Source organism: Monodelphis domestica, chromosome 3, assembly GCF_027887165.1.
Source record: "Monodelphis domestica isolate mMonDom1 chromosome 3, mMonDom1.pri, whole genome shotgun sequence".
In the NCBI taxonomy this organism is placed as follows: Eukaryota; Metazoa; Chordata; class Mammalia; order Didelphimorphia; family Didelphidae; genus Monodelphis; species Monodelphis domestica.
This window is the reverse complement of record NC_077229.1, coordinates 329276214-329348302: the sequence shown is the minus strand read 5'-3', so window position 1 is coordinate 329348302 and position 72089 is coordinate 329276214. Positions and strand designations below refer to the sequence as shown.

At 35.5% G+C, this 72089-nt stretch overlaps 1 protein-coding gene across 4 annotated transcripts; it reads left to right on the top strand.

The window, feature by feature from the left end:
- The first annotated feature begins 21959 nt into the window (after positions 1–21959).
- PEX2 (peroxisomal biogenesis factor 2) lies at positions 21960–49983 on the top strand. Of its 4 annotated transcripts, none has more exons than XM_056824125.1 (4): positions 21960–21978; positions 22346–22504; positions 46039–46165; positions 47211–49983. In XM_056824125.1, exon 4 carries the CDS (start codon positions 47231–47233, stop codon positions 48146–48148), a length of 918 nt encoding a protein of 305 aa, XP_056680103.1. In that variant the 5' UTR covers positions 21960–21978; positions 22346–22504; positions 46039–46165; positions 47211–47230; the 3' UTR covers positions 48149–49983. The 4 variants fall into 4 exon arrangements, with proteins under 4 accessions (XP_056680103.1, XP_056680102.1, XP_016286949.2 ...); XM_056824124.1 differs by having other exon boundaries at positions 21976–22009; XM_016431463.2 differs by lacking the exon at positions 21960–21978 and adding an exon at positions 22029–22226.
- Positions 49984–72089: the final 22106 nt, after the last annotated feature.

Genomic DNA, 72089 nt, shown 5'->3' with positions numbered 1-72089 from the left:
AGGTCAAGCTAGAGCCACCATTGGCACATGTGAGACACAGGAAGTGAGGTAGAGAACAGCCTCTGGAGTTCTCGGAACTTCCTGTAAAGAGGGCTAGAATCAGTTGGAGGCTGGTGCTTGGAGTTGGAGGAGCCTGCGGACAGCTTTCCTTCAGATTGGTCACGTGAGTGATAAGGATTGATCCCTTTAGACTATCCCTAATAGCCTTGGCTATCCAGGGCCTTAAAGCCTGCTTTGACTCAGCCAGAGCCAGAGTTGGTATTTAAACTTCTTTCCTTCTTTCCCTTATCCTTCTCTCTCTCTCTCTCTCTCTCTCTCTCTCTCTCTCTCTCTCTCTCTCTCTCTCTCTCTCTCTCATACTTTATTACTCCTGTTTGTAATTAAAACACCATAAAAAAAAATTGGCTGCTGACTTGAGTGTTTCATTTAGGAATTACATAAGTGAATTCCTTGGTGACTTTAAATTAATATATATATATATATATCAGTCTTTTTAAAGTGATTTCAATATCACACTATTTAACTATGGGAGATATTTTTAAAAGAGTGAGAAGTGGAGAATGCATTTAAGTTGTGGTTCTGAGTAACTGGGAAGATGGTGATTCCTTTATCAATAATCTTGAATTGGATGAACCATAAACATTTTAAATTAAAAAATATCCAAGATGGAATTTATTCCTTCCACTCCCTTTAAAAAACTCTTAGCAATGCGGCTCCCACAAAGCAGATACAAAGGAAAAATTTCTTATGCAAAACTTTACCTTTCTCCAACTCTAGGTGATTCTGAAGGGCAATATTTCTGGTGCTCTTGACCAAAGAAGTCCATTATCTGCAGCAAATTAGGAAACCATTCAGCTCAAGTATTCTCTTAGCTCCCTGTACTTCAGTGATAGCTTCAATGGAACAACTCTTCAGTCCCTCTTGTTGTTTATTCACTTTTTTCTCATGTTTCTGTTCTGCTTGTCCCTGACCTGTCACTCTGATTTTGTTGGCTTAAATGAAAACTTCCCAAATCTGTGACTTTGCCTTTTACTTTAAAAAGCTGATGCTGCTTCCTAAATTTCTTTTATCAAATTAACAATTCTATTTTAATCATACCCAAGCCTGGGTATGGGTCCCATACCACTTTAATTAGGTGACTGGTCTTTGAAATTGAAGAGACAAAACTATTCCCTCTTTCTTCTACCTCTAATATTTTTCCCTCTTCTTTTCTTGGTCACTCCTATCTGCTGTGTCAAGCAGGTAAAGATCCTAGTTGACCCACAGAATGGCCATCATAAAACTTCTCAAACTTGGAATCTAGAAACCCCAATCTTGAGATCTTAAGAAGCCCAAGTTTGTAGCAGGATCATGCTTGACCTTGTCACATGAGAATTTCTCCCAAAGGGAAGTCCCAGCTTCACAAGTTTCAGACTAATGATAAACCTTAAAGCACTTTAGGTGGAGCTAGCAGTCTTAATCAGGTATGAAGTACCCTTCTTTTTGTTCTGGTAGTTTCTCCCTTTGTGTCAAAGTCCTTTCTCAGGTAGCCCAGTCCTGGGCTGGATCTTTCCCTTTTGTGTCCATGGTAAAGCATCAGTCTCTTCCTGATCATCCTGTCTAAAACTCCTCATTTTCTTTGTAGTCATTGTAAAACCAATCCACTATACTCCAAACCTCAATTCCCCAAGAGGTATATAAATTCCCTGAATTCTATTTTTCTTTGGAGCTGTCAATCTAGCATGGTTGGCACTCCCAGGGTTCCACTGCATCTCATGCTCTGTGTGAATTCTGAGCATGCCACTCTGTGTGGAGGTCTGAGGAAATTGTGCGGAATTCCTCTCCCAATTAAAGACATGTTTTTTCTGACTATTTAATAGTTCTGTGGGTTTTTTTTCCAGTTTAACAAATGGAACTTTTAAGAAGACTTATCTTCCCCTATTCTCTCTTACCATCAAAACCTGCGGGGGGGGGGGGGGGGGAAGGGGAAGGAAGGTATTGTTTCTGCATTGTTGTGTCCTCCTTCAGAGGCAAGAGATAATCCTCATGGGACATGGAGGGAAGTTGAGCCATGATGATCTTGGAGCCAAGATTTCAGGAAGGGTGGTGTAGTCAGCCAGTTTGGCATGGAAGCTCTGACAAACCAGGGTGCCTTGAATCCAGTGCCAGTTTGGACCTGGATTTGAGAACCTGAATGAGAATTGAGCTAAAATATGAACCTAATCCCCTTCTTCAATTCAACAAACTTTTATTAAGTGTCTTGATTTACAGATAAGAAAAAGAAAGATAGTTCTTGCCCTCAAGGAGCTTGAATGAGAGAAGAAAAAAACACAAAAGTAAGTTGGAAAGGGCAGGGTGAGGAATGGGCGCCAGGGGCTACCTGGCACAGGGGTATCTTGTTCCTATTCCATGGAGTTCAAACCAAGCAGAACTGCAGATGGAAAGTCAAGAGTGAGCGGAAAAGTCCAGATCCCTACCTTCTCCTTTGGGAGGACTTTAGTACACCATCCTCTAGCCCTCCCGTCAGAAGGGAGAGGAGGTTGAGGAAGGTGGGAAGCTGGATTAAACAGCATGTTCATGATATTTTAGAGGTTCATTTTATCCTGGGAGGGCATCTTATTCTGTGGAGTTCAAACCAAACAGAAGTGCAGATAGAAAAATGGAGAGCCCTTCTTTTCACCAGCAACTGAAATGGTAGAGTTGGGTAGTATGGGAATGATTATTCCTTCCAAGTATTGAGGGAGTGCGTAGCTTTTGAAGTAAATATTTCTGTGTAAAAACTTATCTGATTGTCAGTGGTTGATAAAGCCAGAGTGCAGGGGACTAACCTCTACAATTGAGGGAATACCATTTATTGTGAAGGGTTACAGTGAATAACAGAGAGCCTAGATCTCCCAATTTCCTTAAAGATTTTAATGAACTCCTTGGGCTTCTTCACACATTAGAGAAGGTAGGTTAGAGAAATCTAACTTCCAGGCAGTGAGGGCCAAGAGTTTTTGTTTTGGTTTTACCCTCTTAAGTCATAAAACAATTATATGAAGCTTAACTGACTTACCATCATACTTGGTAACTGTGGAGATCTCACCACAATAATCTCTCGGTACCCTTGAAACTGTTTCTTCATGCTCATATTTCTCTAGTTTTCAACAAGTAAAATATTTTTCTCTATCTTGAGCCTGAATACAGTGCTGAGCCTGGAGTCAGGAAAATTTGAGTGCAAATATAGCATCAAATATTTGCTAGCTAAGTGACTTAGAGTGGGCCATTTAACCTCTATCTGACTTGGTTACCTCAATTGTAAAGTGGAAATAATACTAGCACCCACTTTCCAAGGTTGTTGTGAGGACCAAATGAGAGGTATTTGTAAAACACTTATCACAATGCTCAGAATGTAGTAGGTGCTTAATAAATTTTTGTTTATTTCCCTCCTTTGTAACATTTAACTAGATTCCCATAAGCAAACTATCTTTGCACATTGTTAACAAAGAGATCCAAGTCCAAAAATATATATCACACATAATTTTTTCCCAAACTGTCCAAATCCTTTATGAATGATACTTGTTTTTCATATACATTTAACAGTTAACATTAACGAAAGTGTTTTTTCAATTCATATTTGGTATCAAAATTAGCAAACTTCTACAACTTTTAATAATTAATATCAATTTTTTTCTTCCACAAAAAATCACTTTTTTTTTACTTTTCATCATTAACTGTTCCATATGAAAAAGGACTTAAAGAAACAGTATATCTAACAGTATATTTTGAGACACATGATAGCATTATGATTCATACTTATTTCTGCCAGAGCAGCAGTTGATACCACTATCTTCCTACCTATAAAAAAGGATTTCCACATTACTGATTTTTGCTAATCAGGTTTGTTGGTGAGACCTGGAAGGCTAAGTAAGAGATAAAACCCACAATTCCTTGCTCTCCTTCCTAATATAATTCTTTTCTCCAGCATCAATAACCCAATACCTCTCTGACCTAGACATGACCCTCTCCAATGTTCCTTTAGTGCAGGTGTCCCCAAACTACGGCCCATGGGCCACATGCGGCCCCCTGAAGCCATTTATCCAGCCCCCACTGCAGAAGGGGCACCTTTTTCATTGGTGGTCAGTGAGAGGAATGCATCTTGTGCTCCTGGAGTACTGTATGTGGTGGCGCCTCAAAACATGGCATCATTCATGTACAGTACTACTTCCGGTGATAAAATCCTTTGCATGGCACCTTGTTCTGAGAGTAACTGAACAAGAATGAGGCGCCACACAAATGATTGTGTGGACCTGTGCACGGTGCGACAGGCTCATCACAGCCAAAGCTGCAGCCTCCACAATCCCAGACAGAGGTATACAGTGTCATAGACCCAACACAATCTCATTAGCCAAAAGCAGACCCATAGTTCCTATTGAAATACTGGTCATTGTTGATTTAAATTTACTTGCTCTTTATTTTAAATATTGTATTTGTTCCCATTTTGTCTTTTTACTTTAAAATAAGATATGTGCAGTGTGCATAGGGATTTGTTAATAGTTTGTTGTTGTTTTTTATAGTCTGGTCCTCCAAATGTCAGAGGGGCAGTGAACTGACCCCCCTGTGTAAAAAGTTTGGGGACCCATGCTTTAGTGATATTATTTCTAATAGGCTTTTTGATTCAGTCTAGCATCAGGGGATGGATGGATGACCATATTGGTGACATAACAAAAGGGTGGTTAGAGAAAAGCAAAGAATTGGAAGAAAATGATTTCATCTTGTCATCCCCAAGCCAGATTTTAGATGTTATGACATAGATTTCTGTTCCCCAAATTATGGCCTTAAAAGCCTGATCACAGAGTGGCTTTTAAAGGGTAAAATATACATTCAAATGTCTTTTGCTTCATATAAATATATACCCACTGATTGAATCTTTGCAGATCTTGAACTTTTTAGAGTGCTGAACTTTGAAATTCATGTCATATAATTACTCTTCAACTTTGTAAATCACAACATAAATTTAAGCTATTAACATCACTGATGAGGCTTATTTGCCTTTTTTAACAAAGGACAGTTATGATATAGATATATATATATATATATATATATATATATATATATATTATTGAAGATATATATTATCTTCATCTGTTTCTAAGGTCTCTTTAGGAGACCAGTTGGTATAGAGTTTTGGTTTGGTTCAAGTCATAGAAAAGGTTCACTTTTCTGAATCTCAACTCCCTAAGTGCTATAAAAATTTATATCCATGGGACTTTCTTTTAAATTTCAGGAGGAAAGAAAACTTGGTAAATTGCAGGTCAAAAGCAACTGCTTAGTGGAAATTATGAGCAGTTTTAAAATAGGATATTGTAACAACTTGTGTTAACTGCTGCCAACGGTTTTGCTTAATTCTTCACTTAAGGTTTTATGGATAAAAATATAACAATACTCTCAGACATATCCAACAGGGTATAAAATAAAACTGAGACACCTTGCCAGCTTTATAAACATTTGTGCTGCTAGTTTTTGGGCTAGTTGGAAGAAACAAGACAGCCTGTTAGGTATCCGAATATAGAGTATATGAAATTACACCATATGCTGTTCTGAAGAAACATCTGATGTAGTTAAGAACATGCTTTTGATTTTTTAGTTGACTTCTGCGCAGATGTGTGATTTCTTTATTCTTTCATTCTTATCACACTTTTGATGCAATCAACCCTCATGTTCTCTCTCTTTCTTCAATTGCTAGGAGAAAATACAATCAATCACCAGGGAAATCTCCTGGGGATAACAACATTTTTTATAGTATAAGTTTCTCCTTTATCCTGAGAGTTGTTCTTCTATTTTTAAAGAGTAAAGCAATGAGGTGGTTCAGTGGGAATCTACTTCTCTACATATTCTAGAATGTTCAGTGGCTTAATTGGCCACTCTTACTTTTGAAAGTTTTTGAAAAACAAAACTGACACCTTTTTGTTTTTTCTAGAAATCTAGCTTTTTGTAATAACAGTTATGGAATTAGCTCAATCATAGGATCATCACATTTAGGATGGAAGGAATGTTAGAGATCATATAAGGTAGCCCTTTCATTTTACAGATGAGGAAATCAACCCCAGAGAGTTGAAATTGAAAGGTTAAAGATTTTGTAGATGAGTAGCAGAAGCTGGATTTGAACTGAGGCTTTGCAACTCCAGATCCATTGGTTTTTTTCTACTATCTAACATGAATAACTAAAGAAGTAATGTGATTGAAGACAATCCTGCTAGGACAGATAGATGATAAAAGACATTATATATAATTCAGTCTAGCACCTCACTTTATAAATGAAAAAAATAAGGCTCCCCAAAACTTGAGTGACTTGCCCAAGGTCACACAGCTAATTTTTTTTTATTGAATTGTATAAGGCTGGGTATCTGGAAAGGGAAATAGGGGCAGTTAGATATAGTTCAGTAAATAAAACACTGGGCATAGAGTCAGGAAGACCTAAGCTCCTCACTAGTCTCAGATACTCACTAGCTCTATGACCTGGGCAAGTCTCCTCTGAAGCTTAAATTTAACACTCCCCTGATTATAACAATGAAAATACTTAACTCTCCCCTGATTGTGAAGATTAAATTGTAACCCATGTCTATTTTTTGAACACAGTACTTAAAAGTTAAGTATGGAGATCTACCCATTTTCAGATTTAATCACCAAAGGTGCAAACACCCCATTTCACATACTGAGTGGGGAAGGTCTGTGACCCATGTGAGAGATAATGGATGATGAATCAGAATCAACTGACTGCCTTCTGGGCAGTCCTAAAACAAAAGCGTCAACTGTGATTGATAAATGTAAAAATTAGAGGAAGACACAGGAAGTGATACAAAAGAAGCATCTTGAAAAGGAGCTGTTACTTCCTGTGAAATTGAGTTCTTTGTTTTTGGAAGTGAAAACTGGGGGAATTATTCATGCTTTCAAGTAGAGGCTGGTGAAGAGGGGAAGAAGGATCTCCTGACTGTCCCTGAGACCATTTTCGTGGTGAGGCTGATAAAGAATCTGCTGACTAGATAAAAATGTGGTGAGTGAAAGGCTGACTCTTAACTGCTGGTTTTTCTCTGAAAAGACTGGCCTCAGGAAAGACCTACTCTTGGGAGAGGCTTTGCCAGGTCCTTGGCTTTGCTGAGGCTGGCTGAAACTAATTCTCTGTGCCCTGAGGAGCCGAGTGTAAATTAATTAGTGCTCAGGATTAATATCTTACCTTATCCTCTCTCTGATTTCTTGCTTCACTCTTTCTACATTTTGTAAATAAATTATAAATAAAATCTCTTTGGAATTAATTAAATTCCTGGTGACCACACTCTTAAATAATCAAGTCCAACCCTTTAAAAATTAACCTCATTAACCCTTACATTCCTAATTTTTTTTTTGCCTTACTCCACCAGAAAAGGAAATGACAGACTACTCCAATATCCATGCCAAGAAAACCCCATATAGGGGTTGAACATAACTGATTTGGAAACAACTAAAGAGTTGGACACTACTGAAGACAAAAATCTAGGGAGAGAAGAGTGATATAAAAACAAAGTATATCAGTAGAAGTTTTAAAAAAAAAGAATAATATGTTACTTCTTAAAATTATACCTAAAAATTCTAATTTCCCGTTGCTTAGAAAATTTTAGTGAATTAGAAGGCAGTTATTTTAGATGTAGCACCTGTATTGTGAGTGTTGCCATAGAGATATCAAACTCTAGAACTAGCTAGGGCAAGCTCTGAAGCCTCATTCTCCAAATTTACCAATTTTAGTGACAAAGAACTTACTGAGGAAGAGAATTCTAGAAGAAAGGAGGCTCCTCTATCTAGTAGGCTCATCCAGGGAGCAGACCCACTAAGGCACATGTGCTACAGAAGCATGGTGTTCCTTCTTGTTGTAGACAATGATGACCAAAAGCTGAATAGTGAACATTATCCATCTGAGAACAGGTATGGCATGCAGATGAGACTGAAGAGCAGGAGCAGTCAAAGGAAGTTTTGTTCCCCACTGCTGGGGATCTTAAAAAAGATTTCACTAAGAACTAAGTATAAGGAGCAGGTAAGTGCTCAGTGAATGAAGAGCCAGGCCTAAAGGTGGAAGATCCTGGGTTGAAATCTAGCCTCAGAGACTTCCTAGTTGTATGACTCTGGGCAAGTCAATTAACCCCAACAACTAGTCCTTACTGCTCTTCTGCCTTGGAACCAATATACAGTATTGATTCTAAGCAGAAGGTAAGAGTTTTTTTATTTAAAAAAAAAAAGAGCTAAGAGGAAGAATATGATTCTGTTCCCTATTGAGGGCTATATAAGCAGTGGGTTTTTTTGTTTTTTTAAAGGTTTATTCCTCAGTTGCTTGTCATGATCATAATAAATAACACATATAACACTTTAAGGTTTGCAAACTATATTACAACTGTTGTGAAATAGAAACCCACAAACTCCATATAGACAATTTAGGTAAATAAATTCAAAAAGCCAAATTTCTCCAAGTCAAGGTAGAAAGTTAGATTTTATTGGAAGAGGGCCAAGTCCTCCAATAAAAGCGTTCTCTTGCATGTATTACATTGTCAGACCCCGCCAAGAGACAACGCCCAGAGACTGAAATCTGGTTTTTATAAGAAAATGACATATCACAAGACATAACATCATATAGACCTTATTTTAGAAACAGTTACCCAATTACAAAGCTGATTGTTTAGTTTATTTTGGAAAGCCCATATTAGTCTAAAGGTCAAGTCAAATGACCATTACCTCTCTCTCATCTGATCTGGGGGAAAGGATGGCTATTTTCAAACAGGGAAGGGTACGTGATGTTTGTGCTATGTTGGGACATGAAATTCAGATAGTCAGCATCTTATGAGAAAGGGAAGTACAAACTTGGGGAGGGGTTAGACATCCCTTTAGATGCAGTTTTTTATGCTTTAGTTAGAAATCCTTGTAAAAATCATGAATTCTACTGATTGTATTAAGATTATAATGGAATTTATACTAATCATGTTCAAATCACAATACTGATTATCTTAAACCTATCACTGCCACTAAAATCCAATCAAGTATAAGGGGTTAGGGGTCTTTTTCCCCCACACATATATCAATCCAGTTGATCCTTATAACAACCCTATAAAGTCTATCATTGTTCCTATTTCACAGATGAGGAAACTGACAGAGAAGTTCAATGATTTGCGCAGAAGTTCAGTGATTTGCCCAGATTCATGTAACTAGCAAGTGTCTGAAGCAGGATCTGAGCCCAAATCTTCCTGACATCAAGGCCAAGGCTATATCCACTATATCAACTCTATGATATTATTGTTATTATTTATTAATCTGTCCCTTCTTCCCCTTAATAAAAATGAAAATCAGGACACTGCTAAGTCCTTGACAGAGGTGATTAATAATGCTTCAGGGTAGAAATGAGGAAAGGGAGCTCCATTTGTCTTTAAAGAGAGTGATTTGTGGTTGTTCTCCACTGGGAAACAGGGAAGAAGCTACTTTCATTTCTCTCCAGAATTAGAGAAAATGAACTTACCAATAAAAAAATAAAAACCAACTAATACAAACTTCTTTTTTTTTTTATTTTTTTTTTAAATAAACCTTATCTTCTGTCTTAGAACCAGTATTGGTTCTAAGACAGAAGAGTTGTAAGGGCTAGGCAATGGGAGTTAAGTGACTTGTCCAGGGTCACACAGCTAGGAAGTTTTTGAGGTCACATTTGAACCCAGGACCTCCCATCTCTGAGCCTGGCTCTCAATCCACTGAGCCACCCAGCTGCCCTATAATACAAGCTTCTGAGGAGAGAATAAGCCTCATATAGCAAAGGGTCAAGAAACCAGTGCTGCTACCCCTGGAGTACCACCTTAAATTTGAAGGTTTGATTAGTATCTAAGCCTAAACCTCACCAGACTTTGTCAGAGGGACTAGATAAATATCTATCAACTGGAAACCAAAAACAACCACACCAAAAAAAAAAAAGTAAATGCCTAATAATCAACCTGCCCTTCAGCACCTGCCATACACGTGCCTTCCCTGTCTCCTTATATCTTATATGCTAACCAAGAGATTCAATAACGCAGGCTTCTTTGCCATTCCTTTACAAGATAAAGTATCTCCTATCTCTGACCGTTTTTTCTGGCTGTACCCTCTGCCTGGAATGCTCTCCCTCTTCATCTCTGCTTCCTTATGGCCTTAGCTTCCTTCAGGTCCCAACTAAAATCCCACAGGAAACCTTTACCAATTTCTTTCAATTCCAGTTCCTTTCCTGTAACTATTATTTCCTACCTAGCCTGTATATAGTTTGTCTGTACATTATTGTACATTAGAACTGAACTCCTCTAGAGCAGATACTTTCTTTCTTTGTATCCCCAACACAGCATTATATATCTGGCACACAGTAGGCACTTAATAAATATTTATTGACTGACCACTAATATCACCTGAAACCTCACTACTACTCCAAAATCCTTTTAATTATCCCCTACTCTGCAATGATTGTTTCAAATCTTTTTTACTGTCCTTGTCATCAAACTCACTCTAATTACCTTACTCTCAGAAAATCAACATATTTCTTACTTTACTAAGAAAGTCTAGGATATTCAGTATTACAGTCCTTCAATTCCCTCTCCACTTCATACCCAAGAATTTCTGTATTTTCATCTACTATTTCTTTCTTTCAAGAATCATGTTCGCTGCTTATAGCAAAGATTACACTTGAACCCAATTATCTAATCAATCCAGCCTTTATTCTATTATACAATGTTACCTTTCTCAACATGATGGTGAATGTCATTTTTGGTCTCTACAGTCCTTAGGAGGCTATTTTATTTTTAGACCCTAACTAGTCATTAATTAGATTTTTAAAAACTAAGGGACAAGGGGCAGGTAGGTAGGTAGCTCAGTGGATTAAGAGCCAAGCCTAGAGACAGAAGATCCTGAGTTCAAATCTGATCTCAGATACATCCTCACTGTATGAACCTGGGCAAGTCACTTAACTCCCACTGCTTAGCCTTTACTGTTCACCTGCCTTGGAACCAATACATAGTACTGATTCCAAGGCAGAAGGTAATGGTTTAAAAAATATAAATAAACAAATAAAGTAAAAACAAATAAACAAATAAAAGTTAAGAGACTTAACTCAACAACTAAAGATAATAAAGTCTTTAAGAAGTCATCTAAACTAGGGATGATATTTAAACAAGAATTACTTCTACAGTGCTCTCAACAAAGGGTCGTTCATACATAATGAAAAAATATATATGAAAAGGAGGTATAAACCCCTAGAATAAATAATTCTAAATTCATATCTCTAAATGCTAACCTTGACTTTCTTAGTAAAATAGAAAATAAAGGGTTCTTCTTAAGTAAGGGGATTAGATGATGAGAAAATGACAAGGACAGTAAAAAAATGTATGAAATAATTATTGTAAGAAGCCAGTAGAAGAGGAATAAAGCAGTGAGGATCGAGGTGATATTTATTAGTGGTGAAGCAATAAATACTGATTTTCAAGTCATGCCTACTCTGGATGATTTCTTAAAGATTTAATTATTTTTGGTTTCTCACATACATATATGTGAATATATGCATGTGTGCATGTGTATGTGTGTGTGTACATCTCAAATAATTACTTTTATCTTGTGGCAGCAGAATAATCCTGATGTAAATAATTTCTGATGTAAGTAGCAAAGTGATTAACTACTATTCATACCTATTCAATAGCACTTAAAAAGCTTTTAGAAACTTACTGCTTCTGTTGATAGCTACTACAATTCTCCAGAGAGGAAACTATACTTCCTGGCTAAAGAGAATCCTGGAGTTAATGTTATCAGAATAATATTGCCATATACGGCTTCCCTTCCTCTCTATGAGAACCTCTTATTTAACAGTAAAATACTACATTTCAGAATTGGGAGAGACTCTAAAGTCTATCCAATCCAACCCATGCCATGTTTGAACAAAATTTCTTTCTGCAACATTCTCAACAAATGTCATCCATACACAATGAAAGTAGCAAATATATATATATGGAAAAGAGAGTTTGCAAATAAATAGTTCTAAATTTATAAGTTCATCTTCCTAAACGTGATGGAATAAACTCTTTTCTCTTGCTCTTTCTACAAATTACGAGACTATCCAGATATAACAAGCGTAAATTCAGGCTTCTAAGTTGCTAAATAGTTGAGGCCATGTTTATTCCAAAGTAGTTTGAAGTCTTATAGATAATGAACTTATCAAATCATGCTGTATAAGGATTGGTTGAAGGAAGAGATGAGATATAGCCTGAAGAAAAGAAGATTTAAGAAGGAAACAATAGCTGTCTTCAAATATTTGAAGGGTTGTCATGTGAAGTAGGAATTAAACTTGTTGGACCATGTACAGAAGTTATAAAGGGACAAATTTTGTTTTATAAAAGGAAAAAAAAAACTTCCCTAACAATTAGAGTAGCTCAAAGATGGGATGTGCTGCCTTGGGAGGTAGTTAAGCTCTCAATCACTCATTAGTGATCTTTATATACAGATTGAATAGGAATTTGAGGAGAATTAAAGAGAAGGAATTCTTATGTAGGGATGGGAGGATTGTATTTCCTACAAATATCCTCTCTGGCTCACTTGATTTAGTCATGGGATGTGGCAGAAGGAAAGAGTGTTGATGTAGTAATAAGGTGTTAACTCCCAGTTATCTCTTTCCAAAATACAAACAATTCTGAGTCAGAAAGGGCAACAAGACTGGGTGAGATGAAAGTTAGCCATCCCATTGAAGCTATAAATAGCCAAGCCTTGCCAGCAGTTGAGGAATTTTATAGTTCAAGAATTTAAATGAGTGTGTAGAACAGGATCTGACTTTGAAGAGGACAGCTAGAATGGTAGAGGGGGAAAATCTCCCTTTTCTCTCCTTCCCTCTCCACACTCTATCAGCTTTGGCATCAAGAAGCAGAGCTTTTTATGCAAAAATAGGGCACTCTATCAAACAGTTAGAAAGTCAATTTGAGAAAAGGAGCAGAGTCCCTCGGTCACTCTAAGGAAGAAGCAACTTGGAGGAATGTAATCTCTGGTAGCAAAGAAGCTGGCTATAGAATCAAGAGTACTAGCCCTGGTGATTAAGATTTGGAGGCAGTACCAGAAGACTGAATAGTCTTGACTACAAGTGTTCTATATGAATGTGCCTCCCTTTCATTGTACTCTGTGTTCATTCTTCCCAGAAATGTTATTTGTATTTTGTGGAGACTATTCCCCATCCCTCAGGTGTTTGCAGGGATGCACGATGTCTTGAGCTGATGTTTTTTAATATGCCTTTGCTAAGAGACAACTGGGTCAAAATGGATAAAATGTTAGTGGAAAGTATGACATTAGAGGCTTCTGTGTTATATTAGGGGTATGAAAATCTTAGATCTTGCTAGACTCTGAAGTAGTAACCACACTTTTTGTGACCCAAAACATGAATGCAAGTACTGTGAATTTCAAAACTACTCAATCCTATTCAGACCATTCTTTACAAGATGGGATTTATCTATTTCCTGATCAAGAACAATAGAGATACTTGGAATAACAGAATCAGGTCTTGGAAACTACCCTACTCAGGGTAACAAGATCAGGAAGGGCTGCAGCAAAACTCAAGATTTAATTGAGAATATGGCCTCCAACAGACATGTGCAAAAAGGACAGACCTCTGGGCAGTCCTAGGTCAAGCTAGAGCCACCATTGGCACATGTGAGAAACAGGAAGTGAGGTAGAGGACAGCTCAGGAGTTCTGGGGACTTCCTGTGTGGAGGGAAAAAGTTGTTGGAGCCTGGTGCTTGGAGTGGAGGAGCCCACAGACTGTTTCTCCATTTTGGTCACGTGAGTGATAGGGACTGATCTCTTTTCTTTGCCTCGGCTATCCAAGGCCTTGGGCCTTTGGCTCAACCTAAGCAGAGTGGGTATTTAAGCCCTATTTCCTTCTCTCCCCTTTCCCTCTCTCTCTCCCTCTAATACTTCCTTCCTCCTGTTTGTAATTAAAACACCATAAAAAAGGTTGACTGCTGACTTGAGTTTTCATTTAGGAATTACATAGCTGAATTCCGTGGCGACCTTAAATTAATATATATCAGTCTTTTAAAGTGATTTCCATATCACAGTACAAGAAGTACAAGTTGAGCAAATAATATTGAAGAGTGATAAGTTACCTTTAGGTATATGTATAGAACAAGATTTCTTCAAGGTTCCTTCTAGTTCTGAAATTCTATGACAACTTATTGCTAATGACTTTTGATGAAACAGCAGATAGCAAGTGAATGATTTAAGCTTTTCCACAATTCTATAATTTTTATCATTTTAGATCCTTTAGATTTTATCATTTAGAAAGCAGAAATTAGAAGGTACCTTCATATAATCTAGTATAAAACCATTATTTTGGGGAAACTACAGTCCAGAAAACTTAAAGGATTAACCCAGGATAGCTAGTGGCATAATCAGGTCTCCTAGTTTGCAATATAATCTTTATTCTATCAATGGTACTAAACTATTATAAATAAAAGAGGTCAAACTATCCCAATCAGTTTCAATATAACCCTTCCTAAATACAGTATAGATATCACATCAGTTCCCCAAAAAGGGCAGAGAATTGCCAGTTAGTTTTCTGTGTCTGGGACTGCCACCAAGATGATTGATTGATTGATTGTATAACTGAAATTTGGATTTTTTTGTTTCCTTCAGGAATGTTTTATTTTTTCCCAATTACATATTAAAACAATTTTGGGCATTTATTCTGTATCCTTTTGAGTTCCATTTCTCTCCTTCCCTCTCTCCCCTCCTCCTTTCCTGAGACAGTAAGCAATTTGATATTATGTGCTAGCATACAGAACATATTTCTGTATTTATGTTATAGAAGATGTAGATGAGAAAATAAACTGAAAAGAGGGATGCTTCAATTTGTATTAAGACTCCCCATCACTTTTTTCTCTTGAACTGGATAGCATTTTTTTTTTATCATGAGTCTTTTGAGACTATCTTGGATCATCATGTTGCTGAGAGCAGCTAAGCCATTCACAATTCTTCATCAAATAGTATTTATTACTGTGTGCAATGTTCTCCTGGTTCTGTTCTCTTCACTCTACATCAGTTCATTTTATTTTTTCCAGGTTTTTCTGAAATTCTCCTGCTCATCATTTCTTAGAGCACAATAGTATTCCATTACAATCATACCACAACTTATTAAATCATTCCTCAATAAATGAGCATCCCCTCAACTTCCATTTTTTTTTGCATAGTTTTAAATTGCTCTCCAGAATGGCTGGATCAGTTCAAAACTTCAGAAAGATTGTATTAGTATCTCAAGTTCCCTATGTCTCCTCTAATATTTATTATTTTCTTTTTCTGACATATTAGCTGATCTGATAGGTATGAAATAGTACCTCATATTTATTTTTGTTGCTGTTTTAAACAATTACTTTCTTAGTATCAATTCTAAGATAGAAGAGCAGCAAAGACTAGGCAATCAGGATTAAGTGACTTGCACAAGGTCACACAGTAGAAAATGTCTGAGGCTAGATTTGAACCAAGGCACTCCTGACTCCAATCTTGGTATTCAATCTGCTGTGTTATCAAGCTGCCCCTCAGAGTTGTTTTAATTTTCATTTCTCTAAGCAATAGAGATTGGTAACATTTTTTCATATGATTATAAATAGCTTCAATTTCTTCATTTGAAACTTCCAGTTCATATCCTCTTACCATTTATCAGTTGGGGAATTACTTGTATTATAAATCTGACTGAGTTTTCTATATATTTGAGAAATGAGGCCTTTGCTAAAGATACTTGCTGTAATTTTTTCCCAGTTTCTTCTTCTTCTTCCTTCTTCTTCCTCTTCCTCCTCCTCCTCCTTCTTCCTTCTTCTTAAGGCAGTAGAGTGGTAAGGGTCAGGCAATGGGGGTTAAGTGACTTGACCAGGGTCACACAGCTAGGAAGTGTCTGAGGCTACATTTGAACCTAGGACCTTTCATCTCTAGGCCTAGCTCTCAATCCATTGAGCTACCCAGCTGCCCCCTGGATTCTTCTTAAAGGAGCCATTCGTCCCCATGGTCTGTTTAAAAAGAAGTGAGACTGTCTCAGGTGCTTTTTGACTTTACTTCTGTCTATTCAGTTCTTCTGTGTTCAAAACAGACCATCATTGTTCATGTCCATCTTCCATTGTGTGGCTCTGGGATGACAGTGGGGCTGGGGATATGGAAGTGTCTGCACTTTCACAGTCCCCTCCTTTAAGAACCAGTAATGACTGCCTTGGTTAAGGTTATATATATTTTCCTATAGAAATCTGAGCACATGTGAGTTATAAGAGCTTCTAGAAGTGGATTTTTACATTCCAAGAGATTTTTCCAAGACTCTTACCATTCTATTCCTGCACACTGTAGAAGATGTGTTCATCTACAAGGTCCAAGAAATTCATGAACAATGTTTGGGAACTTCAATATATGTGCAGAGGAAGGATGGCTTCAAATTTGCTTGCCAACATCATTTCAGGATCTAACCCTGTAGCCAAAGACAGGTTTTTGTTTTTTGTTTTTTTTTGGCAGCTCCAACTTTGGACAAGAATAATCTTGGAGACTGTCTCAAACATTGAAATCCAGTGGGGAAATTCTCTACTCTTTTAAGATGGCATTGATGTACATATCTGTACAGAATATAAGGAGAGTTACATTACAATTAATCAGGATACATCAACTGCCTTTATTTTTATGCGAATGACATAACTTTGAGGGGCCTCAAATAAAAATTTTACAAAATTTAAGAGTTTGGTTATCAGATCTAGAGAAAGAAGTTCTGACTATAGTTTGTCAAAAAGTTTCTTTCTTAGAGAACAGTCATAATGTCTAGAGTTGGGTGTAGAGGCATTGTGCAAGAGTTCTTAACCACATTACCCTTAAATATTATAGTAAATCAATGAGTATAGAAAGGAATAATTGTCAAAGACTTAGGAGGATTGTGTTGGACTCTAAGGGGAAAAGATCATTGGAATGTAAAAGGAACTAAAAGCTCTTTGAGATAATAACCCTTTGGAGCATAGCTCCCAAAATCAGATCAACAGGTTATATTATGTTGAGTCAAAGCTCTCAAATCCAAACTTCAAGAATAAAAAGATATATATCACTTGAGTTTGTGACTTAGAAAAAAGTAATGAAGCCCAATTAATCTGCCAATAAACATTTACTAAGCCCTTAATATATTGTCAAGCATTGTGCTAAGTGCTGATGATAAATGAAAAACAAATATGAGACCTCATTAGATCCAAAGAAAGGAGCTCACATTCTAATGTGGGAGACAACATACAAATAACTATGAACATACAAGATTTATCAGTGAGGCAACATAAATGTGAGGTTATCTCAGCAGAAAGACACTAGTGTTGGGGGAAAGGGGATAAGGGTGAGATACAGTAAGAAAAAACCTGCCAAGGAAGGCAGGATTGGAGCTGGGTTTTGGAGAGAGTCAAGGAAGTCAAGAGGTAGAGGTAAGGAAGGGAGAATTCTAGACATGGGGAACAATTCTTCAAAAGACAGCTAATGAGTTTGGAGATGGAGATTTATGTGTAAAGAATTATAATTATACCAGTGTTTATGGATCATTTACAGAGAGGTGAATAAGTAAGAAACCTGAAAAAAAGTAGAACCTGGCAAGGCTGTGAAGAATTTTAAACACAAAACAGAGCATTTTATATTGATCTAAGAGAAAGTAAGAAAACAATGGAGTTTATTGAGGAGAGTGGTATGACTAGACCTGAACATCAGGAAAATTATTTTGGTAGCTGAGAGAAGGATAGAGTAGAGCAGAAAAAGGCCTAAGGCATAAAGACAAACTAGAAGATGAGTATAGTAGTCCAGACATGAGTCCTAACCCAAGATAGTGGCTATGAGCAGAAGAGGAAACATATATCAGAGATATTGATTAGGTAGAACCAAAAAGGCTTAACAAAAGATCAGATCTGTGGGATGAGCCAAGGCAGAGTGTAGAGGAAGAGAAAGATATATTTTCTTTCTATACTTATTCAATGAGTTCTTAATTTATTAGGTTATTGGTCTTTATTGCTTGCTTTTGACTGAGTTATGAATTGTGGAAGCACTTCTCTGTATTAGTTTATTTTCTGTACTGAAAGTATAAATAAATATCAAATATAAATAAATAAATGAATAAATAATTTGGATAAACTATCTAAAGTTGAAAACCAGCATATTAAATGAATTTGCAGCTTAGAGACATATTTTTAAATGGCTCTTCTAATGGATGTGAAAGATATTTATTAAACAAAAATTAAATTTTGCTATTGTATAGTTTTCTTTCATGTTGCTTTTTAAAGACAAAATAATGTAGATCCCAAAATATAATAAAGGTATGTCTTCAATTCAATATATTTTTGATTCTGGTAAAAAAAATTTTTGAATAATATCCTTTTATGATTTTTAAGTATAATGGGATATTAATGAGTATGTACTTTATATAAAATATTAAATTAAAAGTTTTATCCATAAGTCTGCTTAGGAATCAGATTCACTGCAAAATGTTTTTTTTTGGTATAAATTCACATTTTTCCAATATACAGATTGTATATTCTTACAACCTGATTTCTTTCCTTTCAGATGCATAGAGCATATAATAAATAGTATTGTTATCTTTTGAAATGGGAGAAATTTTATTTGAATTATTAGTCAAAAAACTAAATGATTAATTTTTCTACCAAAAGTGCTTTTTTGTTTGAAATAAGTTTAGTATATATTTTTCACAACTCAGATAAATATAACTTTTCTTTTTTTAAGTTATATTCTAAACATCATGAAGTTTTGCATTTCATTATTTTTCAGATTTTGTAACTATATTTAAAGTTGCTTTGGACATTTTATAATAAATTTTCATTGAAGTCATGGAGATGTGAACTGTCTTTCAAATCAATCAAAATTCATATTTACTAGAGTGTATTATTAATTATATTAAACCATTTACAGCACATGAAATTGTTTCTCTAGTTCATTACAACCTTATGAATTTAGGACATCTGTTTTCAAGAGTGAGCATAACTAATTTTTAAACATGTTTGTTTCTAGGGAAATATAAAATTCTTAATTTAAAAAACTATTTCCATGAAAAACAAAATGATATGCAAATACCTTACTCTTTACCTTCTTCTTTGTTTATTTAGGCACCTGAAAAATTCAGGTTCCTCTATATAACTTCTGTTGGGTCATGAATCTTGAACATTTTACTATGATTAGCCTAGTATGAAGGGATCATGGGATCTTAGGAATACGAGCTAGACTGGACCTCGGAGTCATCAAATATAACCTCTTCATTTTATCATAGCCAGCTCTTTTCTCTTCAATTAAGGATTGTCCCTCATATCAACAATTGAGAATATTAGAATGAAATAAGCTTGGAAAAAGTCACAAGAGATTGTAACAACAACCAATATTCATATTGAACTTTGAGGTTTATAAAACATGTTATAGAGGTCTTTCATTTGAAATCCACAACAACCTAGTGAGGTAGGTACTGGAGATCATTCACATTGATAGAAGTGAAAGACCCTAAGACTACAACAGGATTTGAACCTGCTTCAAAGTCTGGTATTCTATACATTATCCTATACTGAATTTTTAAAACTTCATTGAAAAAGCTGCGTGAATTTTATTGTCCCAACTACTATGTAAATAAATGAAAATATTTAAAACAATATTCTATTTAAAAATTTTTTTGATTTGTATGCATGATGTGTTAAGCTTAAGTTCCTCCTTAAATTGTCTTATTACTGATATTACTGATAGTTGGCAGTTTGAGACATTACTTTCCAAAAAATAATTTTTTTCTTGAAAAGAAAAAGTCTTTCATTGTTAATTCATCTAAGACTGTAAAACCTAAGTTTTGCTTAATGTTTTCTAAAGGATATATATGTGTGTTTATATATACATATATAGATAATAGTATATGATTCCACAATAGTTTTTGGTTTAAGAAATTAGTGTATATAGACTACACTCTTAGGAAAATGCATTTGGAGAAACCTTACTAATAGGACTACCCCTTTAATACTTATGCAAGAATATAAAAGAACACAAAGAAGCATTGAAAAAATAGGTTCATAACCTCAACTACCATCTCTAAAGATAAAGCACTTACTTAAAGAGCTTGATTCATTGTTATGCCTAGGTTGTCATTATCAGGTTATTCCCTGTCTATGAATTGATACTCTTTAACAAAATAAATTCATCTGAAATTCCATTACACAGCCAATGACTTCTGCATATTCAGCAACGACATAAGTGAACATGTAGCTACAGGGAAATCTTAGCTAACTGGAAACTTTACTGAATGAATCATTCTGGATAGCTGAGTATTCCAGTTAGTTGAGTTTTAAGTGTTAGAATTTATTTTCAAATTAATCCAGCAAACGTTTATTAAGTACTTTTTATGAGCAAAGTATTATCTGGATGCCGGGGGTACAAATGCAAACAAGACTTGTGCTCAATGAATTTTCAAAAGGACAGTTTAATGTAATTTCCTTTCTCAAAAATCGTAGTTGGCTCTCTGTTGTCTCTAGGATAAAAAACGAATTTGTCAACCTGACTTTTGAGAACTTTCCAAACTGGTCACAGCCTGTTTCCAGACTTATTTTATATTCAAATCCCACTATAAGCATTTCACCTAACTCAGCATTCCATCTTCTGTCTATGCTTTCCTACAGTTTACTCCATACCTGAAGAGCATTCCTTCCTACCTTGACCTATTGGTATCCTCCTATTTCTTAAAGGATTGTCCCAATTGACACTTCCTCTTAGAAGTCTTCTGACCATTCAAGGTGTTAAAAGCTCTCTCCATTCTCATTCACATATTTACTTATCTGAGCGCCTAGTTTCCCCCCAATAGAATGCATAAACTCTTTTGGGAGGAACTGTTTTAGCTTTGCTTAACTCCCCAGTTTAGTCTAGCACAGTGTCTTAAAAGGCACAAAGTAGGTGCTTTATAAATGTTTGTCAAATTGAATTCAATCTTTGACATAATGTTTGAATTTTCTATTTGTATAGAGCCTGATGATGAATAACTTTTCCCTATAACTTCCAATTATTCATATTCTGAATGTCTGAAGGTTGATCAAGGAGGGTGAAATTATTGACAAGCAGGACAGTAGAATTTAGTGCCAATTATACATTAAAGGTAGCAAACCAAGGTGAATGTAACAGTAGTCTAATGAAAAGAAGAGCTTCCTAAAGGCTGACGTACCTGTAGTACAATGGCACCCCTAGGGGCAAGCGCCTGTGATCTGAAAGGAGAGAAAGTATTGCATATTATAAAGAGTTGTTTAATTAGGAGTCTAGGACCGAGGACTAAAGCCTGATTCTGCTACTAAAAACCTGCATGACCTTGGGCAAGTCATTTAACCTCTCTGGGACCAGGGAGGCTGAACTAGAGCTCCTCTAAAAGTCTCTTCCCATTAAAAATCCTGGTTTATGTATCACAGCCCACGCACACAATGGAGTTTTTCTTCCAGCAGATAAGCCTTTAGTGAAGCTCTTTGGAGTTAATGTGCAGCATGGATCTAAAGCAATCACCTTTACGTGTCAACACTTGATACCTCTAAGCTAAGATCTTAAGGTACTTAGCCCTCTTCAAAACTCCAGTTGCTAAATTGTCTTTTTCGCTGTGACGCTGCAGCCTCAGTCCTCAGTAAAATGAATCTGTATCCCTTAAATCTCTCAAGCCCCTTCAAACGCTAAACCCCGTCTGCCCCGGGGGCTGGGACAGGAGCTAACAGAAGTACTAGTCAACGTCATCGCTCCTTCCTCACTTGTCACCTCTTTCCAATCCCTCCTCATTCCTTCCCTTTCCCCAATTTTCCCCATTTGATTTTTGCTAGCCCCTTTCTTGCTGGAAACTTTCCCCCTCTCGGGACGCAGAGACAATTCAGTCAGGTCCTCCTCACTGAAGTCCAGCCTTTTCGATAAAACCCAGGCCAATCACCGCCCTTCTTTGCTTCCACGTGGCGAATTAGCCTATCACCGAGACACTAGGTATACAAATCGGTTCTTTCTGCTCTTCTCGGTGCGTTTCGTACTTTGGGGCCCTTGTTTCGGTCTAAATCAAGAGCGACTGTATGTTTGTGCATGTGTATATGCACACGTGTGCATGGTGTGTTTGTTGTGCGTGCCTATCCTGTGTTTCTGTTGTGTGTGTTCGTTCCCCTTGCTTCAGCCACTTCCGGGTCCGGAGTCGCTCCGGAAGCCCCAAGTTCCGGAAGTATGCCCCCCGGGGAGCCAAGGTCGGCCTGATGGGGGGCGGGGGGCGGTTCCGGGACAGGAGTATGGGGGTGGGGAGCGCATCCGCAAAATGTTTCTGAGAGACTCCGCTGAACCGGTGGTTTCTCCCACATCATTCCAGCCAGCTGCGTCTCTTCGGTGTCCGCGCGTGTGCGTGCGGTGATTGACAGCCGGCAGGCCAATCGCCTTGTCCTCCCTCGCTTGGGGCGTTGCTCATTTTCGGCCGTTCGCGAGTTCTGGCCTGCGCGGTTACCCCTGTGGACCGGCTTCCTCTTTTCAGGTAGGAGCAAACCAAAGTGCCCAGACTGCGGAGGGGCGGGGAAGAGGAGACCAGAAGGAAACTGCGGGGTTCCCTGACCCCCTGGAGTGCCCGAGGCCGAATTCGTGAACTCTGAAAATCGATTCGGAGCCTGCGGGGCACAGCCCCACGGCTTCCTTGAGGAATTCCAACCGATTTGGCCTGGAGGTCCTGAGGAGGTGATCTGGTCGTCCCAGATCCCTGAAGGTCCGATCTAAATGCACTCCGATTTGTGCCATCCGATTGACAAGTCTTAGGACTTTCCAGCTTCTTTTTCTCAGAAGCAAGTTCCAAACACTTTGCAACAAGCATACTCACTTCAGGTGCTTCTCTATATCCATAAAAATAATTCGCAATAGAAACCGGCGTGATTGATAATTGACTTATGTTAAAGGGGAAGGAGGATTTTTTATGCCATCTAATACACTTAAGGATGCAAAAAGTTGCTGTCTGTTTTATGAAGTACTGCCTCATTCTTTAAAATAATATACAATCCATGCAGTGCCATAAAATGACTTAATAATTAGCAAGCGTTTATTAAGTGCCTACCCAGCCACAGAGCTACAAAAACCAAAATCAGCTAGGTAGTAAAGAATGCTGGGCCTGGAGTTCAAATGTTTCTCATGCTATTTATGTGACCTTGAGCAAGTCACTTAATCTGTCTGCCTTACTTTATTATAAAATGAAATTCATCAATGGCATCTATTTTTCAAGGTGGTTGTGAAAGTCAAATGAGATATTTGTAAGGCGCTTGGCTTGGCTAGCATGCTTTTGAAGGGGAGGGAATGAGGATCATGTGTACACAGATAGTACATGATAAATAGATTTTTTAAAAATCGTTGGGGGGAGGGGAGAACTACCATCTAAGGATCTAAGAATATCCAGAGAGAGCTCAGATTAAAAAAAAAATGGCAGTAGAGCTAAGCTTTGATTCAAGTTAGAGATTCTAAGAGGCAAAAGTGAAGGTGGAAAGGGGAGGCTGGTGGTCCTAAACACAGGGAGAATGAAAGTAAAACCTTGGAGATGGGACATGAAATAACTTGCAAGAGGGACTGCCAGTAGGCTTGAATGAATAAAATATTGGTTTAACAGTATCTTAGGGTGTGTAAAGAATATTAATATTTAAATGATCAAAGAAAAGTATGCTGGAGCCAGATTACCAAGGATCTTAAATGGCAAGCAAAAGTTTGCATTTAATCTAAGAGAAAATAGGAGGGTAAAGATGTGTGATCCAAGCTGATATACAGTAATAACATTTTGAATATGAACCCCCTCCCCCAACTCTGCCCCTTAATTCTTGGGTGAATTGATTAACTTCTGGACCTCTTGTTTCTTCATTTATAAAATTGGTATATTGGACTAAATGACTTAGCACTTAGGTCCCTTTTCAATTCTAAATACTTGATCCTAAGTTTAAAATTTGGACTTGGAAGTAAAAGTTTCAGAATATCCTCACTTACCTTTTTTAATTGCAAAATAAATATTTCTGTCAAAGTTGGTCCAAATTAACTCTAACTTTATTGCCTTTTTAATTTCACTAAATTCATTTTAACCATAACTTTTTATTAAGAAAATGTATTAATAAAAAAATGGGATTTATAATTTACAAAACACTTCTTATAACCTTGGGGTAGGCAGAAATGAGTCATTGAATCGACCTAATGTCCAGTTTAAAGCTTAAATTAAAGAGTTAAAGGTACATCATATTACCCCCATGATCTAGGAGGTCCATTTATTATCCCCATTTTGCAAATGGGGAAACAGGCTTAGAGTAATGGGTGGTACTAAGATTACAACCCAAAGCTTCTGAATTTTGAATTCATTGCTTCATCAGTTTTCCTACAAAATGGATAAGAATTATTCACATTATCTTCAAAGCTAGTCATACCTTGTGTCATGCTGTTTAGTTCTATTTGGAACAAATCTCCAGAGCTATCTGAATTTTCCTTCTCTCCTTTCACATCTCACTATATCCATGTTTTCACTTCCTTGTGTGGTCTGAGGTGATGAGGAACTAAGCTAATGGGTTTTCAATCACTTCACTAAGTGAGATGGAATAAAGAACATTGTCACAAGATGAAAGTACATTTGGGACAGGTGGGTTACAAAAATGTTTCCTTGGGGGAAACAAAATCACTTGTCTTCCAAACCTCTCAGCTTTGTTTTCATAGATCTGTCTTACTACCAATTTACTGCTTCCAGTGATGGTTTTACATTCATCAGAAGTCGTTTTTGGTACTGCTTATATCTCTGGTCTTTATATTGGGACTTTTAAGTTCGTTAAGGATCTTGATTCTGTTTGCTCCCACTCTTCTGGAGTCTCAGTATTGACAATGTTAAATGGGGGCTCAGGCAGCAAAGTGATACAGTAGATTGAGAATCAGACCTCAAGACTGAAGGTACTGGGTTCATATGTGACCCCGGGTAAATCATTTTGACCCTATTAGCTAGCCCTCATCCCTCTTTGGCTTAGAATCAAAATATAGAATATTGATTCAAAGCAGAGGGTATGGGTTTTTAAAAAATGTTAAATAATGATATCTAATGAAGAGCCAAAAAAAATTCTTATAAATCAATTGAGCATCTAGTTTGGCAGAAACAAATCATATGTGTCTTACCCCAACTCCATTGAAGTTTCTAATCTTGACTTTTGAAAATAGAAAAATATGACCCCAATATACGACAGTTTTCTAATCTGTGAAGACTAAGGGAGGATGTGGTCCACATGGACTGTGGATCATAGGCATCTTTTGTTTGTTTGTTTAAGGGTTTTTTATTTTCTCTGTCTTTACAATATCTCTGACTTTATCGTGATTACTATTTATCATTAGTGGGAAAAATTTAATGCTGGGAAATCTTGAGCAGAATATGGAGTTTTTGAAAGAAGAAAGTATGCCAATTTAGTGGATGATTTCCCAAAAAAGTTTAGAAGTGCTAAAATGGGGGTCAGGAAACTAGGTTTTAGTCTTGGATCTAAGATTTATCTAGTTAAGTGAACTTGGACTGATGAGTCTAAGGATAAATTTCCTAATCTGTTAAAAAGGAGGAGGTTGGACCAGATTTTAAGATTCTCTCCAGCTGTAAATGCCATATATAATACACCTTTGTGTGTGTGTGTGTGTGTGTGTGTGTGTGTGTGTGTGTGTGTGTGTGTGTATAGAGAACTTTTTACAGGTGTCCCTTCTACATCATAACTTTCCCCATTGAGGTTTCAATATATGGGGAGTTGGGGGTAGAGTAAGAAATTAAATGGGAATTTGGAGGGAGTTTTGCAGAAGCTGCTGGTGACACAAAGGCCAGCAGAAGATGCAGAAAAAAGTTTAGAAACTCAGAAATGTATAAAATAAATGTATTGCATTGTATAATATCAACATATTTTATCTTTTAATATGACAATATGTACAACTTTTCTAAAGTTAAAATTAAAAAGTTTAAAGTTTGGGAAAAGAATGCAAAAGCCAATAGACTCCACACAAAGACTGGAAATGTAGAGATATCTTTAAAAGTTTTGTAACTCATAAATACATATAAGGCACTATAAACACCTCATAAAAGAAATCAAAGAGGGCCAAAAAATTTTATGTAGATTTCCCAAATTGTCAGGGTGTTGTGTCTCCATCCCCTTTGATGTGGAAGGGATGCCAGCATTTTTAAAAGTACTTTTTTTTTTTAAACCCTTCTGTCTTGGAATCAATACTGTGTATTGGTTCCAAGGAAGAAGAGTAGTAAGGACTAGGCAGTGGGGGTTAAGGGACTTGCCCAGGGTCACACAGCTGGGAAGTCTCCTTAAAAGTACTTTTACTTGTTCTATTTTTATTATAATAAAAATATAACTATTATAATGCTCTTTCTGCTTCATATGTATGTATGTGTGTATATATATGTACACACATATATATCTTTAGAATTAATTCTTCTTTTACTTTACTCTCTTCTTTACCTTATTCCATCCAGTGAGACTGACTTCTTGACTGTTTCTCACATAAAACACTCCATATCCCAACATTGTATTTTTACTAACTGTTCATCATGCCTAAAATTCTCTCCCTCCCCATTTTTGACTTTTGGTTTCCTTGACTTCCCAGTATTCTTGAAGTCTCAGCTAAAACTTCACCTTCTCTGAAAAATCTTTCCTAATCCCTCTTAATGCTAGCGTCTTCCCTCTAAAATTATTTCCAATTTGCCTTATCTAATTTACATATTTTCTCCCCATCAGACTATGAGCTCCTCAAAAAGCAGGGACTGTTTTTTTTTTTTCGTTTGGGATTTTTGTTTTTTTGCTTACTACATAGTACTTAATGCATGCTTATTGACTCATCACCAGACTATCAAAAAAAAACAAAAAACAGACGAACCTTCCTCATTCAGTCACTTATAAGTTTCTTGAAAACATAAATTTTCTTTTTTTCCCTTTCCTTAATTTCTGGGTGTCCCCAACAAAGCACTATCCCATGATTCTTTATGTTCCCAACTATTAATGCTCTCCTCCCACCTATTATTTTGCATTTAATTAGTTTGCTTTTATTTTGTTCTAAATTTTGTACATTAATCTGCACTAATTTTAAATATACTTGGATATGTCTGTCTTCCCAAATAGAATGTACAATCCTTGAGATCATGACTTTTGTTTTTGTATCCCCCAAACCTAGTATGGTTCCTGGTATGTAGTAGGGTAGTTAATAAATGCTTATTGATTGATTGTTCAAAAGATTCTAGCCAGTACTGTATCTCTTCTGGCTTTAATATCTTTAAGGATTCAGCTTTTCTGTTGCCCTGGAAAGCCTCTGTCTAAGATCTTTATTTTCTACTTAACTTCCACTTCCCCTTTGCTAAAGAACCTTTAAAGATTTTCTTTTAGGTCATAGTTAGCCTGTTGTTTCCCAGAATCACAAAATTGTATGAAGAGTCAGAGGAAAAAAAGAGACTTTGATAACTCCCTAGTCTAACTCTTACCAAGAAAAGAGTCTTTCCTACCATATTCTCCTAAAGTAGATATTCAGCCATACTGCAGAACTCCATTGAGAGGGAGCCAGCTACCTCCTGAAGCCAGCCCAGTCTACTTTGTGATAGCTTTTTTAGAACATGTTTTCTATCATCAAATCTAAATTCATCTCTTTCCAACACAGTGGTGTCAGTTTGTACCAAAGGACAACTATCAAACAACCAATTTGTTGTTTTTGGTTATTGCCTTCTGGAACCAAAGAAAATAAATCTTAATTCTTCTTCTACATTGTAGACCTTTAAATGCTTGAAGCTTTTCCTGATTTTATTTTATAATAAGATAATAACCAATACTTAATTGCTTTATAATTTGCAAATCATTTTACAAATGTTATCCCATTTTAACCTCACAACCTATAAGGTTGGTACTATAAATATTGTTATCTTTATTTTATAGTTGTGAGCCCATTAAGTGACTGGATTTGACTCCAATTCCAGAGTTAGTTGTAAGGATAATTTTAGTGTTTTGCCTTAAATCTAAATGATTGGTCGCCAGGGAAAATTCCCAAATAATAAAATACCCAAGTCAGCTGGGAATTATGGAGACTAATTAATATAGAGAGAAGGAATTAAGGAGAGAGAAAGAGACAGACAGACAGACAGACAGACAGACAGACAGACAGACAGACAGACAGACCTTGGCCAAAGTAAGGGAGTCAGTCTCACCACGAGACCCTCTCCAGTCCTCCACTGAACTGAGTCTCCTGAACTGAGTTCAGAATAATCTCTTGAACTGATTTTTAGCCTTCTTTTAAAGAGAATTTTCTCTTATGTCACCTCCCCTAAATTTTTATGTCTACCAAATCACAGTAGATGCTTTTTTTCCAGGACTGCCCATTCTTAGTTCTCACCTGTAGTTCTCACCTTCTTTGGTTAGATTATATCTTCTGAGGTACTTCACACTTCTTTGTTAAACTTGCCTTTTGTTAGTTACTTGACCTTTTTGTGATTAATTTAACTTTTACAGGAACTTAACACCTTTATGTATTAGATCTAAAAATAGACCTAGCTTAAGGTTCTAGATTCACTATAAGGTATGAATTAAGTACCTTCATTGTTCAATCAGGAGTTTACAACTTTATCTTCCCCTAAAGTATGTCTAATTAGGGTGGAGTAATTTCCAAGTTCACAGAGTTCTTTCCACAATCTTATTATGCCTATCCATCACTATTTAAAATTTCAATTTCATTCTTAGAAGATCTCTGATTTTTGTCAGTATTCCTATAACTATAGATCACAACCTCTTTATGACTTAATTCTAATGAGATAATATTTGTAAAGTGCTCAGCTCCATGCCTGGCACTTAGTAGGTATTATATTAGTGTTTGCTATAATAATAATATTAATTCCTGTTAATCTGATGGGTGAATCTCTAAGTGTTTATGTTCATATCACAGAGTCCAGGGAAAGATTGCAATGAGAGGAGATTCTAGAATAAAGCAGTTTATTTCAAGAGTTTGATCACCCTTAAGCTAGTGAATTCAGTCACTGCAGGTTCAGACTCGAGTAGCCCCATCAGTCTTCTGATTCTTTATTGGCTCCATTTTCCTAATTCTGTGATACATGGTAGGTTGATGGTTGTCAGTACACTAATGCTTCACCAAATAGATCTAAAATTCCAAAGGGCAGAGGAAATTTTATTCCTCCTTGTGACCATGTGGACCCTCTAGTGTAAGATATTTTGATAAAGAGTGGACTAGAAAATTCGCCTCAGAGTCAAGAAAATCTAGGTTTTTAGGTCTTGCCTTTTAGACATTAGCTTTAAGATCCTGGGCAAGTCATTTAGCTTCTCAGTGCCCCAGATAGCTATCCAGGACTATAAATTACAAAGTTTCTGTTCTGTTTTTATAGAGCACATTGATTGACTCACTGGAAAGCTTGCCATTTTGATGAAATTATAATCCCAACAAAAAATTGACAGAAAGGCTTTTCAAAGTTTTATGGAAAATGAGCTAGGGGAAGCAGATTTCAATTACAGTGTTGGAAAGGTAAAAGAAAGAACCCCAGAACACAGGGTATCCTACCTGTTACACACCATGAAGTTAATTGACTTCTATTATCCATTGCAATGATCTACAAGAATTTGTATAGCTAAAAATAGAATTCATCACCCAGTGATAAATCTGATAGTCTCTTCAACTTTAGCTAGGCTATTTTTTAAAAAATAGTTTTATTTCTATTGATATCTTTTATTTTTACAATATATTCTTTTCAGAATATATCTTTTCTATGCATCAAGCCAACTAATGAAACTTTAAAAAGAAATAGGGGTTTAAAAATTTTTCAGGAAAACTGATTATTTCACTATGTGTCACAGTATATGCAACATTTTTTATCCTTAGCCTTCTGCTCCTTCAATTACAAGAGGGAGATTAATTTTTCTTTCATCTCTTTTCAAGGGCCATGTTTTATCATTATATCTGGCACAGTTATTGAATAGATACTTGTTGACATAGCTTTTATTTTTTTCATTTACCTTGTAGTCACCATATTAAATGATTTTCTATTTCTGCTTCTTCATTCTGTATCAGTTCTTAGACTTTTTTTGTGCTTCTCTTATTCATATTTCTTACAGTATTTAATTGCATTAATTTACCACAACTTATTTAGCCATTCCCCAGTTAATGGGCATCTGCTTTGAATACAGTTCTTGACTACCAGAAAAAAATGTTTTCATGAATGTTTTGGTGTGATAATGGGTTCTGTCAGGCATTCTTCAGGGATCTCACTAGCAGTAGAATCTTTGGGTCAAAAGGTTATGACATTTTGGTTGATTTTTAAAAATATACAGCTAGATTTTGATTAGTACGAATAATGAATCCCCTAAAATAATTATATGTATTTAAATTCTCACATAGGAAGTTATCATGTAAAAATGTGATAGTTTGTTGTAGTCTGATGGAAACATACAGTGCAAACTCATATAATACAACAACTTTAGGAAATTCATCATTTGTACTAATTAGGAGCTAAGCATAATTGCATATTGTTTTTCAAGTTACTGGATCAGATTTCTATTCCATTAACCATGTGTTAGTGTGCTTGTCTTCCTCTAGCCCCTCTGATACTATTTTCACTTCTTTGTTGCCAATTTGCAAGGTTTATGAAGTAAAAACTCAGAAGTATTTTGATTTAAAATTTTATTATATGTAAATTTGTATGTTGCTTTTAATACATAAATTTTATTGATATCATTTATTTCTTTATCAAATCAATTTCCCCTTTATTATTCTCCTTCATCTCAATCAGAAGACTTCATAACAAAAGTTTCATGGTTCGGTAGGATTTTCCTAGTGAACTACTATATCATAAGCAAATAAGGATAGTTTTGTCTCCTCTTTGCCTGTCATTTTATCTTAAGCTTCTTTGCCGGGCCTTATTGCTATTACTAGCATTTTTGGAACTTTTATGAAATACTAGCAGGGGAAAAAGGCCATCCTTGCTTTACTACTTTATTTATTGACAAAGCTTCTAGTGTTTCTCCATTGCTTATAATGTTTGCTTTTGGTTTTAGATATACATTTCTGTCATAGTAAAAATTTCTCTCTAAACCTATACTTTGTAAGATTTTCAACATAAATGAATGCTACTGCATTCTTTTCCATCTTTTTCAATAGAAATTGAGATAATCATATGATTTTGAATGTTTTTGCCTTTAATATTAATAATTATGTTGATAGTTTTCCAAATGTTGGATCATCCTTGCATTTCTTATATAAATCTAATTTGGTCGTAAGGAATGATTTCTTTTATGTTTTATCATAGTCTGTTTGGCAAGGTTTTATTTACAATTTTTGAATCAATATAGGCCAATAATAATATTGGCCTATAGTTCTTATATTTTTTGCCTAATATCCTATTTTAGGCATTAGGAGTATATTTGTCTCTTTAAAAGAATCTAATATAATGCTTTCTTTCTCAGTTTTTAAGAATAATATGGTCAGTATTTGTATTAATTATTAATTAAAAGTTTGAATTCTCCTGTGGGCCCATCAAGAACTGGAGCTTTTGTTTTTTGTTTTCCTTTCCTCTGATAGGTCCTTTACTGCTATTTTTATTTCCTATTCTGAAATTAGATTGCTTAATATCTATTTGGCCTTTAGTTAGTTTTGTTATTTTATGTTTTTGAAGATAGTGCTTTAGTTTATGTTTGCAGTTCCTAATTCCTAAGGTTCTGATCATTTTTATTTCTTCTGATTTTGCTATAATTTGACCTTATTCATTTGCAGTTTTATTTTGATTTTCTTGCCTTCCTTTCAATCTGGGTGGTTAAAGGTTTTATAATTTTGTTAGTCTTTTCAAAAAACCAGTTTGTTTCAAAATCTTGGTTCCAGTTTTTCTGTTTCTCTTATTTTCAGTCTCCCTTCTTTTGCTGATTTTTGTTTATTTGACTTTCTAATTTTTAAATTCATATTCTGTTAAACTTCCCTTTCTGTTTTGCTGATATATGTTTTAGAGATATAATATTTTCCCTGACAGTTGTTTTAGTTACATCCCAGAAATTGTGGTATGTTGTCTCGTCATTATCACTGTCTTTCACATAATTATTTATTGTTTCTGTGTGTGTGTGTGTGTGTGTGTGTGTGTGTGTGTGTTTTCTTTGAACCAGTCATTATTTAGGATTTCATTTCACTTCCATTTGGGGCTATGTCTTTTGTGTTCTCTGAAATTATTACTGTTTTTATCATATTATGGTCCATATCGGATGTGTCTCATTTATTTGGAATATCTCTGTGCCCTAATATTTGGTCAGTATTTATTATGCTTCCATATGGAACTTAGAAATAAATTTATTATTCCATTTAAAAGACACTGCAAATCTTTTAGCTCTAGTTTCTCCAATTTCAATTCTTTATTTTCCCTTTCATTTATCTTGTTATATTTGTCCAAATCTGAGAGAGGGACATTAATTCTATTATTCTTGTGTTACTGTCTTTTGTACTTTAGCTTACTTTTCCTTTATAAAGTTAGATACTTAGGGCATATAAGTTGAATATTAATATTGGTAGGTTTATGGTTCCTTTCAGCATAATTTACTTTATTGGTTTCTTTCTTTTATATTGTTTTTGCTTTGTGCGATATCAAGATTGCAACTCCTACTTTTATGTATAGTAAATTTGCTCTAGCCCCTCATTTTATGTATATCTTTTTTTATTAGATGCCTTACTTGAAACCTTCTTATTTTTATTGTACTACTTAATCTATTCATAACTAAAGTTATGAGAGTTGTGTTTAAATTTTCCTTTACTTGCATCTCCAGTTTAGTTGATTGGGGGAGGGGTTGGCTCTATCATCAGTTTTTATTAATTTACTTTGCTGCCATCCTGTTCCCAAAGGCACTCTTCTCCCCTCTCCCCCCCCCCCCCCCCATTTGTCTTTTCAGTCTTTTCCCTAGTTATGGAGTTTTTCCAAATTTCTTAATTCATTTTTCTTTCTTTTACTTAATTATCTATTTCTTTCCCTCTCCTTTTCATTTTCTTTTTTCTTTTCAGTTAAATGGCATATTCAAAATCTCCCTTCTACTTTCAGTTTATTTTGTTTTTCAATTTTTTTCCTTTTCCCAAATTTTTAAAATTAGAACAATTATCTTGATTTTCTTCTTTATTCCTTTCCTTTTCTATTTTAAACTTTTATTCATTGATTTGCAGTCTGTACACTTAGTACTTCTTTAATTTGTTTGCATTCCTTGTGGAATTAAAAATTCTGAAATATCAAGTTAGAAATAGGAGGTACTTTGATGATAAACTACCGCAACTTTCTTCTGATACACAGAAACACTTAGGCCTATGGAGAACAAATAACTGGCCCAGATTAGTGACAGAATCTAAGACTAGAACCTGGTTTTTACTGAACTTTTCTTTTTTCTTCTCTTTCTTTTTCTTCCCTCTTCTTTCCTTTCCTTTCCATCATTTATATTTTCTTGAGAGAATCATAGACTATAGAATTAGATCCTTTTAACCTGAAAAGGAACCCTCACTTACAGTATACCTGACAAATGGTCATTTAGCTTCTGCTTAAACTCCTCTAAGAACAGCTGAGTAAACAGCATTTTTTCTTTTGTTGTCACGAATATATGCTAGAATACTAAGACTGGATTTAGTCTTCTTTTCACTTTTTTATTTTAGTCTTAACACTCCTTGCTCTCACATTTGGTAATGATTTCTTGTGAATGATACACAAACCAGTTTTATTTATCACCCTTGTTATTTATATTTTAAGCACTGGTCTATTGAGGATCACTATAGGGACAGTGATCTTGTTAGGATAGAATCTCTTCATATTCATTGTTTGGCCATCATTCTACTTTTGCATGGCCTTGAAGAGAAAATCATTGTTTGAGTAATCAAAAATTCATTATTCCTCTTAACTACAACCAAAAAATCCCCATTCATTTTCCATTGTTTAATGGTAATAAGTCTCTGAACTTTATGTATCATCTAGTATTCTATCATTTGTAGCCAGATACTGGCATAAGTGTTACATGCTATTGAGTAATGTCAATGATCTCCATTTTCTAGTACTCTCCCTTTCCTCATTTTAAATATTCAGTATTAATAGCTCTTGTCTCAATTTTGGTCATTTTGCCTTTCTCCTATATGCCATTGAAAACTACTGCCAAAGAAAGCTGCCTAAAAAGTTCTCAAAAGTCTTGTAGTAGTCAGCTGTGGGGTAATTAGGCCCTAGAGCACTTTCGTTCCAACAGTTTAATCTTACAGGTTACTTCTTAATCTATGATGTCTGCCTCTAAATTACTAATTTCTTCATTTTTTGATTAGAACCCTGGCATCAGCCCATGCCCTTGCCCCTGGATCTGTAACTGTTCTGGATAATAGAAAGAGTTCTATTATCTAATTAAAAAACAACAACAACAACACCTCCCTCTGTTATCCACTGCTTCTTGTTTATTCATTATTCAATGTCACCTTAATGTGTCTACTTTTATCTTTTTAGCATACCCCCACTTTCCTATTTTCACTGTACTCTTAAATGTCTTTTAGGGATACCTTTATTTCTTACCTGATTTTTCTTTTTCCTTCACCTGATCCTGTCAATGCAGACTTGTCTCACTTGTTCTTTGATTTTTGCTATTCTGCTCTAGTTCCTTTCCCTCCCTGTATTTATGCTTTCCATTCTATATTTCTGAAGGTGAACATAACTGTTTTACTATTTAATGCCTTTGGCTTTTCTCCTCCTTTTGAGATCTTAATGTGAAGATCTTAGTAACTCAGGGGATTGATAGGGTGAATATTTTACAGATGAAAAGACTGAGGCATATAGTATTTATGTTGAATGCCAAAGTGACAAAGCTGAGACTAGACCACAAATCTAACAAAAACTTGTTCTATGATTATATGAGCATCATTTCTACAATCTTCCTTCTCTTTCAAGATTCTCCTGTATCACAGTTATTCAAAGAGAAGTGAAACATGTGATGTTCATTTAAAACTTACTTGAGAGTAAATGTAAATAACAGGTTTATCTACTTTTAAAGTAAAATAAGTACTGTGATAGTTTTCAAGCAGATTAATAAAACATAAAATATGTTTATATTGTCTTTAATTTTTAGCCAAAAGATTGTGTTAGCAAACAGTTACTGTAAAATGTAGCACTATTAGCAGTTATGAAATAAGCTGGAAAAATTGTAAAAAAAAAAGAGTGTTGTGTTGAGTATTCTAAATTTGTTCAAGCACCAAATCTTTGTATTCCTATTTTAGACTTCCTTCCTATTTGGACTTAAGGAGGTAGGAAAGAAGAAGTAATAAAAGTGATTAAGAGCTGTTACAAGCATAAAGTTTTTATTTAAGTTAGTGACAAAAGTGGGATTTGAACTCCGTTTTCAGGACCAGTACTGTTTGCTATCTTTGGGCACACTATTCATAATTAGATGAAGTGATAACTTGTTTTCTTATACCCATGTTTGTAATGTGTTCTGGGAATAGCTGTCCTGCTAAATCTCTCATTGATGCATGTCCCATTTATTAGTATTGATTTCAATACAATAGACAGTAAATCTATCTGACTACACAAAGGAAATAAAATATTTGGGTATGAGCAAGGAGTTTAGCAATCTCCAATCCAGAATTAAATTTGCATAAGTTTCCCCAACCTTGTAAATTAGGACTAGTTGTTCCTATCTATGTATGTTTCCCCTTAAGCTTTTTTTAAAAACTAAAGTGACTAATGGAACATTCAGGCTCTTCCTCTTTGGTTACTAAAAGAGGTAAAGGAGCATGGCGTTTTAGAAATTAGTTTATTATTGTAAAATTATAGTAGTATAGCTTCTGTTTGTATGAGTGTGTACTGGGATAGGAACAGGGAAGGTGGTGGGACAGATAACACCTTAGATGTTATTTGGGAATCATGCATTTCTGCTGACAGGGTTTACAGACTTGTAAATTTAAATGTAGAATTTTTGTAGGCAGTACGCATTGACAAATATGCCTAATGGTAATACATCTAGTACTGAGAGTCTCAGAATAAGTCAATAATAATGCTTATATTGATAGCAGCAATGTAGGAGATGTTACTTGGTATTATAGCTAAAATCTATGTTATCCCCTTAATCATAATTACATTAATATTGACAGGCCCTTGACAATACCCACATTATTATTGATACATTTCTGTCAATAACATGTTTCTAAATAAAATATATTCATTCATAATTTGTACAATACTCAATAAAAGCTCTAAAACACATCCAGAGAAATTCCTGTTTCCTCAGTGATATACATTAATTTGTTTTGGTTATGGAATATGCTATAGAAGAAGCACTTTTTTGATTTTTGGAGACAAAAATAAGACAAAGCATGTATTATTTTTAAAAAGAGGTTATATATTGTTATTCCTGGTAAACTGATTTTCAGTTGTTTTTCAATGAAAGAAAGCAACGTGACATGCCTGGTGATAAAATATCAGCAGGAGACCTCTTTAATAGTTTTTAGTGCAGGATCATTTTGTCTTAAACATATTTATGTGACAAGTTAATCACTCTAACCTTGGTAGACAGTATACCTTTTATCTGGTCTTGATTTTTCCCTTAAGCATTCCTTTCACTTATCTCCAACTGGGGGTATCCTTTACTAAATAGGTAATAGCTGGTGGTAGTTGGACTTTTTGTTCCACAGTACTTTTTATTGACTGGAAATATTTGACCAAGGCTTAGTTTTTAGGATCTTAAAAGGTCAGAAAAAGGGGAAGAAAATGTTAAATGCATGGGATAACATGACTGGAGCAAAGAAAAACACAGATCCCCTCTCCCCCTCAAAAATATATGGTCAAATCAAAGTAGATTGGTAAGATTGTAAGGTGAGCTTGAAATCTTAGCAATCAGTTCAGTCCAGTTCAACAATCCTTTATTACTTGCTTTATGCCATGCAGTTTACTAATTGCTGAGAATAGAAAAAAACATATACCATATAGACCCTTCTTCAAAGAACTTGTATATAAGCAGAGAAAATTAAATTCAAAATACAAAGGTTGCCCTAAAAATATTATTGCAGTTTTAAGCATATTAAAGCTAAAAACTTCACTAAGCCCTTTGGGAAACCTTGTAAACAGAAGAATTTCCAGGGAGATTGAACTGAATCAGGATATGCTTCCTGTGGAATAGAGCACTTGGATCTGTACATTGAAGTTCCCTGTTCTTAAAGGTGGAGATGAAGAAGTGCATTCCAGGCAAAAGCCACTGAGGTGAGGAGTAGAATGTCATGTGAGGGAACAATGACATTGGTAAATTTGATTAGAATTTGGAGTGTGTAATATGCATAGGTCTAGAAATGTAGGTTAGAAGTTTTAAGGGTTTAAAGAGAGTTTGGATTTGATACCAAAGACAGTAGAGAGGTATTGCATTTTTTTCATCAGGGTAGTGATACAGTCCAATCTATATCATAAGAATTTGTCATCTTTGTGGAAGACAAAACTAGTAGTAGGGAAATAGGAGGCTGGTTAGAGTACAGAGTAAAAGGTGATAAGTGCCTAAAATGTGTTGGATGGAGAGAAAGGACAGATATAAATAAATGCATTGGTTTGGAGTACATTAATAGGCAGGTAGAATAGACAGGTGATTGGATGTGAAGAATGGGGGAGAAAGAAGAGTAAAGGATGACTCTTAAGGTTGCAAACTTAGGTGACAGGAAGATGCTACTCTTCACTATTACCTGGGTGACATCAAAATATCGATAGGTTCAAAAAAGGATTTGCTTGTGTGAAGCCCCAAATGTATTACTCTTCTAGATGAAAGTGGAATTCACCAGAATTTGGGGGGTTCTCTCTAGCAGCCCCATATTCTCTTCCCTTCTGGTGGAAGTACAAGAAACAGAATGGTAAAATGAGTCGAGGATATTAGGACCCTGTAGAAAGAGATCTGCCAGACAAAAGGAAGGATAAGATTTGAATTGATTTTTTTTTAAACCCTTGCCTTCTGTCTTAGAATCAATACTGTGTATTGGTTCTGAGGCAGAAGAGTGGTAAGGGCTAGGCAATGGGGGTCAAGTGACTTGCCCAGGGTCACACAGGTAGGAAGTGTCTGAGGCCAGATTTGAAACTAGGACCTCCCATCTCTAGGTCTGGCTCTCAATCCACTGAGCTACCCAGCTGCCCCCCGTATTGATTATTAAAAAACCTGTAACTTCTGTCTTGAGTCAATATTAAGTATCTATTCCAAGGCAGAAGGGCTAGGCCCATGTAGGTGAACCTTTGGCATGCGTGCTGGAGGGGGCTGCTCCCCTCCCCCTCTCCATGTGTGCCTGAGAACATTTCTCACATGATCTGCCCCTCTGCCCAGCAGGAAATGGGAGTGTTACTTCCTTCCCTTGTCTGTGGTAGGGCAGGCAGCTCACATGCCATGTGAGGATTGCAGTTTGGGTTTGTAAAAATGGAAATTTTGAACCCTAGACTTCATTTCCCAGAAGTCCTTGGTATTTCCCAGAATTCCCTATAATCTCTCCTGAGTCTCCATGTTGGCGAGATCACTATTGGTATTTAACTGGCAGTAATGCCTCCCACGCTCTCTTCTCTTCCTTCCTTTGCAAAGATGTAGCAAATATAGTGGTAAACTAAGTGCGGGATTTTAAATGGGATAATCAGCCATGGGCTTGTGGTTTTTATTTTGTATCTTCTTTATTCCTTGACTTTTAATGATCCTTAATAAACCTCATAAAATATAATATTTTATGATTAGAAATATAATTTAATTTTTATAGTACTCAGTTTCTAAAAAAGGTTCACTATCACTGGACTAAGCAATTAGGGTTAAGTGACTTGTCTAGGATCCCACAGCTATGAAGGATCTGAGGCCAAATTTGAACCCAGAACCTCCCTTCTATAGGCCTGGCTTTCTACTGAGCCACCAAGATGTCCCAGCTTTATTCTAGCTTTTAAATTCTTATTGTTGAAAACTTTTTCTTAAATCAAGCTTTAGTGAGCCTTTTGCAACTTTCTTCCACTGCTTCTGGTTAAGGAAGATCAAATTTCATCTCTGTTCCATTTGACAGCCTTTTATATGCTTGAATATAGTTATATACCCCCTCAGCCTTCTCTAGGTCCAACACCTCCAATTCCTTTAACTGATCCTCATTGGGTATGAACTCTAGTCACTCAAATCAACAATCTTTCAGGTATCTTCTGTTCCCTCTCCCTAACACCACATATCTAAATGGTCAATAAATGTTATCAATTCTGTCCATATATGTCTCTCACATTTTCCACTTCTGACCATCTATAGGCTACCTCCTTCATTCAGATTCTACGTATTTCTTATCTGGATCATTGCATTTGGGGTGTTGACTTCTAATCTCTCCTGTCCCTATTCTATCTTCCATGCAGCTACCAAAGAAGTCTTCTTAAAAGTACACATTACCCTGTTACTGCCCTGCTGAAGCATCTTCAGGGGTTCCCTACTTTCTATAGAATAAAATACAAACCTACCATGGTATTTAAAGCACTGTATAATCTATCTCCAGGCTTCCTTTCTAGGTGTTTTTCATTACTCCACTTGGTATGCTTTCTTTTCCTTGAATTTGACACTTGATTTCTTATCCTTAACTTTTTGCACATAGATATATGCCTAAAATTCACTTCTCACTCACTTTAGTGTTATATTCATTCCCTTGCTTTGTTCAAAGCTCACCCCCCAAGCCTGTTCCTTCAGAAAACTATTCTTGTTGCTTATAGTTGTTAATGCAAAGTCCTCCAATTATCATGTATGTATGCTTACCTAGTTACATGTTATATTTCCCCAGTAGTATGTAAGCTCCTTGAGGGTTTTGTTTTTTATTTATCTTTTTAACCCTACTGCCCAGCATATAGTGTCTTTCATAAAATTAGTGTTTAATAAATATTTGTTGGATTGAATTGAATAAAAACCAGCCACAGTTAACTCTCATTTATTCAGAATGTGCAGGAGAATGAAATAGTCTGACTAATGAGAAGTTAACAGTTACGTAGAAGGCCATTTGTCAAGGGATTACAATATAATAAAGCAAGGTGCTAAAATTTTACTGATAATAATTCATCTTTAAGGATTCAGATGACACTTTGTACTCGATAATAAGTTTCATGAGGGCAGAGACCATATTTTATCTCTGCGTCTTTTCCAGCAGCTAGCTGATATATATTTGTTAAATTATATTTAAGCATCTTATATTGTCTTAAATTTGTTGTAAACAATTATATTCAACATTTATTTATTGAGAACTTGCTGAGTGTATTAAATGGTGCTAGATGCTATGTAGTATACAAAGATGATAAATTTAGGCAGCTATTCAGATCACCTGTTCTTTTCTCTGTTAGGTAAAAAGAATAGTAGTACCTGCTAAAACTACAAAAAAGGGAAAACTCAATTCAGCATTTTAATTTATTAAGTATGGACATAACACTGTGTATTAGCACAGATAAAAAAAGCTTAAACAAGAGAATTTGACCCTTTTGCACTGAGCCAGTTCATATATATCTTTCTGTGTTTCCCCTAATACGTTCTTGTTATTTCTTTCAGCATAATAATATTCCATTACATTCATATACTACCATTTATTCAACCTTTCCCAGTTAATGGGCATGTACTTTGTTTCTAGTTATTTGCTACAGCAAAAAGTATTGCTGTAAATATTTTTGTACTTGTTGGTCTTTTCCCTCTTTGGAGTTTAGACCTTAGTGATGGTATTACTAATTTTTTATTAGTTTAACAACATTATTACTATATCATTTATATAAGCACTTTAAGGTTTACAAAATACAAATGTCATCTCATTTTATTCTCAAAACAACATTGAGAGGTAGCTGCTATTATCTTCATTTTATAGATGAGTTAATAACCAAGGCAGACAAAGTAAAAAGTGACTAGCCTAGGGTCACACAGCCAGTAAATTAAGCAAGATGTGAACTCAGACCTTTCTGACCCAAAGTCCAGTGTCATTTTCTTCCCCACCATAATATAATAGTCCAAATTTACTTTTCAAAGTGGTTGGATCAGTTCAGAGCTCTAACCTGTGTTCATCAGTACCACCTATCCTCACACAGCTCTTCCAACAACTGTCATTTGCCCTTTTTTCCCCATCTTTGCCAGCATGATGGGTATGAGATGAAATCTCAGAATTGCTTTATTTGGCATATCTCTTAAGTGATTTGGAAAACATTTTTGTGTGGTTTTTGATAGTATGTATTTCTTCCTTTGAAAACTTTCTGTTCATATCCTTTGATCATTTCCCTATTAGGAAATGAATCTTATTCTTATATATTTGTATGTTTAAATATGTTTTGGCCCCAAACATTTAAATTGCATGCTATATTATCTGATTCCTCATTTGGACAAAAACTCATGTCCTAATCATAGCCGTTGAGGGTATCACCTTCTCTGCCTCCTTTGATATCTAAGTCCAATTTCCCCTTGGAGCTTAAAGTAGTATATGTACGAGATGTTGGTCTAAATATAATTTTGTCAGGCTGTTTTCTGGTTTTCCCATAGTTTATGTTGAGTAGTGAGTCTTTACCCAGGAACTGGTATCCCTGGCACCATTAGTGGCAGCTAGGTGGTGCAATGGATAGAGTGCTAGACCTGGAGTCAGGAAGACCTGAGTTCAAATTCAGCCTCAGATATTTACTAGCTATGAAAACCCAATCATACATTTGTCTACTGTAAAATGAAAATCATAATAACACTCACAAGGTTGTGAGGATAAAATAAGATAATATTTGTAAAGAGCTTGGCACATAATAGATGCTTAATAAAGACAATTCCTTCCGTTTATTTAAAGTTATTGTTGGTTCTTGGTTTTGTGTGGCTAATTTGTTCCACCAACCAATTATTTTTCAATCAGTATGCAATAAGTATTAATATCTACTTCAATAGTATAGCTTAAGATCTTGTTCTACTAGGACCCTTTCCTGTCCTTCATTATTTTTGTTAATTTCACCTACTTTTCTAAACTATTCATCAAGCTTTCCCCCTTCCTTCAGCAACCCTAATTTCATTTTTTGCTTTGTTTCATTTCTTCTAGCCATAATTGAAATACTTATGGCCAAGCTTTCCTTTTCTCTTAGACATTGTACTTGTAGATATATATCATCTCTTTTGGGCTAACCTTATGGATTTCTTGTAACTCATGGTATTTCTTCATCTTTTTTTTTTGCCATTTCTCTTTGCTGATATCTCCAACCTGTTTCTGGAATAGGACTTTATGTTAGATTGCATCTCTATCTTTTAATGGAGTGTGCAGGTCCGGTCCTCTTCCTTCTTCAGTCTTGATACAACTACAATTCTAGATGAGGATATCTAGAATCTTCAGCCTTTGCTACAATCTTAGGCTCTCCCTCTTTCCCCCTTACCACTCACTCCACCAAGTTGTAATGATCTGGATAGCATTTAAAAAGAAATGTTGTAGTCCCTAGACCCAAGACTCTGCAACTTAAGAATTAGTTCATATTTATAGACTGTCTTCCACACCAGCTCTGGAACAGTATAAATCCCACAAGGGTCTTCTCTACTTGAAACTAATATCAATGATGATTCTCCAAAGAATTAGGGACCTCACATCTTCTATTGCTTAAGCTGTTAATACAGTGATTACCTTGAGAGGCAAAGTAGCAGAGTACGGTGGAAAGAGTACTGACATTAGAGTTAGAGGACCTTGGTAAGGCTCTTAGACTTTCTGGGCTCCCGATTCTTCATCCATAAAATAAGGGGGTTAGACTAGATGACCTTCAAAGTCCCTTCCAAACTCTAGATCTATAATTCTTTGCTTGCCAGCCTTTTTACCCTGTTTTCTTCCTCTCCAGGTTTCTTGGCCCATCTGACTTCAGTGTCTTATCACCAAATGCCTCCTATATATCCTAAATCATATACCTCATAGACATCTCAAACTTAGCATAGCCAAAACAGAACTCATTACTTTTTCTCTTCAAACTCCACTCTCTTCTTAACTTCCTTATTAATGTGAAAGGTGTTGTCATTTGGTTGACATTGGTGTAGCATTTTTTTATTTCCCTCATCTTTCACTAAATTCCCTCTCTAGCTCATCACCCAGGCTTATAACACTAGTGATATCCTCTGCTCCTTGCTCACACTCAGCCTAGTCTATTTCCAAGTCTTGTCATTTCTACCTTCAAAATATCCCTTGGATATATGCTCTCTCTTTACTCATAAAACCATCTCCCTGGTACCAGCCCTCATCACAGGCAGACTCTGTCAGTAGCCTTCTTTGGGTTCACTAATACCACATCTTTCCCCAATCCATCCTTCAACTTAGCTAGCAAGGCAATCTTCCTAAAGCACAGGCCTGCCTCAATCACATTCCCTCCCTATTTAGTAAACTCCAATGGCTCCTTATCACCTCCGGGATCAAATATAGAATTCAGAATTGTAACCCCTCCTTATCATTCTAGTCTCCCTCCTCCATGTATCCTGTGATTCATTGTCTCTGGTCTCCTAACACTCTTCTCAAAAGGCATTCCATTTCCCACCTTCACACCTTTTCACTTATATTCTGTTGTGCCTGGAAGATACTTCCTCCTCCCCTATGACTTCCAGCCCCATTCAGGAGACAGCTCAAATTCCATCTTCTGAAGGAGATGTAGCACAGTGCCTGACACATAGTAAGTGCATAGTAAATGCTTGCCAACTGTAAAAAGGAATTCTTTATTCCTTTTTTAATTTAATGGGGGACCTGGAGGTCCTCTTACCATAGAGATGTGTAAGGGTTAACCAGCCCACAGTGATAGGAAATAGAAATCATAGTGACAGGAAGGAGGAACCATAAAGGAAATGAAGTAGGGAAAGGGGATAAAAGGCTGCCAGCATCAGTTGGTGGGGAGGTCAATTGCTGACAGTGAGGGCTGGCAGTTGAGGGGAAGTGAGGCAGTTGAGCTGCTGGGCGGGAGTTGGTGGTTGGCATTTAGTTGCTGGAATATAAAGGTGGGCCTGAGCTTACTGAGAGGACTTTTGGGCTTTAGCCTTTAGAAGGGCTTTTGGGCTTTTTGAAGTTTTTGGAAGATGGCTAGTCATTGTTGACAGATCTAATTGGGGTTGGATTAAATACTAATTGGGTTGATCTTGATTGGGCTGGGTTGGGTTGGAACTTTGTGGGGTGGTTGTTATTAGTGGTAGTTATAGGCAGTTATAAGTAGATATAGGTAGTTTTAGGTTGTAATTATAGGTAGTTATAGGATAACTAGTATAGACATTAGGAAATTTTCTTTATCTACCTCTTTCCTATATTTCTCTCCTTTACTATATTCATTTTACTATATTCTTTTACTATCTCTATTTTAATTAAATTAAATTGTTAATTGTTAAGCTGCTAGAAGTTTTCTCTGGCTTAAAGGGATAATATTAATTTACAACTCTATTATAGTCTCATTAAATTGTTAAATTATTAAAAGCTCTTCTCTTATTTTGTCAAACTCCTAATTTAACCCTTACACAACCAATGGATCATTGTTGACATATGATGTATATCAAGATTATAAGCTACTTGATATTTCTCTGCTCCTTAGAAATTTCACATATTAAAATATAGATATTCGATTTTTCCTTTAACCATTCAAATAATGTTCAACTCTTCTTATTACTCTTGGTTTTTTTTAAACCCTTGCCTTCTCTCTTAGAATTAATATTATATATTGCTTCCAAAGAAGAACAGTGGTAAGGGCCAGGTCAGGGATAATTAACCTTTTAGAGACCAAGTGCCCAAACTACATACTCATGCTACATGTGAGTCCCCACCTTACTCCAGACAGGGGAGTCTGGAGTCCCATTGGGCTGCTGGGCAGAGGGGCAGGTCATGTGAGAAATTTCCTCAGGCACTCAGAGAGAGGGAGGGGAGCAGGCCCTTCTGGCATAAGTACCATAGGTTTCCTAACATAGGGCTAGGCAATGGGGGTTGTGACTTGCCTAGGATCATACAACTAGGAAGTATCTGAGGCCAGATTTGAACCCAATACATCCCATCTCTAGACCTGGCTCTCAATCCACAGAGCCACCTATTTTATTATTTGCCCTTTACTCATGCTATTTTAACATGCTCTAATCAGGGTTGAAAATATTTCATGATCTAGAATTCAGACCCAGGGCTATGAAGAAATGCAGAATGCCCCAAAAATCTTAGCACAGTTTTAAGCTACTAAAACTTAAAGCTGCACTGAACATTTTAGGACACCATTTACAATGATATAAAATAGTTAATACTGTGCCATATGTTAATTCTTCTACCTTACCCATTCCCCTTCATCTTTTCAATTATACCTATCCATCCATTCAACTGGCTACTCTTGCACTCCCCACACTCTGCACCATCAGATTCTAGGCCTTTTCCCCTGTATTAGTTAATCTGGTGAGCATGTTTAGCCAGTGAGTGAATGTAAACTTACCTTAATGAATGCATCTGGCTCAACTTCTACCATGTTTCATATGTACCTACTACAGGAACATCTTGCCATACTATGCCTCCTGCCTTTCGCCATCCACCCTTCCTAAACTTATTACCCTGAGAACAGTAAGCAAGTCATTCTTGTCATTCCTTTGAAAAGGGCTTTGATAGTGGACTGCAATTTGCCTCTATTTACTAATTCTTTGACTCCCCAAACAAAAATCCCATCACCTAGATACCACTTTGCTATATATCTATATATCTATATATCTATATATATATATATATATATATATGTTGTCCTCCCATTAGGGCAATTACTGTTTCATTTCTGGATTTGAATCTATAATGAATAGAACAGTGCTTGGAATATAGTGGGCATTTGATAAATGCATTTTCATTCATTCATTGGGAAGTTTGTGCTTTTATTCCATAATCTTAGATACTGTGATTCTGTTAATGTAGCCAGTTTGGATTCCCTTTTGACTTTCATATCATTTTGATGACTGATCTTGAGTCAACTAAATCTTGAAGAGATTTTTTCAGATAAACTAATGTTCCCCCTTCTATCTTATACCTATAGAGTTGATTTTTCAAACCCAAGAATAAAACTTTATTCTCATCCTTATTAATCCTTGTTAATTTTTATCTTAGATTCATTGTGATGCTCTAGCCTATGGTGTTCCAGTAATGAAGCTAAAATGTGGATGTTTTTCTATTGAATGCCAATGCAGTGCCCTTTTACAATAAACTGTACCAGAATCACTGCCCTTCACATTATGTAAGTATACTCTGCTAAGGATTTTAATTATGTAAACAAAGTATAATTGAAGAAAAGGGTAGACTGGATAAGGGAAAGACTCACTACCTCATCAGTTTGTTGATTTGTTATATTCATGCTATTTTCATTTTTTTTTAAACCCCTACCTTTCATCTTAGAATCAATACTATTGATTTCCAAAGCAGTTGAGTTGGTATAGGTTAGGTAATAAGGGGAAGGGAGTGGGGTAGGTGACTTGCCCAGGGTCACACAGCTAGGAAATGTCTGAAGCCAGATTTGAACCCAGGCTCTCTATCCCCTGAGCCACTTAATTTCTCCAACTTTCATTCTCTTTTTTATCCCATACCAGTGATTCTGTGGCTTAGCATATTTCTAAGTCACATTTGCCATAACTCTGGAGTCCCTTGAAAATGTTCTCCGTGTATAATTTATACTTCTTAGTATTTAATGGTCAGAAAACTATTTATTTGGATTGTTTTTTTCAAGAAAATTAATTGTCCTTTGTTTTCACAATAGCTTGATAGGATAAATGAGCATTGACCTCTCTTATCCCTGCCATTTTCCTTTATCAATTCAAGACATAGTAAAAATTAAGTTGCTCATTTAAAAGTACACATGTGGAACATGTCAGGGCTAAAAATTAAACTCTAGCCTTGACTCACCATCCAGTGAATTGTTATAGTTTGCTGTCATTAGGCTGGTGATAAACTGCCCCATTAGTCATATTAACTTAAAGGTAATTTAGAGAATACCTCTAATTCTAATTTTTTATAATAGTTTAAATTATCTAACTAAAACGTTATGGGACACTTCTGCCTTAAAAATTATTTGTTGAAAAGGGATGTAACCAATTAAATGTAGTTTATTTATTTATATAGATATAGATCTGTAAAATATAGTAAGTAACCACAATAGTATATTTGCACTGTCTAAATAAAGATCCAGTTTTTGTCCTAAACATCCTGAACATGAATATCACACTTCTACAAATTTTTTAAGCAATTAATAAATCAGGACATATTTGCTTATTGTTTGTTTTTCCTAGAGTCCTGCAGTGAAGAAGACATGTCTTCCAATGAAAAGAATACTGAACACACAAACCTTGTACTAAGAATAAGTCAGTTGGATGCCCTGGAACTAAACAAAGCCCTGGAACAATTAGTTTGGTCCCAGTTTACTCATTGTTTTCATGGATTTAAGCCAGGTCTGTTAGCCCGACTTGAACCCGAGGTAAAAGCATTTTTGTGGCTTTTCTTATGGAGATTCACCATTTACTCCAAGAATGCCACTGTTGGACAGTCAATCATGAATATCCAATACAAGAATAATTATTCTCAAACACAAAAATATCAGCCACTAAGTAAAAATCAAAAGTTATGGTATGCTATTTGCACAGTTGGAGGAAGATGGTTAGAAGAAAGATGTTATGATTTATTCCGCAACCACCATTTAGCATCATTCTATAAAATCAAACAGTGCACCAATCTTATTGTTGGACTTTTGAAATTAAGTAGTTTGGTAAATTTCCTTATTTTCCTTCAAAAAGGAAAGTTTGCTACATTGACAGAGCGTCTCTTGGGTATTCGATCTGTATTTTGCAAACCCCAAAATATTCGAGAAGTTGGTTTTGAATACATGAATAGGGAACTTCTGTGGCATGGTTTCGCAGAATTTCTGATCTTTCTTTTACCACTTATTAATATCCAGAAATTGAAAGCCAAGTTGTCATCTTGGTGTATCCCTTTCACTGGTGTTCCTAACAGTGATGTTACATTAGCCACCCATGGCAAAGAATGTTCCCTTTGTGGAGAGTGGCCCACTATGCCTCATACTATTGGTTGTGTACATGTATTTTGTTATTATTGTGTTAAAAGTAGCTATTTATTTGATATGTACTTCACTTGTCCTAAGTGTGGCACAGAGGTACAGAATCTGCAGCCACTGAAGTCAGGAATTGAAATGTCAGAAGTGAATGCTCCTTAGAAATGGAAGCCACCTTCTTTAAACAAATAAGTAAAACCTTAAAGATGCCTGTCTGAATTGTTATTTCAAGTCTCTATAAAGACATGGTTAGGACACTAATCTCTAGAAGCTATATTATATCAAATTTATTATGTAAATTCTCCTATATCTTGATAATAAAAATATCATCAATTTGAACTGACCAATTTTTAGATTTTTTGAAAATAGTTATCATTAGAACTAAGAATTGGGGGGTGGGGGGGGGGCTTTTGTCCAAAGTTTTAATAATGGCTACTTGCTTAATTCTCCTGAATAACAACTCCTGAGAATGTTCTTTCCTGGAAAGAAACTGAACTATAAAATATTGTTTTAATTATTTTACCTTAATACCATATGAAAAACTTTATAATATCTTTTTTTGTCATGGATCATATAATAGAAATAGATAGAACTTTCCAGATCCCAGTACCACAGATAGAATGGTTCTCAGAAGCCACTGAGACCAGTTCTTTCGATATTGTTAAGTAAACCCAGGAAAGTTAAATAATTTGCCTTTGGCCACATAGCCAGCATGTTTCAGAAAAGATATTTGAACCCAGGTCCTGTGACTCCAAAACTAGTGTTCTTCCTACTGCATCACACTGCTTTGTAGATCATCCTGTCCAGATAAAGAAACTAATAGCCAAGAGAAATTCACTGGCTTATCCAAAGTCACTTAATTAAGTCATTTGTAATAAATAATACCTAAGATTTAAGCCTAGCTCTTATAATTACAGTTCCAGTGCCCTTTCTACTTCACTGTTTGCCATAGATAACTCCTGCTAAATAATTTGGGGCTGTTTATATTAAAATCATGGCACATTATTGGCATTTTGTACAATGTATTTGAAAAAATCACTAAACTTGGAATCATAAGAGACTGTTTATATTGAACTTAGTTGTATGATCATAAACAAATTACTTAACCTCTCTGAGCCTGTTTTCTCCTCCATGGTAGCTTCAGTACTTACTTATAGCATTATTATGAGGCTCATTTGAAATAATGTGTGTGTGTATATATGTGTGTGTGTGTGTGTGTGTGTGTGTGTGTGTGTGTGTGTGTGTGTGTGTGTGTGTGTGTATGGCTTTGCAAACTTTAAAGCTCTCTATAAAATTAAATGCCTTTAATACTTTTCCTCATAGCTAAGCTCAAGCCACATCTGAAATTTGTTTGTGTCATCTGTTTTATACCTTTTTTTACTATCAAACTTAAATGCTGATATTCTAGAAGGTAAAAATAATTTACAAATGAAACTTCGTCTCTAGACTTGTGGTCTCCAAAGTTTTTGATCATGTACCTCGTCCGTAAATTAGTTTTGAGCATATGCCCCGAATAGGTGCGTATTTACTTCTTATATGTGAACAACACAAAAATAGACAATTTAAAGGTTTTGTTAAAACAAGAGTGAGTTTTATTTGAGAACAGTAAAAACAAAATATTTTTTTCATGATTAAAGATGATTATTAATGATATTTTAATGAATATTATGGAATGTATCTAAATCTTTTTTTAATTTTGACTTATTATGATAGTGCTTCAAAATTCTTGATTATAATTTGTTTATTTCATCACTTGATTTTAGTGACTGTCACAGCAAAAAGAAAAAAAGATATCTCTTAAATAGATCCATATGTAAGAGGTACACCATTGGCTTGCAAAATTATAATGCTTATTTGTTGATTCTATCCAGTAGTTATTCAAAGATTTTTATTCAAATTCAATCAGTAATTTTCTCTAATATCATTCAGTTCTTGTACACTAACCAGGTATTTATGTTTTGTGCATATTTTACAAATAAATTTAAAATTCACTGAAACTCTTCATTTGGAAAATTTTTTTAACAGGTTAGAAATTTGTTTCCAATTTTTTAAAAGATGAGATATTTTTATAGTTGATGTGGATGATTTTCTGCAAACTCAGAAGAAAATTAAGTATGCAGGAGAGTATAGTTTTTAGTATCAAATGCTCCAGAGAAAACGAGAAAAATGAGGATTGGAAAGGCTACCAAATTTGACAATTAAAAGATTATTATTTACTTGGGAGATATCACTTTAAATTGAATAAGGAATCAAGGATTCAGAGGAAGTTGAGAGCTTAGGAGACTAGAAAGATGTCCTTTGTGGAAATAGGGAGGTTTAGAAGAGCATTGGGGTTACTGACAAAAATAATGTAATGGAATCTAGGAATATTTCAACACATCCATACTTTTATTATCTTATAGTTCTTTTCCTCTCCCACTGAAAAGCTAAAAGGAAGGGGTGGTGGTCTTACCAGTGACTGTCTGCTCAGGGTCACTTATGGAAACTAACCCAAGCTCATTGGGGAGGGGAAAGGGTTCTTTGTTTTCACATTTGCTTCTGGTGCCTTGGTCAAAATTCAGTTCTAATCAGAATCAAGATTAGGGTATAACTGATGACTAACACTAGGGCATGGAGTCACTTGGAAGATATCATAGATACATGCTTTTCAAACATGCAGGTGACACAAAGCTGGCAGAGAGAGCTACCACATTGGATCCAAAAAGATCTTTGCCTAGGACATTTGATTGAATCTAAGAAAATGAAATTTAACGTAGATAATGTAAAGTTTTACTTGGATTCAGAAAAATTAAATTCACAGGTACAAGACAGGGGAGGCGTTGGCTCTATATCAGTTCATTTGAAAAAGATCAGTGGATTTGAGCGGGCCACAAGTTAAATATGAGTTACAGCATGATAACAGCAACCAAGAAAGCCAATATGATTGAAGATTACTTTAAGACAGAAAAAGCTTTTAGGAGTAAGTAGATGAGAGTCAGCTCTGGTGAGAGCAAATCTATGGTGTTGTACCATGTTCTTGATGCCACATTTTGGGAGGCAAAAGAATATTCAGAGAAAAACAATCAAGATAAGAAAGTGTTTTTAGTCAATGCCATGTGAGGACTCATAAAAGAAAGTGGGAATGTTTCACTTGGAAGAAGCTAAAACTTACCCTAGAAAAGTTGTCTTCAGGTTTTTTTAAGGAATATGGAAGAAGGATTAGTTTTGTTTTTTCTCAAACCCTTAGAGAAAAATTTGGAGAAACAGGTGAAAAGTGCAAAGAGACAAATTTTAGGCTTGATATAAGGAAGCTTTTAAAACTAGAAAGAATGCAAAAAGTGGTGGGTTCCATTGCGATCTTTTAAACAAAGATTGGATGACCAGTTCTAGACTTGTAGAGTGGAAATTATTGTTTTTAAGAATATTTTACTTTTCTTCAATTACAAGAAAAGACAACTTTTAACATATATATTTTTTAAGTTTGAGTTCCATATTCTCCCCCCTCTTCTCTCCCTCACTCTCACTCCTCCCACTACCTATGACAAAAGCAATCTAATATAGATTTTATAAGTACAATTATGTAAAATATTTTTTTCATATTAATTGTTTTGTGAAAGAAAAAGAGAAGAAGCAATTGAAATGTAGTATGTTGTGGTCTACATTCAGACTCTGTTAGTTCTTTTTCTGAAGGCAGATACCTTTTTTCATAATGAATTTCTGGGATTATCTTGGGAGAGAGTGATAGATACTTAGCCTCTGATACTGACTGGTTCTGCCACTAAAGGCAAGTGCCATAACTTTTGTGCCTTCAGGCAACGTCCTAGGACTCTAAGATGGAGAACAGTTGTTATTCATCTTTGGCTGGGGGTTTCCTCATCAGTAGTTCCCCATAGCAGTGAAAATAATAGACAGTGTGTGTGCATATATGCATACATGCCCTTATTTGGAAGTCTGTTCTTTTGAACAGACTAGTCAACCAACTAGTCAGGATGGTAATCAATATTTTTCTTTTCTGGTATTTTGCTTTCTTAGTAAAAGAAGTACTTTAGAAAAACAATTCATGTTAAGTACCAGGTATCTGAAAGATACTTGGAGTATTTTGACTATTCAAATTATAATTGTATTTTTTAAATTGAGCTCTTCATTACTATTCTTTAACTATAGAAGAAAAAGTATAAAATGGTTGTACTTTTCTCAAGATAACAAATTCAGAAAAATCCAGATAGCTAAGAATTAACCAAATGGATACCTCTTCTGATGTTTTAAATAATTTACTTTATGAGTAAAATGTCAACACCAGGAAAAAAATTGTGTTTTATTTTCTAAAAACTGTAATGTTTTAAAGAATTTTAAAATGAGCATTGACTCTTATTACTACAAGTCTTAAGGTGGCTATATGAATATTTTCTTTAGAAATCCTACCTTTCAATAATTTCCTTTTATTTGAATTGGAAAATAAAACTGCAAAATTATAAAATTTTTTTGGCAAATATTTTTATGAGTGTTACTAGCCCATTTAGTATGTTATTCACTGTTAATGCACTCCCACTCCCCCCACCCCCCAACACACACATATACTTTGGGAATTATCTGAAACTCCATCAACTCCCCTCCTTTCTTCCTTGTCACTAGAGCCTTCCCTCATGTTGCCTAATCTCTAAGGGCTTTAGCTTCTACCTTTTTTAGGGGAATGTGAGGCTAAAGGTTACTATTAGTTCAACTAAGTTGTGGATTAAATTGGCTTTTCCAAACTTGCCCAGAACTTAACAACTATAAATAGTATCACTTTTAAGAGAAATAAGGATGATAGGTTTAGAGCCCAGAAGGATTTGAGAAAAAATCTAACCCAAATCTTTCATTTTATTTCAAATCTTGCTTCAAATGTGACCTTGGACAAGTCACTTAATTTCTGTTTGCCTCAGTTTCCTCAATTGTAAAATGAGAATAATAATAGTATAGGTTATGAGAATTAATGAGATTATATTTGTAAAGCACTTAGTATAGTGTCACTAGGTGCTTTGCACATAGTAAGTATAAATATTATTATTAAAGTGCTTAGTACAGTGGCAGGAAACTATAGGTGCTACATAAATATTTTGAGGAAGAAGAGGAAACTTGAGTCTTTAAAGAGCTTAAGTAACTTGCCCAAAGCCACACAGACTTGAGAGACAACATGTGATAGTCAATTGAGAACCTACTTAGAACTAGGAAGACCTCAATTCAAGAGCTGCTTCTGATATACAGTAGTGTGCTTTGTAGAAGTCATTTCTTAGTGTCCCAGGCAGTTCTAAAAACAGATATGCATCGATGGAACAGATTCCATCCTGTGATTTCTGTATATTAGTGAAATCACAGATCCAGAATCCCTGATCCCCTTCCTATCACTTAAAAAAAAAAAGCTACCTATATCTGACTTTGGTCAGATTATTTTTAATTGTAAAACTTTTTTCATATGTGGCTTCTGGTCATAGAATACTAAAATTTTAGAATGAAAATTTAAAGTAATTACAAGGAAATGGAAGAGGCATGAGAGGTATTAATGCATGTTAGATACTTTCAGGGTGGTATACGAGATGCTAACAAAGATGTATAGCTAAAACAAGCAAAGTTTCTCATTCATACCACTGTTATGTGAAAAGAACAAGAGGAAGATCTCCAGCATGTTGGCTAAATCTGCTAAGAGGGATTTTATAGGAAATTATGTGTCAAAATCATCATGAAGACGATGTCCTCATATATGAAATTACGAAGCCTCCAAAGAAAGTATCAACACCTCACTTGTCTAGTAATCACCTGACAAATATCAACTTTCATGTGCTTAATAACTGAAATAGCATTATCTAGAATGGAGTTAAGAATTAGAAAATAAAACTCTTCTGTTCCTTCCCCTCCCCCCCAAAAAACCCTTGGGTGGTATTCATGCATCAAAACTGATAGTTTTTAAGCCCTCATTTAGACATGTTAAAATAAGTCCCATAATATTCATTGGTTTCTCAGCCCAAAGCAGATTAGAAGTAGCAAAACAGAATCAGAAAGAAGACAATCCTGGTGGCATTAAGAAGAATAGCTAATAGCCCATTAGTAAGAGAGCAAATAGATACTCAAAAAGGCACAACTCAAAAAACACAACCATGTAGAATTGACATAAAATGTTACTGATTTATCATGGTAGAGTAATTGTTCATCATAATGACTTTAAATTAAAAAAAAGCTATCTTTAGCACACTTTGCTTAAGGAAGCAATAAACATATTTTAAGGACGTTTCCATTAAAATATTTACTTAAGAGGTAACCATCAAATATTTGGAGAACATACAGAAAAAAAACCTTTTTCTTTGCAGTGTTTGATGAAGTATAATGAGAAAAGTAGATTTGAGCTGAGCTACACATTGGCATTAAATAGAATCATTACGATCTTAGCTCAGCATAGTCAGCCATGGTTTTCATGGTCACAATTTTAATTGCCTGTGATTTTCATTATTTTAAACTAATATGTTAGATAATCTCATATTCAACCTGTATAGCAAGTGAGGAAGTATTTAATTTTTATTTGTTTCACCTAAAAGGAATGTAAGAAGAGGGTGACTTCCTCTTTCCTCGAAAAACAACCCATGTTTCCTCCAGAATACTTTTTACTTTCAGTAAGAAAACTTACAATTTCATGAAGTCATTAACAAAAAAGGATTTTACTAAGTACCTCTTTGCACCATGGCCTTCATCCATCCTGCCTTGAGCTGTTATTCTTGCAGATGTAACAAGTCAAGCAAGGTTAAGCCAAGTCAATCTTGAGGACAGGGGATACAAAAGTAGGTAATTCAATACATAGTTGACTTTCCATGGAATCACTACTGAAGTGAATACACCCCTCATATTAACAGTAGAACAACTTGTTCTCATTAAAGAGCCAGTATAAAAGATCCTCTGTAGAAACGGGATTAACTCAAGCCTTACCTAAATTGTAGTGCCAGTAAATGCATAATATTTTCCTATAGTTAGATTCTATTGGATTTTTAAAAGAAGTATTAAGTTGATACATTTTATACAGAGATAAAAAGTTTTATAGCTAGTGGCCAAAAAGGCAACTGAAAACCCTGGGTTGTATTTCTTACTGGGTCTGATGACAAACTTAAGGTAACAAGGTACACTCAACATTTTGCTTATTTTGAATTTCAGTTCCCTGAAAACTATTTTTGTTACTGTTAGGTTTGTTTTTTTCTTTTTTTTTTTAATCTTGCCCTGGCCTAAAATCACTCTCCTTGGTAGAGAAAACAGGAATAATAAAAGTCTAGAAGTTCTGTCTTCTTTATCATAACATCATCATCCTATCCCATCCAAGGGCCAATAATCCTATTCTTTTACTCAACTTTCTCTTGACCCCAATGTGTAGGTTAAAAAACTAACAAGCCAACCTCCTCCTTCCCACTTTTTTGTTGTTGTTCTTTCCATTCATCACAAGCTTTGGCTCATTTTGAATTTCATTATGGTTAATACTACAGGTGAGCTTTGCTATGATTCACAATAATTAGGCAACCATAACTAGAGTAGTTATAGCAGGCTAATAGAATGAACTTAGCCTAGGAATTGTAACACAGCTCATACTGACCTGGGGGCCCTCAATGGTTTCTTGGGCAAAGAGAGGGGTTTATTGTAGAGCATTACTCTCAGACAGATTCTACTTTTCTCTGGACCTCTAGATTCTCACCCCAACCAGGGCTTCAGTGGCACCTTTTTTCTCAAGTTCTACCACAGCTACATCTTTGAATGATACCAATACTATTGTTTGCCTTTAGTCATCTCACTCTCAAAAGGTCTTTTTATGTCTTCAGATAATTATTGATAGCATCAAATTTTCTTGGGCAAACCTTAGCCACATCTAAGAAATCCAGATTCAACTATTACTGTACATGCAAAGTTAGGGGTACATAGATTTGAACCTTTTTTTTTTTTTTAGTGTTCTAGATAATTTGTTTTATAAGCCCCTCTTTATGGCTAGCACAAGCAAAAATGTCCTTTCAATCTCTGCCCAATTTCTGCCATATTCTAAATTAGTGAATTTTCAGGCTTTTCTATTCTATTTTAAGCATCTAAACTGATTCAAAGTGAAGTGAACAGAACCAGGGAAATAATTTATATTGAACAGAACAATTTGTACAATGATAACACTATAGCAAACAAAACAACTTGAGAAAAATTAGGAACTCTTATCAACAACCAACCACAATTCCAGAAGACAAATGATGAAACATGCTCTCACCTCCTTATAAAGAAGTGAAAGAATGCAGAAAGAGATAAATACTTCTTTTGGACATGGCCAATATGGAAATATGTTTTGATTAACTACACATGCCTGTAAAGGTGATTCTTTTTCTTTAAGGTCTCAGTTTAGGAGGAGAGGGAGAGAGGGAAAGAAGGCTTATTTTTTTGCCAGTTTATATATATATATATATATATACACACACACACACACAGTGATCTCTCACCAATCGCAGAAGTTGTGTTCCAGAGACCCACGCCATAGGTGAAAATCCTCAAAGTAGCAGTGTTATATTTATTTTATTATTTATATATATTTTAAGGCTTTAAAAATCCTTCCCACTTGCCTATAAACCTTTTCTACATTCTTATTAACCTTTAGTCACTGAGCCAATCAGTGCCCAGGATACAGAGCATAGCACTGTGGTTGGTTGCCTTTCATTCCATCAGCCAGTGTGCTGCAATAAGTCTAATTCTAAGATACAAAGTTAGATGTAAATTTTTCAAAAACCTGAGATACAGTGAAGCTACAATAAGTGAACCCTGATATAATGAGGGAAGATGATATATATATATATATATGTGTGTGTGTGTAAATAATAGTATTCATATATATAAAGAACTTTTAAAGTTGTCCTCAAATTAGAAGATTCTCATTTTCCATCCAATTCAAATGACAATTATTCATATTTTAAAACAATAGAAAATTCAAATTATTATACATATATACATATGCCAATTATCATACAATAAGTAAAAGGCCCGTTGTTTCTTTGAGGTCAAGGAATTCCAAATTTTTTATAAATCAGTTCTTGATGTCCCCTACCATTATGTCTTTATTTATAACCAATTAATTGCTGTTGTCTAAGAGTAAAGCAATGATGAGCTCTATAAGTTTACTTTTTACATTAGATCATTGGGTTTAGAGAGTAACTAGAAAGTGAGGTCATTCACATACAAAAAAAATTGAGCAATAACAGTAACAATGCCTTAACAAATCTATAGCTTATCTAAGAAAAGAGCAGTCATTTAAAGAGACTATGACCTATCATTTATTATTTTTGTTGTGTTGTCTTCATTCTATTTAAAGAAGGAAGAAGAAAAAAAATGAAAATGGCTTTTTTTCCCCTCAAAAGCAAGATCATTTGGGATTTCAAAAACCAAATGCGTCCCCAAGAAGAGAGCAGAACCTGTCTTCATACATGCACATACTTGCCCAGGAGTGTGTAGGGAGGCTGGAGTCCCAGGTTTGTTTTTGTAGGGTCTCTCAGGAGTGTCGTTTTTAATTTAAAATGTTATGTAGCACTCTTGCTTTAAGGAAAAGCACAGTTGGGATTCAGGAGGACAATAAGAGAATTTTTTTTTCTTTGAAGGTACATGCAATTTCAGAACTGTCAATTTTAGCTATGTCTCTTTAAATACTTTTTTTCCTGGAATCTTACTGGGTGAATGAGATTTTTTTTTAATTCCATTATAGAAGTAATAGCCCTGTTTTGGTGTTTTGTAAGCAGATAATATTCTGCTAGTGACTGTCTTTGCAGTAATGCATTGCTCTGAATTCTGAATTCTATTATTTTACATCTACAGCAGCTTAAAGTGTATTTTTTATAAACAGCAAACTTCACCTCATAAAAATTCATTACATAAGGGCATAAACAAGTACTTTTCCTTCCAGTCATTGGCAGTAAGTGATTCATCAGTTTTCCACAGAAAACCAATTTCATTGCAGATGTTCTGTAATTTCCAATCTCCCTGAATTGTAGAACCATATCACACAATCCCAATGCAAGGAATATAAGGATTTTTTTTAAAGGTCTGTGCTTAGTCTCTTTAATAGGATTGAATATCATTTGCTGTCTCATCAGTTTTGTTTAAAAAAAAATTTAGTAATCAGTCTCCTATTCTTTCCTACATAGGTAGATTCTTCTATATGAGTGGATAACTGGTAGGAAATACAAGACCTCCATGATCCCTTGACTTCCCAGAGCAATAATATTTATACCTTTGCTGCAGTTGTAAGCAAGTAACATTAAAATAAACAAAATTTAGAATTTTAGAATAATAAGAATTTTCTTAAAAATCAAGTCTTTTTCCTTCTCTAGTAATTTTCACTATCATACTCCCATTGGTTAAAGGGAGATAAAAAATTGAAGAAAATCTCAAACTGCACCATGTATATAATGAAGAAGGCACCATTTTACAAATCATAAATTCCAGAGGTTCAGAGATGGACTTCAATGGCCATCTAATCTGTCCCACACCCCCCAAAAAGAAGCCCCACTACAACATACCTCATAGTGGTCACCTGCTTCTTAGATATTTGATTGGATCCCACTACATTCAAAAGCTGCCTACTCAACTCTTGTACAACTCAATTTTTATAACAAGTTTTGTTGACATGAAGCCTAATCCATTTCCTTTGCAGCATCTGTCCATTGTTCCTGGTTCTGCCCTTTGGGGACAAAGAGAACAAGTTTAATCCTCTCCTATATGATATCTGTTCAAACACTTAATGGTTTTTCACTAAGCTGCACCTAAGAGTGTGTATACAATTTCAAATGGCTTCAGTTGGAAAGTAGAGAAAAGTATGGTATAGTAGAATCAAATGAATTCAATTATGAATCTGTCATGATAATGCAAGGAAGAGATAATGACCTGAACTAGGAAGCTTGTAGTCTTCGGTCAGAGACTGGACAATACTATTAGCAATGCCGTAGTCAGTGTGCTATTTGGGCACAAGTTGGTCTTTATAATCTCTGAGTTTCTTTCCAACAATGATCTTGTGATCTTGGGAAAGCCACTTAGTAGTATTTAGCATTTAAAGACCTTCACAACATGTCCCCTTTCAGAAACTAGGTCTAGATCAACAATTCACATCATGTAACATTCACATCATATACCAAGATAATGTCAAAATGGGTATATCTTTCAGAAATAAAGGGTGATACCATAAGCAAATTAAGGGAGCACAAAATAGTTTTATTGTCAGACCTATGGATAAGAGAAGAAATTATGAACCACTATGACAGAGAACATTATAATTTCAATTACAATAAGTAAAAAAGATTTTGCATAAACAATGCAACCAGGATTAGAAAAATAACAGAAAGTCTGGGGAAAATGTATAGAAAATGTCTGAAAAAAAGCCTCATTTCTCAACTATATAAAGAACTGAGGCAAATTTATAAGAATGCAAGTTATTCCCCAATTGATAAATGACCAAAGACTATGAACAGGCAATTTTCAAAACAAGAAATCAAAGCTATCTATAGTCATGAAAAAATGTTCCAAGTTACTATTGATTAGAGAAATACAAATTAAAACAACTCTGAGGTACTACTTCACACATAGCAGGTTGGCTAATAGGGCAGAAAAGGAAAATGATAAGCGTAGAGGATATGGTAAAATTGGACCACTAATACACTGTTGGTGGAGTTGTGATCTAATCATTAGAGAGTGCAATTTGGAAGAATGCCTAAAGGACTATAAAACTTCAATCTAAATACCACTACTAGGTCTGTATCACAAAGAAATCAACAAGAAGGGAAAAGAACCTAGAAGTACCAAAATATGGCAACTCTTTCTGTGGTGGCAAAGAATTGGAACTTAAGGGGATATCCGTCAATTGTAGAATGATTGAACAGGTTGTGGTGTATAATTGTAATGGAATACTATGGTACCATAAAAAATCACAAACAGGATGATTTCAGAGAAACCTGGAAAGACTTCTATGAAGTAATGCAAAGTGAACAGAACGAGGAGAACAATGTACACAGCAATAGAAATATTGTAGGGTGATGAACAGAATGACAGCTATTATCAGCAATAGAGTGATCCAAGACAACTCCAAAGGACTTATGATGAAGAATGCTATCCACTTCCAGAGAAAGAATTGGTGGAGTCTCGATGCAGATCAAAGCACCCAATTTTTCACTCTATTTCCTTCATGTATCTTTTCTTTTCACATGTGTGATATGTATCTTCTTTCACAACATGATGAATAAAGAAGTATTCCACATGCATAACCTATATCAAATTGCTTACTAACTCAGGTAGGGGGTAGAAAAGGGAGAGAATCAAAATGTCAGGAAACAATTGTTAAAACTTTCTGAGGATTGTGGGAAGATGGTGGAGTAGGGTTTAAAGCTCCCTTGTCTTCCCATTAAGCTCCATAATCAACCAAAAGTAACTCTACAAAATCTAAAGGTGACAAAAACTAACAGGAGGCAGGAGTGAAGCTGAGAGTGGTGGCCTAGCTAAGGAAGCTCTTCACTGCCCCACAGCTGGGGACTGAAGGAATGGATACCACTGGGTCCACCAGTGCCAGACCCTATGGGCAGGACCTCAAGTCTCAGTGATGACAGGCAAGGGACTTAGGAGATCCAAGAAATTTGGACTGGATACCTGTAGGCAGTAGGAAGGGATAAAAAAAAAAAGGGGATTGCTCACAGATAAGTGTGGTTGCTGAGAGATTGGGGCCTCTTCAGCTGTGAATGCTCCCAAGAGAGTGTGGTCCCTGGTTGCTGCCACAGCAGGAAGTGACCTGTCTGCCTCCAGTTTCACTGGCAAAATGCCTGCTGGCTCTAGTTGAAGCACCTAAGACCAATCACAGACTGGGGCTTTGAGTGGGGACCCAAGATTACATCAGATCCTGGATTGTGAAAACTGGAGTGACTAGGGCCAAGGAACAAAGCAAAAATGCTGAAACCTGAGGTTCCATGCCCCAGTATTAAAGGAACACTAGAAGTTCAGCAAAAAGCCCATAATTAAGTCCATTGGCCTGGCCGCTAAAATTAAAAAATGAGCAACCAAGGTGGGAAAGAACTCAACTATTGATGGCTACTATGGGGACAGAGTATAATGAAATAAAAATACCTCCTTAAAAAATAGCAAAAATATATAATAAGGAATGACAAGCTCAAAAAGAGCTTTTAGAAGCGCATCTAAAAAGGCCTTAAAAACTAAATGAGAAAGGTTGAGGAAAAGCTAGGGTTAAAAAAATGAGAGCAAGATTTCTGGGTTTAGCATGGCTGCAGAGTAGATGCGGCTTGCTTCCTCTCCTCAGACGCAACGACACAGATGACCTCAAAAGACCCTCCCAAAATAAAAAACAACCATCCTCATAAGAACAGAAAGACCCTACAACAAGGCAAAGCTCTGAAGGTAGGTGGGATTCTGGCATCTCCACAATATAAGGGAATGAAAAGCTGACCCTCCCTCTCCTCCTCCACCAAACAGCCGGAGCCAGAGTTAAAGTCAGCACTGGCCAGAATCAACAAATGGGGGAGGGGCACCCCAGGACTGAATAATGGGCAGCCCCAGGTCTGGGGACCTGAATAAGATCACCAAGGTCCTTCTGCTGAGAGTACTAACACCCAAAGCCCCGGCAGGCAGGCAAGGGGAGCATAGATCTTGGACACCCAGAACTAGCATGCTATAATCACCAAGTGAGCAAGGGGCACCTACAGGTCTTTGGAGTTAGCTAAGACCACCAAAGACTTTCACCTGACAGCACTAACTCCCAAAATGCTGGCAGGCAGGGGAGGGCAGTCCCTGGGCCTCTCCAGGAAGACAGCACAGCTGCAGAGAACCTAGAATTAGCCTGAGACTAAAGCCCTGACCATTAGACCCTTATACTGAGAACAAGTACTAATTCAGATTTCTGAATGCAAAGGGGAGGAAGAAAAAACAAACAAACAAAACACAGAGATGGCAAACTGTACCCAAGAACCCCAAGACCCCAACACGAAGAAAAGCAAGAAGAAGGGGGTGACTTTGGATACATTTTATGGAGGGAAAACAAAAAACAGAGGAAATAGCAGAAGAGGAAGCTCAAACAAATGCTCCAAAACTTTCCAAAAGAAATGGAAATTGTCCACAAGCTCTTGAAGAATTTAAATTTGAAGTTATCAAAAAAGATGGAAGCCTTCTGGCAGGAAAAATGGGAAATAATGCAAAAGGAACTCAGCAATCTGAAGCATGAAAAAATGCAACTACAGAAATAGTTTGAAGCCTCAAATACCAGGATAGACCAAACTCAAAAGGAAAAACCAGGCTTTAAAGGTCAGAATCAGGCTACTGGAAGACAATGATCTTGCAAAAGAGCAAGAATTAATAAAGCAAAGCCAAAAGACTAAGAAATTAGAAGATAACACAAAATATCTCAATGACAAGGTAACAGACCTGGAAAATAGAGGAAGGAGAAACAATCTGAGAATAATTGGCCTACCAGAAAAGCCAGGAATGAATAGTAATCTCAACATCATAATACAAGATATCATCAAAGAAAACTGCCCAGAGAGTCTAGAACAAGGGGGCAATACAGACATTGAAAGAGTTCACAGAACACCCTCTACATTAAATTAAAAAAAAACAACTCCCAGGAATGTAATTACCAAATTCCAAAGCTTTCAAGCAAAAGAAAAAATCTTACAAGAAGCCAGAAAAAGATAATTTAGATATAAAAGAATGCCAATCAGGGTCACACAAGACCTTGCAATTTCCACTCTGAACAACTTTAAGGCATGGAATATGATTTTCAGAAAGGCAAGAGAGCTGAGTCTTCAACCAAGAATCAGCTATCCATCAAAACTGACTATATACTTCCAGGGGGAAGTATGGGCATTCAACAAAATAGAAGATTTCCAAGTTTTTGTAAAGAAAAGACCAGAGCTCTGTGGAAAGTTCAATATCCAAACACAAAGAGCACGGAAAACTTGAAAAGATAAATATGAAGGAAAGGGAAAAAGAGAAAAATGTTATCTTTTTCTTTTATTCAAACTCTCTTCTATAAGGACTACATTTATATCAAATGATATATATTAATATGTGGGGAAATTGTAATGTGTAACTCTCAAAAACTGTATGCATCATTAGAATAGTTAGAAGAATCACGCATAGGGAATGATTGGGGCATTAAGACAATATGGAGAAAGGAGGGGTGAAAGAAAGAAAAAGGGAGGGGTGAATCATTGATGGTACTAAGATATACTTCAAGAAATAGAGAAAAAACTAAATAGAATAATCTTTCTCACACAAAGATACATATGGGAAGGGGAGGGGAAGAAATTTCCTATAGGGAGGAGAGAAAGAAAGTGCTAATTGGTATTACTCAAACCTTACTCTCAGTGAAGTCAACTCTGAGAGCTTAGAACATCTAGATCCATTGGGATCTTGAACTTTATCTTATTCAACAGGGTAAGAGAGAAGGGGAAATTAAGGTGGAGTGGGGGGAGGGAGTATAAAAAGGGAGGGAATGAGAGGGGGAGGGGAAGGGAACAAAAAGGGAGGGGCTAGAAAGGGAAGCATATCAAGGGAGGGGACTAGGGGGACTAATCTAAAGTAAATCACTGCTTTAAAAGGTTATAGCTAAAGAAGAATTAGGGGAGGATATCAAAATGCCAGGGAATCCAAAAGTGACAATTATAACTTTGAACGTGAATCAGATGAACTCACCCATAAAACATAGACGAATAGCAGAATGGATTAGAATCCAAAACCCTACCATAGGTTGTCTTCAAGAAACACCTATGAGGCAGGTTGATACTCAAAAGATTAAAATTAAAGGATGGAGTAAAACCTTCTGGGCCTCAACTAATAGAAAGAAGGCAGGAGTTGCAATCATGATATCTGACAAAGCCAAAGCAAAAATAGACCAGATCAAAAGGGATAGGGAAGGTAAATATATTCTGTTAAAAGGGAGTATAGACAATGAGGAATTATCACTAATCAACATGTAAGCACCAAATGGTATAGCACCCAAATTTCTAATGGAAAAACTAGGAGAATTGAAGGCGAAAATAGACAGTAAAACCATATTAGTGGGAGACTTGAACCAACCACTATCAAATTTAGATAAACCAAAAAATAAATAAGAAAGAGGTAAAAGAAGTGAATTAAATCTTAGAAAAATTAGAGTTAATAGACACATAGAGAAAAATAAATAGGGACAAAAAAGAATACACCTTCTCGGCACCACATGGCACATTCACAAAGAGAGATCATACACTAGGTCACAGAAACATGGCACACAAATGCAGAAAAGCAGAAATAATAAATGCAACCTTTTAAGATCATAAGGCAATAAAAATAATGATCAGTAAGGGTACATGGAGAGCCAAATCAAAAATTAATTGGAAATTAAATAATATGATACTCCAAAATCAGTTAGTTAGAGAAGAAATCATAGAAACAATTAATAATTTCACTGGGGAAAATGACAATAGTGAGACATCCTTTCAGAAAATTCATATCCTTGAGTGCATATATTAACAAACTAGGGAGGGCAGCGATCAATGAATTGGAAATGCAAATAAAAAAAACTTGAAAGTGAACAAATTAAAAACCCCCAAAAGAAAACCAAACTAGAGATCCTAAAAATTAAGGGAGAAATTAATAAAATCAAAAGTGATAGAACTATTGAACTAATAAACAAGACTAGAAGCTGGTACTTTGAAAAAACAGACAAAATACACAAAGTACTGGTCAATCTAATTAAAAAAAGGAAAGAAGAAAGGCAAATTAACAGCATCAAAGATGAAAAGGGTGATCTCACCTCCAATGAAGAGGAAATTTAGGCAATCATTAAAAACTACTTTGCCCAACTCTATGGCAATAAATATACCAACATAGATGATATGGATGAATATTTACAAAAATATAAATTGCCTAGACTAACAGAAGAAGAAATAGAATTCTTAAATAATCCCATATCAGAAAAAGAAATCCAACAGGCCATCAAAGAACTCCCTAAGAAAAAATCCCCAGGGCCTGATGGATTCACAAGTGAATTCTATCAAACATTCAAAGAACAGCTAATCCCAATACTGTACAAACTATTTGACATAATAAGCAAAGAGGGAGTTCTACCAAATTACTTGTATGACACAAACATGGTACTGATTCCAAAGCCAGGCAGGTCAAAAACGGAGAAAGAAAACTATAGACCAATCTCCCTAATGAATATAGATGCAAAGATATTAAATAGGATACTAGCAAAAAGACTCCAGCAAGTGATCAGAAGGGTCATCCACCATGATCAAGTAGGATTTATACCAGGAATGCAGGGCTGGTTCAATATTAGGAAAACCATCCACATAATTGATCATATCAACAAACAAACAGACAAAAACCATATGATTATCTCAATAGATGCAGAAAAAGCCTTTGATAAAATACAACACCCATTCCTATTAAAAACACTAGAAAGCATAGGAATAGAAGGGTCATTTCTAAAAATAATAAACAGTATATATCTAAAACCATCAACTAACATCATCTGCAATGGGGATAAACTAGATGCATTCCCAATAAGATCAGGAGAGAAAAAAGGATGCCCATTATCACCTCTATTATTTAACATTGTACTAGAAACACTAGCAGTAGCAATTAGAGAAGAAAAAGAAATTGAAGGCATCAAAATAGGCAAGGAGACGAAGTTATAGCTCTTTGCGGATGATATGATGGTCTACTTAATGAATCCTAGAGAATCAACCAAAAAGCTAGTTGAAATAATCAACAACTTTAGCAAAGTTGCAGGATACAAAATCAACCTGCATAAGTCATCAGCATTTCTATATATCTCCAACACAGCTCAGCGGCAAGAATTAGAAAGAGAAATCCCATTCAAAATCACCTTAGACAAAATAAAATACTTCGGAATCTATCTCCCGAGACAAACACAGGAACTATATGAACACAACTACAAAACACTCTCCACGCAACTAAAATTAGACTTGAGCAATTGGAAAAATATTAACTGCTCATGGGTAGGATGAGCCAATATAATAAAAATGACCATCCTACCCAAACTTATTTATCTATTTAGTGCTATACCCATTGAACTTCCAAAATTTTTTTTTACTAACTTAGAAAAAACCATAACAAAGTTCATTTGGAAGAACAAAAGGGTCAAGGATATCCAGGGAAATAATGGAAAAAAAAATACAAAGGAAGGTGGCCTTGCAGTCCCAGATCTCAAACTCTATTATAAAGCAGTGGTCATCAAAACAATTTGGTATTGGCTAAGAGACAGAAAGCAGGATCAGTGGAATAGACTTCGGGTAAGTGACCCCAGTAAGACAGTATAAGACAAACCCAAAGAACCCAGCTTCTGTGACAAAAACCCATTACTTGACAAAAACTGCTGGGAAAACTGGAAGACAGTGTGGGAGAGATTAGGTTTAGATTAACACCTCAGATCCTACACCAAGATAAACTCAGTATGGGTGAATGACTTGAACATAAAGAAGGAAACTATAAGTAAATTAGGTGAATACAGAATAATATTCATGTCAGACCTGTGGGAAGGGAAAGACTTTAAAACCAAGCAAGACATAGAAAGAGTCACAAAATGTAAAGTAAACAATTTTGATTACATCAAATTAAAAAGGTTTTGTACAAACAAAACCAATGTAACCAAATTGAGAAGGGAAGCAACAAATTGGGAAACGATTTTCATAACAAAATCCTCTGACAAAGGTCTAATTACTCAAATTTTAAAGAGCTAAATCAATTGTACAAAAAATCAAGCCATTCTCCAATTGATAAATGGGCAAGGGACATGAACAGACAGTTTTCAGCCAAAGAAATCAATACTATTAATAAGCAAATGAAAAAATGTTCTAAATCTCTTATAATCAGAGATGCAAATCAAAACAACTCTGAGGTATCACCTCACACCTAGCAGATTGGCTAATATGACAACAAAGGGAAGTAATGAATGCTGGAGGGGATGTGGCAAAGTCAGGACATTAACTCATTGTGAATTGATCCAAACATTCTGGAGGGCAATTTGGAACTATACCCAAAGGGTGATAAAAGAATGTCTGCCCTTTGATCCAGCCATAGCACTGCTGGGTTTATACCCCAAAGAGATAATAAGGAAAAAGACCTGTACAAGAATATTCATAGCTGCGCTCTTTGTGGTGGCAAAAAATTGGAAAATGAGGGGATGCCCTTCAATTGGAGAATGGCTGAACAAATTGTGGTATATGTTGGTGATGGAATACTATTGTGCTAAAAGGAATAATAAAGTGTAGAAATTCCATGGAAACTGGAACAACCTCCAGGAAGTGATGCAGAGCCAGAGGAGCAGAACCAGGAAAACATTGTACACAGAGACTGCTACACTGTGGTACAAGAGAATGTAATTGACTTCTCCATTAGTGTCAATACAGCGTCCCTGAACATTCTGCAGGGATCCAGGAGAAAAAAGCACTATCCACAAACAAAGGACAAATAGTGGGAGTAAAAACACTGAAGATAAGCAACTGCTTGACTACAGGGGTGGAAGTGACATGAATGAGGAGAGACTCTAAATGAACACCCTAATACAAATACCAACAACATGGAAATGGGTTTGAATCAAGGACACATGTGATACCCAGTGGAATCGTGCATTGACTAGGGGAGGGGTGGTGGAAGGAGGTGAGGAAAAGAAAAGGATCTTTGTTTCCAAGGAATATTGTTTGAAAATGACCAAATAAAATAATGTTTAAATTGGAAAATAAAATAAGAGCAATGCAAGAAAATATGAAATTTTATGAAAATTATGAAAATCCACACAAATGGACAGAGATCCAGGAGCTCATGGAAGAAAGTAATCTATTAAGAACTAGAATTGGATAAGGGGAAACTAATGATTTCCTATGATGACAGGAAATAAAGCAAAATGAAAAGAATGAAATAATAGGAAAGAACATTAAACATCTTATTACAAAAACAACAGATTGGAAAGTAGATCAAGGAGAGACAATATAAGAATAGTTGGACTCCCACAAAGTTATGATTAAAAAAAGAGCTTAGATACCAAACTCCAAGAAATCATGAAAAGGAAACTATCCAGAAATTCTAGACTCAAAGCATAAGATAGAGATTGAAAGAATCTCCCTGATAACCATCTGAAAAAGACCCCAAAATGAAAATGCACAAGGACATCATTGCTAAATTCTAGAACTACCAGGCCAATGAAAAAATACTACATGCCACAAGAAAAAAATAGTAATTTAAATACTGTGGAGCTACAGCCAGAATAGCACAAGACTTAGTAGCCACAACATTAAAAGAACACAGGACATGGAATATAGCATTTGTAGAGCAAAAGAATTGGGCTTAATGCCAAGAATAATATTCAACAAAACTAAGCATAATTATGAAAGGCAAATAATGTATACTTAATGAACTAAAGGAGTTTCAACTGGGTAAAGCTTTATCCACAATTGGGGAAAACCCTAGAACTCAATAGAAAATTTGATCTACAAGAACACACAAAATTTAATGATGATAGACTAATCATAAGTAACTCAAAAGATCAAAATGTTTCATTTTTATATTGAAAAATGTTATCCAAAGCCCCTGGGAGTAGAATCTTTGCCTGGGTATCTTGAAGGGGCATGTATAGATGGAAAACTTGAAGTCAAGATGAATGCAATGGAATGAACCCAAAATGGTAGTAGAGACAGTTGGGAGAAGGTAGGGTGAAATAGCTATCTCACATGGAGAAGGAATAAGTGACGGAACTGCCACAGAAAAGGAAGATGGGGTGGAGGACTGGTAGTATAAGAACCCTACATTCAGATATGGGATAAAGAGAGAATAGAATATATTTAGAAGGATAAAAATTTTAACATAGAGAGGAATAGGAGGGAAAGGGGAGGTGATAAGAGAGAGACTGGGATAAGACAAGGGAGGGACCAAGCAAAGGAAAGCCCTTCAGGGGCCTTAGACACTAAGAGAAGGAAGAAGAGATTAAGAGAAAGGATGGCAAGAGGATAAGAACAGGGAGGAAGGAAGCTGGATGAATTATTGGATTGAGAGCCAGACATAGAAACAGGAGATCCTAGGTTCAAATCCAGCCCTAGGCACTTCCTAGCTGTGTGACCCTGGGCAAGTCACTTAACCCACATTACCTAGTTCTTACCATTCTTCTGCTTTGGAATAAATACACAGTATTAATTCTAAGATGGAAGATAAGGGTTATTTAAAAAAAAAACAAAAAGGAAAAGGAAAGATATGAAAAGGGAATACATATCAAGAAGTAGTGGGATAAGGTGAGAGCATAGGTGATGGACTCTTAGGATAAGATAAGGAAAGAGTTTTTAGAATCAAACCCATAATAAGAAATAGAAGGCTTTGTAGGGAGGATAAAGTAGGGACTTTTGGAAAGGCAGATAGATTAGGAACTAAAAGGTAAGGGGAGTGAGACAAGGGAGAGATCCTCAGAAAAGTGGTCCAATTTGGAACCAGGTAGACAAAGGGAGAGAATAAGGGAAGATTTCTAAGAAGTGGTGCAAATTGGAAAGATAGTGGACAGGAGAAATTGGACATCTGGGGAGGGATACAATAAAAAAAAAGAAAAGGACAGTGAGGAAATATAGAATGGAGGCAAGTACACAACTAGTAATTATAACTGAATGTCAATGAGATGAATTCACCCATAAAATGAAAATGGATAGCTGAATGGTTCAAAAACCCTAACCTTACAAAATAGTATTTAAAAGAAACATACTTAAAAATGAGTCAGATATAGAGTAAAAATTAAGAACTGGAGCAGAATATAACATGACCAAACTGATATAAAGAAACCAGGGTTAGTAATCGTGATATCTGACAAAGTTAGATGTAAAATAGAAATAATAAAAAGAAATAAACTAGGAAACTATACTATATTAAAAGGTACCATAGATGACACAATTATCTATTTTAAATCTATATCACCAAATGTCATAGCATCCAAATTTTTCAAGGAAAATTTAATTACAGACAGAAACATATAACAAAAAAATAGTGGCAATTTTAATCTTTCCCTTGTGTCAGGGAAGTTCATTCCCTCTCGCTCCTGAGTAGCCTGACCTGTCCATCAATATTCCTCACATAACACAGTTACACCAGGTTTTGTATCCCTGAATGTGTTGTATGTCAATGAAAGTGAGGGGGCAGGTCCTTTTGGGGCTTTTGAACAAATGCAGGAATAGAGCAGGCAGGTAAAGGTAAAGAGGAAGGGACTGGCAGGCTAGGCAACTTGTGGTCAAGTTACTTAGAGGAATGATGAGATTTAATACTATGATTGTCTACCCTTTCTAACAAACTTTATAAAATATATCTGGGTAGGAATATTAATTTAATTCTTATGCCCTCTCAGAACTGGGTAAATCTAACAAAAAAAAGTCAAAGAGATGAATAAAATGCTAAACAAGTTAATTATGATAGATAATTGAAAATGATTGAATGGAAACACAAAGGAGTATACCTTCTCAGAAGTGCATGGCACCTTCATAAAGACTGACCATATCTTAGGACACAAAAATATTATAGTTAAATATAGAAAAGTAGATCTATTAAGTGCAACCTTCTCAGACCATTATGTAATAAAAATTGTGTATAATAATGGACCATGGAAACAAAAGTAAAAATTCATTGGAGACTAAATAATTTTATCTGAAAGAATGAGTGAAAGAACAAGTTATTGAAATAATAAATTTCATGAAAGACTGATAATGATGACACATCAAATAAAACTTAAGCAAAAACAGTAATTAGATGAAAATGTATATCTTTAAATGCTTATGTTAATAAAATAGAGAAAGAAAACATGAATGAATTAGGAATGCAATTTTTAAAAACTAGGAAAAAAATAAAAATTCCCCAACTAAACACCAAATTAGAAATCCTAAAAATTGAAGGTGAGATCAATAAAATATAATGTAACAATATCATTGAACTAAAAAAAAATCTAGGAGTTGGTTTTATGAAAAAACAATCTAACAAAACTGATAAACTATTGGTTAATCTAACACAAGAGAGAGAGAAAAAAAAGCCAATCAGTATCACTAAAGCTGAAAAGGGTGAATATATTACCAATGAAAATGAAATTAAAGCAATTATTAGGTGTTGTTTTACTCAATTATATAAAGACAAATATAACAATGAAAGAATACTTACAAAAAAAAATTAACCTTCTAGACTATGAAAGCAAGAAATAGTATGCTTAAATAAACCTATTTTAGAAAAAGAAATTGAACAAGCCATAAATGAACTTCCTAAGAAAAGAAGCATCAGGACCAGATGGATTTACAAGTGAATTTTAACACTTACAGGTTAATTAATTCCAATATTAAACAATTTACTTGGAATAAGAGGTAAAGGAGTTTTACCAAATTCCTTTTATGAAAGAAATATGGTACTGATATCTAAGCCAGGAAGGGCAAAAACAGAGAAAGAAAATTATAGTCAAGTCTCATTAATGAATATGGATACAAAAATACTGAACAAAATAGCTGTTAAGAGAGTTTTTATTAATTTTTCCTTTTTATATTTAAGAGGAAAAGTAGCAATATTTTTCAGTAAGAGACCCCTTGCTGTGCAGGTTGTCAGTTACTGACAGAAGAGTGTGGCCAAGGGGAGCTAGTCAATTGTAGAGAGTAGCAAAGGGCTTTTTGTCTCTGGGTCTCCAGGGGAGAGATTGTGCTGCTAGCACTCTCTCTGTTTGGAGACAGAGAACAGAATTAAGGCTTTAATAGCCTTATTGATTATTAATAACTTGAGTAGATAAGGTAGATAGGTAGTGGTTACATTTAAGACAGTGAGAGTAGGAGAGGGCTTTGGCCTAGCAGAAGATATTGCCCTCTGAAGCAAATAGATGTAGGGTTTTTTAGAGAAATTTAGTTAGGATTGGGATCTGGGGTATAGTTACAGGCTACTGTAAGATTACTTTAACTTTACTCCTTCCTATTTCCTATCCATATTTCCTAATAATAAACTAAGTGTTTTGTGTTTAAGAAACTACACTGGTTTTTGTTCAAACTTCTTACCCCCAAAATTTAACCTTTCACAGCCTGGTGAGCCAGGTAGGAGTTTGATGAATCTATTGATC

Coding starts and splice junctions, on each gene's coding strand:
- PEX2 (XM_056824125.1), top strand. CDS start 47,231: ATGTCTTCCAATGAAAAGAATACTGAACACACAAACCTTGTACTAAGA.